Source organism: Brassica napus, chromosome A5 (genome assembly GCF_020379485.1).
Source record: "Brassica napus cultivar Da-Ae chromosome A5, Da-Ae, whole genome shotgun sequence".
Taxonomy (NCBI): domain Eukaryota; kingdom Viridiplantae; phylum Streptophyta; class Magnoliopsida; order Brassicales; family Brassicaceae; genus Brassica; species Brassica napus.
Genome location: NC_063438.1, coordinates 613201 through 679993, shown reverse-complemented (window position 1 = coordinate 679993; position 66793 = coordinate 613201). Strand labels below are relative to the sequence as shown.

General features: G+C 31.7%; 6 protein-coding genes across 7 annotated transcripts; 2 read left to right on the top strand and 4 right to left on the bottom strand.

Moving 5' to 3' along the window:
• Positions 1-19862: 19862 nt before the first annotated feature.
• LOC106453277 (pentatricopeptide repeat-containing protein At3g60960, mitochondrial-like) lies at positions 19863-21529 on the bottom strand. The gene has a single exon (XM_013895542.3). The coding sequence runs from the start codon at positions 21260-21262 to the stop codon at positions 19955-19957; it is 1308 nt and encodes a 435-aa protein (XP_013750996.1). The 5' UTR covers positions 21263-21529; the 3' UTR covers positions 19863-19954.
• Positions 21530-32011: 10482 nt separating this feature from the next.
• LOC106450460 (multiple organellar RNA editing factor 1, mitochondrial-like) lies at positions 32012-33357 on the top strand. The gene is made up of 4 exons (XM_013892118.3): positions 32012-32624; positions 32720-32817; positions 32902-32967; positions 33065-33357. Exons 1-4 carry the CDS (start codon positions 32158-32160, stop codon positions 33169-33171), a joined length of 738 nt encoding a protein of 245 aa, XP_013747572.2. The 5' UTR covers positions 32012-32157; the 3' UTR covers positions 33172-33357.
• A 192-nt stretch (positions 33358-33549) lies between these two features.
• On the top strand, positions 33550-34509 carry LOC106453272. The gene is made up of 2 exons (XM_022720421.2): positions 33550-33696; positions 33937-34509. The coding sequence occupies exon 2, from the start codon at positions 33937-33939 to the stop codon at positions 34417-34419; it is 483 nt and encodes a 160-aa protein (XP_022576142.2). The 5' UTR covers positions 33550-33696; the 3' UTR covers positions 34420-34509.
• Positions 34510-40214: 5705 nt separating this feature from the next.
• On the bottom strand, positions 40215-43291 carry LOC106453274 (pentatricopeptide repeat-containing protein At3g60960, mitochondrial). Its single transcript, XM_013895540.3, has one exon. The coding sequence runs from the start codon at positions 43242-43244 to the stop codon at positions 41937-41939; it is 1308 nt and encodes a 435-aa protein (XP_013750994.1). The 5' UTR covers positions 43245-43291; the 3' UTR covers positions 40215-41936.
• Positions 43292-47596: 4305 nt separating this feature from the next.
• LOC106450457 (meiosis-specific protein ASY3) lies at positions 47597-51797 on the bottom strand. Of its 2 annotated transcripts, none has more exons than XM_022718984.2 (10): positions 51642-51797; positions 49676-51199; positions 49445-49592; positions 49244-49363; positions 49101-49164; positions 48862-49011; positions 48727-48785; positions 48231-48365; positions 47953-48044; positions 47597-47858 (listed from the first exon to the last, which is right to left on the bottom strand). In XM_022718984.2, exons 2-10 carry the CDS (start codon positions 51191-51193, stop codon positions 47784-47786), a joined length of 2361 nt encoding a protein of 786 aa, XP_022574705.2. In that variant the 5' UTR covers positions 51194-51199; positions 51642-51797; the 3' UTR covers positions 47597-47783. The 2 variants fall into 2 exon arrangements, with proteins under 2 accessions (XP_022574705.2, XP_013747570.2); XM_013892116.3 differs by having other exon boundaries at positions 47597-47855; positions 51642-51796.
• An 8360-nt stretch (positions 51798-60157) lies between these two features.
• LOC106450455 (ABC transporter B family member 4-like) lies at positions 60158-66557 on the bottom strand. Its single transcript, XM_013892114.3, has 11 exons — positions 66390-66557; positions 65695-66047; positions 65556-65610; positions 65298-65473; positions 64105-64326; positions 63797-64035; positions 62050-63709; positions 61474-61740; positions 61135-61398; positions 60748-61041; positions 60158-60663 (listed from the first exon to the last, which is right to left on the bottom strand). The coding sequence occupies exons 2-11, from the start codon at positions 66016-66018 to the stop codon at positions 60310-60312; spliced, it is 3855 nt and encodes a 1284-aa protein (XP_013747568.2). The 5' UTR covers positions 66019-66047; positions 66390-66557; the 3' UTR covers positions 60158-60309.
• Between the last annotated feature and the right edge of the window lie 236 nt (positions 66558-66793).

Below are 66793 nucleotides of genomic sequence, written 5' to 3'. Positions count from 1 at the left end.
GTTATATTTTGAATTTTTCAAAACGTCTATAAATTATTAGAAATTTGAAGATCCCCACTCTGAAAATTTTGTGATCAATAGATTATTTTTTTTGTCATAATAAGTTACAAATGATCATAAAATTGTATTAAGATGAATTTTTATTTAATATTATAAGAAGATACACATTATTTTAAAACCATATGAGTAAAAAATATCATTTAATAATAAAACATATATATTTATATATATATAGATTATAATATATACCATAAGATTACATAAATATTTTAATATTAAAACTTTCAATGAATTTTCAAAAACATTTATAAATTATAAACTTATTAAAGATTTCACATTGAAAATTTTGTTATCGATGATTTAAATATTCAGTTATAAAATGATATGAATGATCATAGAACTGTATGATTATAAATTCTCATTTAATAAATGACTATATAAAATATACTATTCTTAGAAAAATAGGTTGGTCCATCTTGACTTACATTATATTTTTTATTAAACTAACTATCGAATTGATAAATAATCTACCAAAAATTTTTTTGCACTTTCCTTAATTAGAAGCTACGAAATTACCTAATATGATTAACGTATATATGAAAATTAATTATTATGAATAATAAATATTTGATAACAATTTTGGTATCTTAGTTCTTTTTTTTAAATTTTATATTATTGAAAGATATTAAAAAATCACATTAAATATATAATAAAAACATTTATATTTTTTCTTATATGTTATATTTGAATTTTTCAAAACGTCTATATATTATTAGAAATTTGAATATTCCCACTCTGAAAATTTTGTGATCAATAGATTATTTTTTTGTTATAATAAGTTACAAATGATCATAAAATATAACGCATATGAATTTTATTTAATGAATATATATATATATATATATATATATAAACATTAATGATTTAAAGCAACAAGATTGGCTGATCAATTTAGTCGTCGAGTTGAAATCTTTCAAAAGTATGTGAAAAACTAAAGTCAAAGTAAATATAGATTTAGAATAGTAGTTATATTTTACTAACCAAATACCGAAAAAACCCGAACCGAACCGAAACCAATCCGATATCCGGATTAATCCAAATGAAGCCAAACTATTGTTTCATTTTCCAAAATATAATAAAAATAATAACTTAATCCCGCGCAAGGCGCGGGTCTTATCCTAGTATATACTTATATTCCGTACTTGCAACCCTTTTTGTAAATTCTTATTTTAATAAATAAAAAGAAGCATTTATTTCTTTTCTGAAAAGTAGTATACTCGTTACTTTAGGATTGAGTTCTGACGGATAAATTTCATATCTACCGTATTTGTGCCTTCGATATACACTATGCTTTCATAACACAAACAATGGACGCTAGTGAAGGTATATTTGTGCTTGTTAAATGAAGCTTTGAATGCTTTATAATATTTTAAGAAAATCATAACAAGAAGAGGTTCGAATTAACTAGACATTTAGTACGTAGTAAAATTATTTAGTAAATAAAAGAGTACGTGTATATCTCATAGTTATAGGTCTTGATAATATTATTGGAATTGATATGTGGGTAACTGCAGCTATACGTACCTCGACCTCGGATAGTGTGGGAGAAGACAAGAGTGTATGGGTGATAGTGAAAGACAAAGAAAGACTCCCAGAGAGACAACCTTTTATGAGTTTAACTATGACCAACTTCTCTTCTCCACCGCTCCATTTTTCTGTGCTCCAAAAAAAGAAAAAAAAAATCAGATAAAAATAAGGAAAGTCAAATCTACGCTGACAACTTATTATTTTATTTATTTCTCCATTTTAAAATGACAGTAAATGTTATAACTACGGTCTTTTGTTATGAAAAAGTAAATGTTGTGACTATACTGCTGTAAAAACATGTTTTATAAGTTACAAGTAAGGTTATTTCTCTTCACGCCTGATGTTATGATTCGGCTTTTATCATATAGTACTTAACCATAGTCTGTAAAATACTTTTAGATATTTTCTTGTGTAGGTTTCTTAATAACTAAATCTCGAGAATTTACACTTTATGATACTTTTGTCATGATATACATGTATGTATAAAATATATAACGGTGGACCATGCAAATATATAACGGTGGACCATAAAATCTCTTCCGACGATCCTCCAACAATAATGCAACTAATTTCTTCGAAGCCTATATATATATATCTATATATTAATTTAGAGATTTAGGAAAAAATTCACTTTTATTCTACAACATGAAGTTTTATATGCAATGACAAAAAAAAATGTCCAACGTAAACTAATAAATAATTTAAGCGTTTTTTAAAAAAAACTAATAAATAATTTGGGAACCTATATTTCCATTTTTCCATATTCATAAATAATAAATTGTACAGACATGTAAATAGTATGGTCTAGCAAGCAGCAAATAACCATTTAATTTTTAAAATTTCCCCACTATATTTGTTCTTTTGTTCACAGTAGATCTAAGAATGTATCTTCCATGGAAAATAAACAAAATAATTTATAAATTAATTAGAGAGATTAGTGAGCGAATAGTAAAAATACTGCATGGAATTTAACACAGTGATAATGTAGTTGTGCTAGTGAGAGAGACGGGCAAACTCGGGAAAGAGGTCCACGTGAGTGGAAAGAACCTTCACGCCATAAAGATTGGGTCCAATTGTAAAAGCATGTTTAGATGGGACTCACAATTTGGCTTTTTGGCCACCTTCACGTGCACTTCACGTGAAGCCTCGTGATTTATCAACCCCCTTGTGTTATTTTGTCTCCCCCTCCCTCTTTCAGAGTCTAACTACCACCACTCTTGTCGTTTTTTACGTGAAAGAAAGATAAACTCGTCGTTTTGTGCATTATACCTTTACACGACCGCATTACTCCACCCATGTCCTAAAAAACTACTAATATTATTATCTTTTATACGAAAAATGAAAATTCTTTGCGATATTTATAAAGAAAAAATATCATAACTCACAAGTGATAGACCATATATCTGTATAAAGGAAAAAAAAAAACTGGTTTTGTTTTAGTTTAGAGATGTATAAAAATATCATGAGTGATAGTAGGAGAGATAATATGTATTGGTCTAATTATTTTTTGTTGAGAAACCAAAACGTAACCACCATAAAATGAATAAAGGCTGTTGGGTTATAAAGTTGTTTGTAGTGAGTGGTTTGACATAAACACCGAAAAGTATCTCAATACTGAAACGAGGAGGCAAATGAATCTACTTATCTTTATTCACGTGAACTCATGAGACCACTGCACAGAATATATCACCTTGTTTTCTGTGTAAGTTACTAAGAACGGGAAACCAAGACACGCGTCCTCTACTGAAAGTAATCTATGTTTGGGAAGTTTTTTTAAGTGGAGAATGAGCATACGACGTGTGTGATTGATTCTGTGAGACTCACTCGGGGTGGGTCAATCTAACACACATCATCCTTTAAACATTTTGTAACAATCATCTTCAGCTGCATATCTTTCCTCTCGGAGACTGTTAAAACAAAGTCACCGATTAATAAGATTATTGCTTGAAGATGATGATGGTTTAATGATTGATAATTGATTCTTAAGCGCTAGAACAAGGGCTTGCCTCATTGACAGAATTGATTCTTTTTGTCAGCTTTGTCTCGATGCCTCCTTCAAAATGTAAGATGAGTTTTTGGTGTGATGTTCCTGTCAACAAGAGATATATAGCCCCTCAAATTAGTTTGGGCAAAGACTTACCCTCTATCAGTGTTCATCGTACATGATCATGTTTCATATGAGCATATGAAGTTTTACTAAATTAACTGATAAAAAAAAAGAACAATGCCCATGTATTATGAAAAAGAGTTTAGATCCATTAATACAAATGAGAATGTGATTAGAAAATTTAAAACAATAATAAAGATTATAGGCTTTAGTATATTAACCATATACCGAAAATTGAATATTTTGTAACGGGTTAACACATAGATTTTGAGAAAAATTCAAAAAATATAAAATATTATTTTAATGCATAGTTATATCATGAACATGGGCAGACCCATAAAATAAATTGGTATGTAGCACAAATTAAATTTATAACATAACAAAATATTCAAAATAATAGTTGTAATATGTTTTAGAATTTGATTATGGAACAGTTTTTGATTTGAGCTTAAGCACAAAAAGTATGTATTTAGGAACCATAACTATTAGGTATTATTTGATTGATTTTGAAAGAATTATTTGTTAGTGTATTGGTAACGTTGTTCAAATATGGTTGTCATTCAAGAATTCAAATAATTTTTAATTATCATTTTACGTTTTAGCTCATTATTTGTTAACTCTAATTTTAAATTTGTTTGTGGCCTTCTGTTCTACAAAAAAGAGTAAAAAGTAATTACACAAATTTATATTTAATAAAATTACAGGCGTATAACAAATTATAACCGGTCATAAAAAAATAAACACGCAATAACTACGTTACAAAAAAAGAAATAAACGTGGAAAATAAAAATAAAATGAAAAGTTAAAATAAAAAAAGGTGCAGAGAACATCAATATTATTACCATAAGAATTATTAGTAAGTATACATATATATATATATATATATATATATATATATATACATGCAATTATAATATTTATATATCTACTCTCAACAAATAAATAAGTAAAAACATTAGCAATTGATTTTTACATTGCATGGGGCACACAATCTATAGGAGGCTCAGCAATTAAATTAATAAAACACCAACAAGTTAAAAATTTCTAACATAGTATGGGGCACGTGCCCCACCTACCTTGGCCATAGATCCGCCCATGATCAGGAACTAACATATGATGATGGTCAGACAGGTTTGAAACCTTTGTTTTCAATTTTGTAGGGGTTGACCTTCAGATTTGAGAAAAAATCAAAAAATTTGACAATTTTTTTTATTGCATAGTTGCAACCTTAACAGACATATAATGATGGTCAAAGAAGTTTGAAATGTATGTTGTGTCCGTTTCTCTTGAGAATATATATTTTACAGTGTTTAGTCCACTGATTTAAGTACTATATAAAATTTATTAAATTAAATTTTTAAAAACTATAGTGATGTCTATGTACCATGAAAGAGTTTACAATACATTAATTCAAATTTATAATGTGGTTAGAAGTTATTAAACAGCACTAAAGAATGTAAACTTTAATATATATTGCAATTACCGAAAAACTGAATTTTGTAGGGGTTAACCTTCAGATTTTGAGAAATAATCAAAAAATTTGACAATTTTTTTATTGCATAGTTGCATCCTTAAAAGACATATGATGATGGTCAAAGAGGTTTGAAATGTATGTTGTGTTCGTTTCTCTAGAGAATATATATTTTATAGTGTTTAGTCCACTGATTTAAGTAGTCTATAAAATTTATTAAATTAAATTTTAAAAAAATATAGTGATGTCTATGTACCATGAAAGATAGTTTACAATACATTAATACAAATTTAGAATGTGGTTATAAATTTTTAAACAGCACTAAAGAATGTAAACTTTAATATATATTGCAATTACCGAAAAAACTCAATTTTGTAGGGGTTAACCTTCAGATTTTGAGAAAAAATAAAAAAAAATTGACAATCTTTTTTTAGTGCATAGTTTCATCCTTAACAGACATATGATGATGGTCAAAGAGGTTTGAAATATATGTTGTCTCCGTTTCACTAGAGAATATATATTTTATAGTGTTTAGTCCACTGATTTAAGTAGTATATAATATTTATTAATTAAAATTTTAAAACCTATTGTGATGTCTATGTACCATGAAAGAGAGTTTACAATACATTAATACAAATGTAGAATGTGTTTAGAAATTTTTAAACAGCTCTAAAGAATGTAAACTTCAATATGTATTGCAATTACCAAGAAAACTCAATTTTTTAGGGGTTAAGCTTCAGATTTTGAGAAAAATTCAAAAAATTTGAGAATCTTTTTTTACTGCATAGTTGCATCCTTAACAGACATATGATGATGGTCAAAGAGGTTTGAAATGTATGTTGTGTCCGTTTCACTAGAGAATGTATTTTTTATAGTGTTTAGTCCACTGATTTAAGTAGTATATAAAATTTATTAAATTAAATTTTAAAAACTATTGTGATGTCTATGTACCATGAAAGAGAGTTTACAATAAATTAATACAAATGTAGAATGTGATTAGAAATTTTTAAACAGCACTAAAGAACGTAAACTTCAATATATATTGCAATTACCGAAAAAACTCATTTTTGTAGGGGTTAACCTTCAGATTTTGAGAAAAAATCAAAAAATTTGAGAATCTTTTTTTTATTGCATAGTTGCATCCTTAACAGACATATGATGATGGTCAAAGAGGTTTGAAATGTATGTTATGTCCGTTTCACTAGAGAATATATATTTTATAGTGTTTAGTCCACTGATTTAAGTAGTATATATATAATTTATTAAATTAAAATTTTAAAAACTATAGTGATGTCTATGTACCATGAAAGAGAGTTTAAAATACATTAATTCAAATGTAGAATGTGTTTAGAAATTTTTAAACAGCTCTAAAGAATGTAAACTTCAATATGTATTGCAATTTCCGAAAAACTCAATTTTGTAGGGGTTAACCTTCAGATTTTGAGAAAAAATCAAAAAATTTGACAATATTTTTTTATTGCATAGTTGCATCCTTAACAGACATATGATGATGGTCAAAGAGATTTGAAATGTATGTTGTGTCCGTTTAACTAGAGAATATATATTTTATAGTGTTTAGTCCACTGATTTAAGTAGTATATAAAATTTACTAAATTAAATTTTTAAAAACTATAGTGATGTCTATGTACCATGAAAGAGAGTTTACAATAAATTAATACAAATGTAAAATGTGTTTAGAAATTTTTAAACAGCTAAAAAGAATGTCAACTTCAATATATATTGCAATTACCGAAAAAACTCAATTTTGTAGGGGTTAACCTTCAGATTTTGAGAAAAAAATCAAAAAAAGTTGACAATCTTTTTTTATTGCATAGTTGCATCCTTAACATACATATGATGATGGTTAAATATGTTTGAAATGTATTTATTGTCCGTTTCTCTATAGAATATATATTTTATAGTGTTTAGTCCACTGATTTAAGCAGTATATAAAATTTATTAAATTAAAATTTTAAAAACTATAGTGATGTCTATGTACCATGAAACAGAGTTTACAATATATTAATACAAATGTATAATGTGTTTAGAAATTTTTAAACAGCATTTAAGAATGTAAACTTCAATATATATTGCAATTACTGAAAAAACTCAATTTTGTAGGGGTTGTTAACCTTCAGGTTTTGAGAAAAAATAAAAAAAAACTGACAATCCTTTTTAATTGCATAGTTGCATCCTTAACAGACATATGATGATGGTCAAAGAGGTTTGAAATGTATGTTGTGTCCGTTTCACTAGAGAATATATATTTTATAGTGTTTAGTCCACTGATTTAAGTAGTATATAAAATTTATTAAATTAAAATTCTAAAAACTATAGTGATGTCTATGAACCATGAAAGAGAGTTTACAATAAATTAATACAAATGTAGAATGTGTTTAGAAATTTTTAAACAGCTCTAAAGAACGTAAACTTCAATATATATTACAATTACCGAAAAAACTCAATTTTGTAGGGTTAACCTTCAGGTTTTGAGAAAAAAACAAAAAATTTGACAATCTTTTTTTATTGCATAGTTGCATCCTTAACAGACATATGATGATGGTCAAAGAAGTTTGAAATGTATGTTGTGTCCGTTTAACTAGAGAATATATATTTTATAGTGTTTAGTCCACTGATTTAAGTAGTATATAAAATTTACTAAATTAAATTTTAAAAACTATAGTGATGTCTATGTACCATGAAAGAGAGTTTACAATAAATTAATACAAATGTAGAATGTGTTTAGAAATTTTTAAACAGCTCTAAAGAATGTAAACTTCAATATATATTGCAATTACCGAAAAAACTCAATTTTGTAGGGGTTAACCTTCAGATTTTGAGAAAAAATCAAAAAATTTGACAATCCTTTTTTATTACATAGTTGCATCCTTATGAGACATATTATGATGGCCAAAGAGGTTTGAAATGTATTTATTGTCCGTTTCTGTAGAGAATATATATTTTATAGTGTTTAGTCCACTGATTTAAGTAGTATATAAAATTTATTAAATTAAAATTTTTAAAACTGTAGTGATGTCTATGTACCATGAAACAGAGTTTACAATACATTAATACAAATGTAGAATATGTTTAGAAATTTTTAATCAGCATTTAAGAATGTAAACTTCAATATATATTGCAATTACCGAAAAAACTCAATTTTGTAGGGGTTAGTTAACCTTCAGGTTTTGAGAAAAAAATCAAAAAAATTGACAATCTTTTTTTATTGCATAGTTGCATTCTTAAAAGACATATAATGATAGTCAAAGAGATTTGAAATGTATTTATTGTCCGTTTCTCTAGAGAATATATATTTTATAGTGTTTAGTCCACTGATTTAAGTAGTATATAAAATTTATTAAATTAAATTTTAAAAAACTTAGTGATTTCTATGTACCATGAAGGAGAGTTTACAATATATTAATACAAATGTAGAATGTGGTTAGAAATTTTTAAACATCACTAAAGAACGTAAAATTCAATATATATTGCAATTACCGAAAAAACTCAATTTTGTAGGGGTTAACCTTCAGGTTTTGAGAAAAAATCAAAAAATTTGACAATTTTTTTTATTGCATAGTTGCATCCTTAACAGACATATGATGATGGTCAAAGAGGTTTGAAATGTATGTTGTGTCCGGTTCACTAGAGAATATATATTTTATAGTGTTTAGTCCACTGATTTAAATAGTATTTAAAATTTATTAAATTAAATTTTTTAAAACTATAGTGATGTCTATGTACCATGAAAGAATGTTTACAATAAATTAATACAAATGTAGAATGTGTTTATAAATTTTTAAACAGCACTAAAGAATGTAAAATTCAATATATATTGCAATTACCGAAAAAACTCAATTTTGTAGGGGTTAACCTTCAGGTTTTGAGAAAAAATCAAAAAATTTGAGAATTTTTTTTATTGCATAGTTGCATCCTTAACAGACATATGATGATGGTCAAAGAGGTTTGAAATGTATGTTGTGTCCGGTTCACTAGAGAATATATATTTTATAGTGTTTAGTCCACTGATTTAAATAGTATTTAAAATTTTTTAAATTAAATTTTTTAAAACTATTGTGATGTCTATGTACCATGAAAGAATGTTTACAATATATTAATACAAATGTAGAATGTGTTTATAAATTTTTAAACAGCACTAAAGAATGTAAACTTCAATATATATTGCAATTACCGAAAAAACTCAATCTTGTAGGGGTTAACCTTCAAATTTTGAGAAAAAATCAAAAAAATTGACAATCTTTTTTTATTGCATAGTTGCATCCTTAACAGACATATGATGATGGTCAAAGATGTTTGAAATGTATTTATTGTCCGTTTCTTTATAGAATATATATTTTATAGTGTTTAGTCCACTGATTTAAGCAGTATATAAAATTTATTAAATTAAAATTTTAAAAACTATAGTGATGTCTATGTACCATGAAAGAGAGTTTACAATACATTAATACAAATTTTGAATGTTTTTAGAAATTTTTAAACAGCTCTAAAGAATGTAAACTTCAATATGTATTGCAATTACCGAAAAACTGAATTTTGTAGGGGTTAACCTTCAGATTTTGAGAAAAAATCAAAAAATTTGACAATCTTTTTTTATTGCATAGTTGCATCTTTAACAGATATATGATGATGGTCAAATAGGTTTGAAATGTATGTTGTGTCCGTTTCACTAGAGAATATATATTTTATTGTGTTTAGTCCACTGATTTAAGTAGTTAATAAAATTTATTAAATTAAAATTTTTAAAAATATAGTGATGTCTATGTACCATGAAAGAGAGTTTACAATACATTAATACAAATGTAGAATGTGTTTAGAAATTTTTAAACAGCTCTAAAGATTGCAAACTTCAATATATATTGCAATTACCGAAAAAACTCAATTTTGTAGGGGTACCTTCAGATTTTGAGAAAAAATCAAAAACTTTAACAATATTTTTTTTTTGCATAATTGCATCCTTAAAAGACATATGATGATGGTCAAAGAGGTTTGAAATGTATTTATTGTCCATTTCTCTAGAGAATATATACTTTATAGTGTTTAGTCCACTAATTTAAGTAGTATATAGAAGTTATTAAATTAATTTTTTTTTAAACTCAAGTGATGTCTATGTACCATGAAACAGAGTTTACAATACATTAATAAAAATGTAGAATATTCTTAGAAATTTTTAAACAGCATTTAAGAATGTAATATATATTGCAATTACCGAAAAAACTCAATTTTGTAGTGGTTAACCTTCAGATTTTGAGAAAAAATTAAAACAATTTGACAATATTTTTATTGCATAGTTGCATCCTTAAAAGACATATGATGATGGTCAAAGAGGTTTGAAATGTATGTTGTGTCCGTTTCTCAAGAGAATATATAGTTTATAGTGTTTAGTCCACTTATTTAAGTAGTATATAAAATTTATTAAATTAATTTTTTTTAAAACTCTAGTGATGTCTATGTAGGATGAAAGAGAGTTTACAATACATTAATACAAATGTAGAATGTGTTTAGAAATTTTTAAACAGCATTTAAGAATGTAAACTTCAATATATATTGCAATTACCGAAAAAATTCAATTTTGTAGGGGTTAACCTTCAGATTTTGAGAAAAAATCAAAAATTTTGACAATTTTTTGTATTGCATAGTTGCATCCTTAACATATATATGATTATGGTCAAAGAGGTTTGAAATGTATTTATTGTCCGCTTCTCTAGAGAATATATATTTTATAGTGTTTATTCCACTGATTTAAGTAGTATATAAAATTTATTAAATTTTTTTTTTAAACTCTAGTGCTGTCTATGTACCATGAAGTAAAGTTTACAATAGATTAATACAAATGTAGAATGTGTTTAAAAATTTTTAAACAGCATTTAAAAATGTAAACGTCAATATATGTTGCAATTACCGAAAAAACTCAATTTTGTAGGGGGTTAACCTTCAGGTTTTGAGAAAAAATCAAAAAATTTGACAATCTTTCATTATTGCATAGTTGCATCCTTAACAGACATATGATGATGGCCAAAGAAGTTTGAAATGTATGTTGTGTCTGTTTCACTAGAGAATATATATTTTATAGTGTTTAGTTCACTGATTTAAATAGTATATAAAATTTAATAAATTAAATTTTTAAAAACTATAGTGATGTCTATGTACCATGAAAGAGAGTTTACAATACATTAATACAAATGTATAATGTGTTTAGAAATTTTTAAACAGCTCTAAAGAATGTAAACTTCAATATGTATTGCAATTACGAAAAAACTTGATTTTGTAGACCTTCAGATTTTGAGAAAAATTCAAAAAAATTGAGAATAATTTTTTATTGCATAGTTGCATCCCTAACAGACATATGATGATGGTCAAAGAGGTTTGAAATGTATGTTGTATCCATTTCACTAGAGAATATATATTTTATAGTGTTTAGTCCACTGATTTAAGTAGTATATAAAATTTATTAAATTAAATTTTTAATAACTATAGTGATGTCTATGTACCATGAAAGAGAGTTTACAATATATTAATACAGATGTAGAATGTGGTTAGAAATGTTTAACAGCTATAAAGAATGTAAACTTTAATATATATTGCAATTACCGAAAAAACTCAATTTTGTAGGGGTGTTAACCTTCAAATTTTAAGAAAAAATCAAAAATTTTGACAATCTTTTTTTATTTCATTGTTGCATCCTTAACAGACATATGATGATGGTCAAAGTGGTTTGAAATGTATGTTGTGTCCGTTTCACTAGAGAATATATATTTTATAGTCTTTAGTCAACTGATTTAAGTAGTATGTAAAATTTATTAAATTTTTGAAAACTATAGTGATGTCTATGTACCATGAAAGAGAGTTTACAATACATTAATACAAAAGTAGAATATGTTTAGAAATTTTTAAACAGCTCTAAAGAATGTAAACTTCAATATGTATTGCAATTACCGAAAAACTCAATTTTGTAGGGGTTAACCTTCAGATTTGGAGAAAAAATCAAAAAATTTGAGAATCTTTTTTTATTGCACAGTTGCATCCTTAACAGACATATGATGATGTTCAAATAGGTTTGAAATGTATTTATTGTCTGTTTCTCAAGAGAATATATATTTTATAATGTTTAGTCCACCGATTTAAATAGTATATAAAATTTATTATATTTAATTTTTTTAAACTCTAGTGATGTCTATGTACCATGAAATAGAGTTTAAAATACATTAACACAAATGTAGAATGTGTTTAGAAATTTTTAAACAGCATTTAAGAATGTAAACTTCAATATATATTGCAATTATCGAAAAAATACAATTTTGTAGGGGGTTAACCTTCAGATTTGGAGAAAAAATCAAAAAATTTGACAATCCTTTTTTATTACATAGTTGCATCCTTAAGAGACATATGATGATGGTCAAAGAGGTTTAAAATGTATTTATTGTCCGTTTCTCTAGAGAATATTTATTTTGGAGTGTTTAGTCCACTGATTTAAGTAGTATATAAAATTTATTAATTTAAATTTTTAAAAACTATAGTGATGTCTATGTACCATGAAAGAGATTTTAAAATACATTAATACAAATGTACAATGTGTTTATAAATTTTTAAACAGCATTTAAGAATGTAAACGTCAATATATATTGCAATTACCGAAAAAAACTCAATTTTGTAGGGGTTAACCTTTAGGTTTTGAGAAAAATATCAAAAAATTTGACAATCTTTTTTTATTGCATAATTGCATCCTTAATAGACATATGATGATGGCCAAAGAGGTTTGAAATGTTTGTTGTGTCCGTTTCACTAGAGAATATATATTTTATAGTGTTTAGTTCACTAATTTAAGTAGTATATAAAATTTATTAAATTTAATTTTTAAAAACTATAGTGACGTCTATGTACCATGAAAGAGAGTTTACAATACAGTAATACAAACGTAGAATGTGTTTAGAAATTTTCAAACAGCTCTAAAGAATGTAAACTTCAATATGTATTTCAATTACCAAAAAAACTCGATTTTGTAGGGGTTAACCTTTAGATTTTGAGAAAAATTCAAAAAAATTGAGAATATTTTTTTATTGCATAGTTGCATCCTTAACAGACATATGATGATGGTCAAAGTGGTTTGAAATGTTTGTTGTGTCCGTTTCACTAGAGAATATATATTTTATAGTGTTTAGTCCACTGATTTAAGTAGTATATAAAATTTACTAAATTAAATTTTTAAAAACTATAGTGATATCTATGTACCATGAAAGGGAGTTTAAAATACATTAATACAAATGTAGAATGTGGTTAGAAATGTTTAACAGCTCTAAAGAATGTAAACTTCAGTATATATTGCAATTACCGAAACAAACTCAATTTTGTAGGGGGTTAACCTTCAGATTTTGAGAAAAAATCAAAAATTTTGACAATCTTTTTTTATTTCATAGTTGCATCCTTAACAGACATATGATGATGGTCAAAGAGGTTTGAAATGTATGTTGTGTCCGTTCACTAGAGAATATATATTTTATAGTCTTTAGTCCACTGATTTAAGTAGTATATAAAATTTATTAAATTTTTGAAAACTATAGTGATGTCTATGTACCATGAATGAAAGTTTACAATACATTAATACAAATGTAGAATGTGTTTAGAAATTTTTAAACAGCTCTAAAGAATGTAAACTTCAATATGTATTGCAATTACCGAAAAAACTCAATTTTGTAGGGGTTAGCCTTCAGATTTTGAGAAAAATTCAAAAAATTTGAAAATCTTTTTTATTGCATAGTTGCATCCTTAACAAACATATGATGATGTTCAAAGAGGTTTGAAATGTATTTATTGTCCGTTTCTCTAGAGAATATATATTTTATAGTGTTTAGTCCACTGATTTAAGTAGCATATAAAATTTATTAAATTAATTTTTTTAAACTCTAGTAATGTCTATGTACCATGAAATAGAGTTTACAATACATTAATACAAACGTAGAATGTGTTTAGAAATTTTTAAACAACATTTAAGAATGTAAACTTCAATATATATTGCAATTACCGGAAAAAACTCAATTTTGTAGGGGTTAACTTTCAGATTTTGAGAAAAAATCAAAACATTTGACAATCCTTTTTTATTACATAGTTGCATCCTTAAGAGACATATGATGTTGGTCAAAGATGTTTGAAATGTATTTATTGTCCGTTTCTCTAGAGAATATATATTTTGGAGTGTTTAATCCATTGATTTAAGTAGTATATAAAATTTATTAAATTAAATTTTTAAAAACTGTAGTGATGTCTATGTACCATGAAAGAGACTTTAAAATACATTAATACAAATGTAGAATGTGTTTAAAAATTTTTAAACAGCATTTAAGAATGTAAACGTCAATATATATTGCAATTACCGAAAAAACTCAGTTTTGTAGGGGTTAACCTTCAGATTTTGAGAAAAAAATCAAAAATTTTGACAATCTTTTTTATTTCATAGTTGCATCCTTAACAGACATATGATTATGGTCAAAGAGGTTTGAAATGTATGTTGTGTCTGTTTCACTAGAGAATATATATTTTATAGTGTTTAGTCCACTGATTTAAGTAGTATATAAAATTTATTACATTTTTGAAAACTATAGTGATGTCTATGTACCATGAAAGAGAGTTTATAATACATTAATACAAATACAGAATGTGTTTAGAAATTTTTAAACAGATCTAAAGAATGTAAACTTCAATATGTATTGCAATTACCGAAAAAAACTCAATTTTGTAGGGTTAGCTTTCAGATTTTGAGAAAAATTCAAAAAATTTGAGAATCTTTTTTAAATGCATAGTTGCATCCTTAACAGACATATGATGATGGTCAAAAAGGTTTGAAATGTATTTATTGTCCGCTTCTCCAGAGAATATATATTTTATAGTGTTTAGTTCACTGATTTAAGTAGTATATAAAATTTATTAAATTAAATTTTTAAAAACTGTAGTGATATCTATGTACCATGAAAGAGATTTTAAAATACATTAATACAAATGTAGAATGTGTTTAGAAATTTTTAAACAGCATTTAAGAATGTAAACGTCAATATATATTGCAATTACCGAAAAAAACTCAATTTTGTAGGGGTTAACTTTCAGATTTTGAGAAAAAATCAAAAAATTTGACAATCCTTTTTTGTTACATAGTTGCATCCTTAAGAGACATATGATGATGGTCAAAGAGGTTTGAAATGTATTTATTGTCTGTTTCTCTAGAGAATATATATTTTGGAGTGTTTAGTCCACTGATTTAAGTAGTATATAAAATTTATTAAATTAATTTTTTAAAAACTGTAGTGATATCTATGTTCCATGAAAGATATTTTAAAATACATTAATACAAATGTAGAATATGTTTAGAAATTTTTAAACAGCATTTAAGAATGTAAACGTCAATATATATTGCAATTACCGAAAAAACTCAATTTTGTAGAGGTTAACCTTTAGGTTTTGAGAAAAAATCAAAAAATTTGACAATCTTTTTTTATTGCATAGTTGCATCCTTAAAAGACATATTATGATGGCCAAAGAGGTTTGAAATGTATGTTGTGTCCGTTTCACTAGAGAATATATATTTTATAGTGTTTAGTCCACTGATTTAAATAGTATATAAAATTTATTAAATTAAATTTTTAAAAACTATAGTGATGTCTATGTACCATGAAAGAGAGTTTACAATACATTAATACAAATGTAGAATGTGTTTAGAAATTCTTAAACAGCTCTAAAGAATGTAAACTTCAATATGTATTGCAATTACCGAAAAAACTCAATTTTGTAGGGGTTAACCTTCAGATTTTAAGAAGAAATCAAAAAATTTGACAATCTTTTTTTTATTGCATAGTTGCATCCTTAACAGACATATGATGATGGTCAAAGAGGTTTGAAATGTATGTTGTGTCCGTTTCTCTAGAGAATATATATTTTATAGTGTTTAGTCTACTGATTTAAGTAGTATATAAAATTTATTAAATTAAATTTTTTAAAACTATAGTGATGTCTATGTACCATGAAAGAGAGTTTACAATACATTAATACAAATTTAGAATGTAGTTAGAAATTTTAAACAGCACTAAAGAATGTAAAGTTCAATATATATTGCAATCACCGAAAAAACTTAATTTTGTAGGGGTTAACCTTCAGATTTTGAGAAAAAATTAAAAAATTAAAAAATTTGACAATTTTTTTTATTGCATAGTTGCATCCTTAACAGATATATGATGATGGTCAAAGAGGTCTGAAATGTATGTTGTGTCAGTTTCTTTAGAGAATATATAATTTATAGTATTTAGTTCACTGATTTAAGTAGTATATAAAATTTATTAAATTAAATTTTAAAAGCTATAGTGATGTATATGTACCATGAAAGAGAGTTTACAATACATTAATACAAATGTAGAATATGGTTAGAAATTTTTAACAGCACTAACGAATGTAAAATTCAATATATATTGCAATTACCGAAAAAACTTAATTTTGTAGGGGTTAACCTTCGAATTTTGAGAAAAAATCAAAAAATTTGACAATCTTTTTTTATTGCATAGTTGCATCTTTAACAGACACATGATGATGGTCAAAGAGGTTTGAAATGTATGTTGTGTTCTTTTCTCTAGAGAATATATATTTTATAGTGTTTATTCCACTGATTTAAGTAGTATATAAAATTTATTAAATTAAATTTTTAAAAACTACAGTGATGTCTATGTACCATGAAAGAGAGTTTACAATACATTAATACAAATGTAGAATGTGGTTAGAAATTTTTAAACAACATTAAAGAGTGTAAACTTCAATATGTATTGCAATTACCGAAAAAACTCAATTTTGTAGGGGGTTATTAACCTTCACATTTTGAGAAAAATCAAAAAAAATTTGACAATCTTTTTTTATTCATAGTTGCATCCTTAACAGAAATATGATGATGGTCAAAGAGGTTTGAAATGTATGTTGTGTCCGTTTAACTAGAGAATATATATTTTATAGTGTTTAGTCCACTGATTTAAGTAGTATATAAAATTTATGAAATAAATTTTTAAAAACTATAGTGCTGTCTATGTACCATGATAGAGAGTTTACAATACATTAATACAAATTTAGAATGTGGTTAGAAATTTTTAAACAGCACTAAAGAATGTAAACTTCAATATATATTGCAATTCCCGAAAAAACTCAATTTTGTAGAGGTTAACCTTCAGATTTCGAGAAAAAATCAAAAAATTTGACAATCTTTTTTTATTGCGTAGTTCCATTCTTAACAGACATATGATGATGGTCAAAGAGGTTTGAAATGTATGTTGTGTCCGTTTCTCTAGAGAATATATATTTTATAGTGTTTAGTTTACAGATTTTAGTAGTATATAAAATTTATTAAATTAAAATTTTTAAAAATATTGTGAAGTCTATGTACCATGAAAGATAGTTTAGCATACATTAATATAAATATATAATGTGGTTAGAAATTTTTAAACAACACTAAAGAGTGTAAATTTCATTATATAGAGCATTTAGAATTGAACGATGTCGAGGTACCATATAAGAGAGTTTAGAATAAATTAATTCAAATATAAAATATGGTTTGAAATTTAAAAAAAACATTAAAGATTATAGGCTTCAGTATATTAACCATTTACCGAAAAACTGAATATTTTGTAGGGGTTAACACATAGATTTTGAAGAAAATTAATAAAATATTACAATATGGTTTTAATGCATAGTTGTATCATGAACTAACATATGATGATGGCCGGAGAAGTTTGGAGCCTTTGTTATCTCTGTTTCTCTAGAATAGGGATTTTATTGTGGTTTGTCCAATAATTTGGGGAGCATATGAAGTCTTATAAATTAATCGATAAAAAAAATAGAACGATGCCCATGTACGATATAAGAGAGTTTAGAATACATTAATTCAAATGTAGAATGTGGTTAGAAATTTTAAAAAACCACTAAATATTATAGGCTTCAATATATTAACCATTTATCGAAAAATTGAATATTTTGAAGTGGTTAATACGTAGATTTTGAAAAATATTTTTAAGAAATTACAATATTGTTTTAATGCATAGTTGTATCAAGAATTAACATATGATTATGGTCAGAGAGTTTTGGAACCTTTAAAAACTATAGTGATGTCCATGTACCATGAAAGAGAGTTTAGAATATATTAATATAAATGTAGAATGTGGTTAGAAAGTTTAAAATAACACTAAAGATTATAGGCTTCAGTATATTAACTATTTATCGAAAAGCTGAATATTTTGTAAGGGTTAACACATAGATTTTGAGAAAAATTCGAAAAATATTTCACTATATTTTTAATGCATATTTGTATTATGAACTAACATATGATGATGGTCATAGAGGTTTGGAATCTTTGTTGTCTCCGTTTCTCTAGAATAGAGATTTTATTGTGGTTTGTCCATTGATTTGGGAGCATATGAAGTCTTAATAAATTAACTGATAAAAAAAATATAATGATGCCCATGTACCTTGAAAGAGAGTGTAGAATACATTAATACATTAATACAAATATAGAATTTGGTTAGAAATTTTAAAACAACGCTAAATATTATAGGCTTTAATATATTAACCATTTATCGAAAAGCTGAATATTTTGTAAGGGTTAACACATAGATTTTGAGAAAAAAATTCAAAAAATATTACAATATTTTTTTAATGCATAGTTGTATCAAGAACTAACATATGATTATGGTCAGAGAGTTTTGGAACTTTTGTTGTCTCCGTTTCTCTATAATAGGAATTTTATTGTGATTTATCCACTGATTTAGGGAGCATATGAAGTTTTACTAAATTAACTGATAAAAAATAGACGATGCCCATGTAACATGAAATAGAGTTTAGAATACATTAATACAAATGTAAAATGTGGTTAGAAATTTTTTTTAAAAAAACTAAAGATTATCAGCTTAAGTATATTAACCGTTTACCGAAAAACTGAATATTTTGTAGGGGTTAGCACATAGATTTTGAAAAAAATTCAAAAAATATGACTATATTTTTTTAATGCATATTTATATCATGAACTAATATACAACTATGGTCAGAGAGGTTTAGAGAGGTTTAACATATTTTTTGTCTTTGTTTCTCTAAAATAACGATTTTATTGTGATTTGTTCATTGATTTAAGGAGCATATGAAGTTTTATTAAATTAACTGATAAAAAAATAGAACATCTATATTTTCTCTCTATTGTAAAGGAAAATCAGAAAAAAAAAATAAGGAAAGATAGATCTACTATGACAAGTTTGTTATTTTCTTTCTATTATAAAATGACCGTAAATGTTTTTTATTACCAGGAAAATTCTTAGCTCTAAATCTATATTTTCTCGTAGATCTGAAATTATACTTTAAAATTCAGATTTAAAAAATAATCATTCGTCCCCAAAATGATTGGAACCCAAGGCAATAAAACTAAATTCTTATCACTACTACTAAACTACTAACACTTTGGTGAGTAAATGTTGTGGCAATACTGATGTAAAAACATGTTTTATAAAGAAAAAAAAAACATGTTTTATAACTTTATAAGTTACAAATCTACGGTCATTCCTCTTAACGTCTGATCAGTAAATGTTATTATTTTTTATTATTATTATTTTAAGTAAATGTTTAACTCTAGTGCTTGAGCTTGGGTTTTTGACAACCACGAAGGTGCAATGAGCATGATGAGAGCAATAGTCAACGCAAACTACAGCAAGGTAAAAAGCAAAACGATACAGCGACAAGTAGTAACTCTTAATTAGGGAAGTAAATTAACATCAGTCCTCATAAATAGAAACCTTGCGCAGTTTCAAAATTGCTAATTTGTTCGAGGTTTTGATGGCGTCATCAACTCTTCCAGCGCGAACATATCCATTGACCATGGATCTGAATGTAGACACATCAGGAGGAGACAAGTCTTTGTCTGAACACATGTCCTCAAACAAACCTTCAGCCTCCGACATCATCCCACGCTCGCAAAGCCTAGCGACCACGTTACAATAACACCGAACCATCCTCTTTCTTCCCTGTTGTGACTCGTTGAATGTCTCCATGGCCTTGTTAACCTCGCCAATATCGAACCAGTAGTCCACCATTATGTTAATGGTCTCTGAATCAAAACGTTTGTGTTTTTTCAACATGTTGTGGTACAAGTCCTTAGCATTTACTTCGATCAAGGCCCCAGCCTCAGTTCTCTTGCAATTTTCTAGCAAAATCCTTAAAAGGGTGTTCCCGGTGGTGGCAGGCAAGCTTTCCCAAGTACGGATAGTGCTATAGCACTCCATTGCTTTCTCTTCATTGCCATGTTTGAGCCAATATTCCACAAATATCGTAGCAATCGATTTGAAAACTCCATCATCATCATCATCATCGAACTTCAGCCTATTCGTGTGAAAGTAATCATCAGCATCTTCAGCATTCATCTGATCCAAGCGCCCACGAATCTCAATGAGCATGGGCGTCCAATCATCCGCCGTAGTTAAGCATCTACTTAATCCCACGAATATTCCAGCTTCCTCGTAGCCATAGGCGTGGACCAAGGCTTGAGTCAAAAGACTGAATGTCTCTTTGTCGGGACCGAACCGAGCAGCGTGACGGTAGAGTTGAAGGGCGTCGTCGACACGGCCTAGCTCACAAAAGGCTTTGATCACGTAGTTGAACGAGGCGATGTTAGGGACGATGTTATTCTCGTTGAAGAAGTAATGGAACAGACCGATGCCTTGTTCGAAACGTTTCGCTTGGCACATGGCCCCGATGACGGCGTTGCATATGAGGATGGTGTCGTGGCGACGACTATCGTCTTTCAAGACACAGAGACGAGCCAACTCAACGGCTCCGTCGACATCTGAAAGCTCAATCATCGTCAAGACTCTGTATAGCAGAGAAACCGGACGCCCCTTTACGAGATCCGCCGCCCGGTTTACATCCTCGGACGTCGGGTTCCTGGGAAGCCAGGAGAGGTCTTTTCCAAGCGGGTAGCGTGCCACGGTAGCTGAGGCCACGCCGGTGGACATGTGACGACGATTTGAGAATTGTAGAGACTTTGAGAGGCCAACCACAAGGTTAATGCGGCGGGTTAGGGACATCGCTCCAGAGGTATCGTTTTCAAAGATTTGTATTCGTTCTGATGAACTGTGTGTGTTTGTACTGCGCTACTTATACAACGATATGATTAGAGTCCTAGGGTTTATGTATTATGTATATCGATAATTATATTATATTTAGCTCAAAGATATGTCCTTATCTCTTATAGAAAGATTTGATTTATAACCATTTCCTATTTCAATAATTTGATGTTATGGGGAAATATTATATTACCTTGGAATAGATGCAAACTCAAGGATCGATAGTTCAATAATATATTTTCCTTCCTTTACCAACCAAAAAAGAAGGAATGATATAATATCATAAAAATTCATTTTTAATCATTGATATATTTTACAATATAATCGGAAATTTATTATACTAAAGAGGGAAAAACTAAGAAGATATTATACTAGAGAGAGAGAGAGAGAGTAAGGAAGATAATTAATAATCTTGATATTAAAAAAACTTTCTTAAATTATCAAGAAAAAACTACAACCACAATTATGAGCAATATACTAGTATGATTGTCATGAATATAAAATATCTTACCTCGTAGAAATTACAACATAGTCATAGAGTTTCACAGATATAATAATAGAGAGATGCAACAAAAAGACGATTAACTGGGAAATGGATCCTTAAGAGCTTCGGATAATGATGGTCTTAGTGACAAAATCACCACATATTGTTCAAACGATATACTTACCGTAAAATAATATAAAAATATATTGTCTAACACTTGAGATTAGTTTGGAAGTTGTGTTGTTAATCTCATCTATTGTGATGTATGATTTACGGCCATATTCATGCATGTTCAATTTTTTTTTGATGAAATGTTAAATTTATTAATCATCAATAAAAGAAATGCATAAGAAATTATGTAAGAAAAAATCTGATTTAAGTATGAGTTATAAACCAGTCTTGCATAAGACTTCTCAAACGCGGTTTCTCCCAATATCTTGTGGCCATGATTGGGTCGCGAATTGTCTTGTCAATAATCTTAGCCAATTGGCTATGCTTGTCTTGGCTTCTTGAGATGATTCCTGTCATTCATTTCCCTCCATATCATCTCGAATAGAGTATATTTTAATGATTTATTCAGTTTAATAGTGTTGAAATTTAATTTGGCTTTTTTACAAAAAAAAAAAAGAAATTTAATCTGGTTACATGACTGGTTCATAGTTAAACCAGTAATAAGATTGAATCCGGCTACATCATGGTCGAACCTTGTTTTCGGTTCAACTTTAAAAGACTTGACTTGGAGTGGAAACAAAGTCAGAGGGCGAATCGGCAGGAATCTAAAATATATTCTAAATAAATATATTGTTACCTTTGTTTGAAGCAAAGTCGTAATGTCAAAATATAGGGATATATTTTCGCAGACGTCTTTCCATGCATGCATGGGATTTATAAATGAAATTAAAACAAGAGTATATTGCGTAACAGTTCTAAGAGGCCTCTGCTTCTCCAAGATGATGATGATGTTACTCCGGCACCGCACTCTCCCAAAGTCTCCTTCTCTTTTAAGTCGTCACTTCTCCTCCCAATGTGAAGATGAGAAGAGTGTATACAGGAGGGTGAGATCCTTGATAGGTAGCTCAGAACTAGATAAGGCTGTGGAGTACGCACGCTCTCCTTTTGTTGTAAAAAGTCGCAGGGCAACCAGAAGCGCTATATGTGAGCTTGTAGTCACAGCCTTATATGATGCCAAACGTTACAGAGAGCTCTTAAGCCTCATCTTTAAATTTAGTATCCGTGACCGTGATCCCAAACTCTATTATGGCCTCAATTGCCTCAACCTTCAGTCGAGAGCTAGGGAGAAAAGGAATCTCATTTCCTACGCGAAATATGAAGCAGAAGCCAAACGTTTGGAATTAAACAAGTGTCTTGTCTCAAACCCTCCTCCTTACCCCATCATCCTAGGAGGAGGAGGAGATGTCATCATCTCGCCGCCCAAGAATCAATATTACGATGAGAGCCATCTATACTCAACGGTTAAGTTGTTGATCCAGAATCTCTCTGATCTCGACACCGCCGTGGAGTACGCACGCTTCACCGCTTTCACCACTACTCGCACCGAAACAACAACCGCTACTTGTGACCTTATAATCGCAGCCTTGTGCGAGGCCAAGCGTTACATGGACGCCTATCATCTCTTCCATTACTTTTTCAACCAATCCAACATCAGTCTCAGCGTTGATTGTTGCAACCACATCGTCAAAGCTCTTTGCGACGACGGCCATGCCCATGTAGCTCTTCAACTCCATCACCATGATGATGCTCCTCTTGATTACCAAACGTACCGTATCTTGACCAAAGCTTTGTTCCTTTCCGGGAAGATTGATGAAGCTCTGGATCTGGTTAAAGATATCTTCTCTCTGAATAATCCGGACAAGTACGACTCTGTATTCTTGGATCAGAGTGATTTTGACAAAGCCTGGGCACTTTGTTGTGAGGAGGTTATTAGTAGTAACAACGTTGGTTATCCAACGGTAACCAAAACCGCGGTAACGGTTTCTCTCATTGAGTATTATTTCAGTAAAGGTGAGGATGAGAAAGCAATGGAGATTTACACTTGTTTGGTATCAGAAAAGATTGAAGATGCTTCCATAAGACCACTCTTCCAACTCTTGTCTAAGTACGGTAAGGAAACCGAAGCTTGGTCCCTGGTCAAAAATCTTCGTTTCACTGACCACTCAGAGCATATACGTTTTATGATGAATCAGTTTTTTCGTTACCAACTCCGGATGACAAATGAAGCCATCGACACACTGCAAAAAGTGAGAAAGATAGAAGATTTCATTACAACGTGCAAATTCAATCATGCTCCTTTCTCCAACGTCATCTCTAGGTGTTGCCAAGATGGGAATACTTTGTCACACGCAAAGTTGATCTTGGCTGGATTGTTGAACAAGCATGATCCATCTGCTTACAAAGTATCCACATTCCAAGAAATGATCAACGCCTATCTAAAGGCTGGGAGACTCGATGATGCTTTGGAAACTGCTAACATGATGGTCGATGCAAATCTAAGGCTTGTCTCTATCTTAATGAAGAGCTGATTATTTTGTTTACATTCAAAACCTGTTTTTTTTTTTTAGCAAAATTTTAAAAACTTTTTATGTTTTACTCCAACCCTCTGCTTCAAAATAAAAGATGTTTAATCCATACGATGAGGGCATAATTATTTGGCCTTACATATATTCTCTTTTTTTCTTGCAATGTGAAATTCAGGAGGCGAAAATTTTGCTTTTTATATAAGTTAAAAAAAAAATCATCTCGTTACAAATTCTCTTCGCTTTGGCGAGAACGACATGGTATTACATAAGCCAATATCTTTCTATCTCGACCGGAATCCTCCAGGCATACAAACATTCCCGTAATCTTAATTTGAAGAAACTTTTTTTAAGAAATTCCATTGTAGATTAGCATAAGTAAGAATGTGTTTTGCTAAACTACATTAATCAGCCACACACGGTTTTAAAACAATATCGAGGCTGAAAATAGCCATGGACAGCTCCATGTCGTTATAAGTTATAACAATAGCTCGCCTAGTCTATACCCTGTAGCTGGTGGTGTACCATTTTTAATTAAACTGTAAAAGGATTCTGAAACTGCCAGACAAAACAGATTCTGCTACGAGAAAGCAACCGAGACTGCGCCTGTGGAGCGTGCTCTTGTTTGATTGATTTCTCCTTTTCTGATAATAAGAAACTCATTCTCTCAACTGATCCTGCTTCAGCAAGAGAGGAAGAAGAAGAAGAAGAAACTCTCGATCAGAACAGGGTGACATTGAGCAAGACAGTTCTAATTGAGGATGGACGTTAGTGACTACTACTCTCAAAACAAAGGAGTGTCTCAAGACTCTGTAGAGAAGAGGATGTAAGGAGCAGGAAGGGTGGATTTGCGAGTATGGTGAAAAAATAGCTTCATGAAAGTGATGTTTTGGTAGCTGAACGTTTGGTGAAAATGGCAGCTGGTACTCGAGGTCCTTCAATCTTGTAAAATCTCTTTTGCCTTGACTTTAAAGTTGATGTATGTGAGTTTGATATTGCTACATGGTCTCAGGGTTGATAAGCTGAAACGTGGGTTCGGGATGAGAGTTCCTATGCATGAAGAAATATGTTCATGTTGTTTACAAAAAGTCTATAGGTTATTATCCTAAGCATTCTAGAGAGACTTGTGATCAATGCACAAAGATAACTGAGAAAATAAGCAAATCCTTATAAAGCAACAAGAAACTAAACACACTGTATCCGAAAGCATTGTTGAGCTTAAAAGTAGTCCATGAACTAAAATGTTTCAAACTGACAAAATTAAAATCTCTTCCATCTAACTGACTGACATTCTTCTTCTTCTTTTGCTTACCTGATCAATGAGACATGGATGGAAAAATCAGACTCAAAAAAAAAAAAAAAAAAATCTATATAAAATTTGGATTGAATGAAACAAGAATTGAAATACCTTAAAGCTAGCTAGTATTTTCGTGGGTCGGTACTCTTGAAGTGTTTCTCAAAGTTGGGGGTTGGAACTGAGCGAGGGTCCTTTGCAATTGCCTCTTTAATCCAAAACCGGTATAGTTTGGGGACACCGATCCTCACTTTGAGGGATGCAGATCCGTAAAAGACCAAAATACCTGAGGTTAGTGCCAGGGCGTGGATTTGTCTTGCCAGGTCGCCGGAAGTAACTTGTGCTGCCTCACGGTTAGACAAATCAGTCATGACGTACAGAATCTTGAAGACAGCATATTTGTCTTCAACAGCTTCCTTTGCTGCTTCTATGTCCAACAATCTCTTCCAGTGCTCCTCTTCTTCAGCAGCCTTTCTCTCTTTTCTTGAAAGAGGAGGAGGAGCATCTCCACCACCTCCTCCGGGAGTTGATGTGAAGAGGCGATAGGGAGACACTCGAGTAAGAAGCTTAGAGCCGCCAAAGTGCAGAGTACGGGGATTGATGCAAAGATCCATGGGAGCAAACCTGTAATAACTTGTCATCATGAAACAGAACAACTAAAGCAACATTCAAGGAAAGGAAATCAAAGTACGTACCTTGTGGGTACAAGCTTTGTGGACTCAGTAGCTGTGTGCTTTCCATCAGGACCAGCTCCCGTAAGACATGCCTACGAGATATTACCACACAATAATTTTTAAAACGCTATTAGCTATCATATATTAACAACAAGCATACACATGTAGGTGAAATAGAATTTAAGTTTAAAGTTACATATTTGGCGAGAAGATATATTAATTACCTTCCAGAGCAGTTGCAAGACATTGGCGTCAGTTCTCTTTGCCTGTGAAAGGAAGCGCAAGTCATATTCTAAATACAGATCTCTTATTAGAATATTATATTAGAGTATGAGTCATTGTCGATGTTTTTCTTTTATCATCATTGAGTTTTTTTTAGACAAGAAATGTGATTACTAAAACGATGACAAGCAATATTAAATCCATAATTAGTAAATAGCATATATATATATATATATATATAATAATCCAAGCTAAAACAGAGGAGTTATATAATATAGACAGCTTAAAGAGCCAAAAAAGGACCTGCAGATTAGTTTCCCACGGCCTTAAGACGCGCCACAAGGACAAAGACGACCCACCAGACGTAAAAACTCGCTTCTGTGCGGTGGTGGTGGTCATGGCTACACTTGTTGCACCCAAAAGCTTCTTCACTGCTGGTAGTACCCTAACAAATCCCATTCTGGATCGCGAGAGAGAGGAGAGTAAAGAAAACGCCATGTTTGAGAGAGATAAAAGAAAAAGTTTCAGATGAAGCGGATGAAGAAGAAGGAGAAGAATGAAAGAGAGGGAGTGAGTTTATATATAATGTGGACCACTTTTTTCTTTCGCGGAGAGAGAGAGAGAGACAGTGTACGGAATAGAGAGGAGACGAAAATTACTAGCTTTGGGACAAAAAAAAGTTGTGTGTTGTTTTCTGTTCCGACATCGGGGACCCACATAATAATAACTTTAGTGATCTTTCAATCCCGAAGCAGGGAGTCGACATTTGGTAACCAACTTTTTTAAAACAAATAAAAAATGCACTTCTAAAATCAAAAATGCTCGTTTCCTTACATGCACGGTTGCCAATAAAAATTAAGAATTACAGATACTATGCAAATGATCACCACCATATGGCCTGTTTCGTTTTTGTCTGTTACCAATTAATTTATGGATTTGTAAGATCACAAAGAGAGTATGCCATTACAAAAACAGGAACAAAAAAATGTGCGAGAGAGTCAGAGAAAACAATAAGGATTCTTTTTTTTTTTAGATAACTTTTTATAAATTCTGATTAAATAAAAAAACAGGCAAATGCTAAGTCCCATGATAATATAATAAGATATTATTTTGACCAGAGTTCTTTTTCTTTTGGTTTCTGTCTAAATATAAAACTATATAATAGTATAATTTATATAAGGCTACAGTCACTTGATCTCCAATCAAACAGATCAATCATAGTCTCCTCAAATCAAATTAATCACATAATACACTCACAAGATCATACGATAATAATAAAAGAAAATGTTCCTTCCCTATATCTCTTTTAATAATAAACATTAAAATCACATTACTAATCATTGCATTTAAAATGAGTGAGACAACACCATGGTTTTAGTCTCACGTGACAAGAGGTTCTTATTTTCTTATGGGATCGTATTACTATGTAACACGAACACTATCGATCGGCGCGTGTAAACCATCAAAATTGTAACTATGTTATATTGAGCACATTTAAAAGCAGAATTTTTTTTATATATTATACTCCTATGTCCTCTCTTTGCTCTCTACTTTGCGAGTAACATAAACACTATATGGAGCAAATTTGTATAGTAATACTAAACATGTCTCGAAAGTCTAACTTTCTATCATAAGCGGCTAGTCGTTCGTTTTACTAATAATCTCTAATAATCACTACTTCAAAAACTTTTTAAAAACAAAAACCCAACTATTAGTATGGCTAAAATATTGAACAATGTATTTTCCAATAAACATTAAAAAAAATCAAAAATTTAAAAAGAAAATGAAATGATAAAATAAATAAATAAAAATTTACTACTCTCTTTGCTCTCTACTTTATTGTCTGGGTCTGATGATGAAACGAAGATAGGAACAAAAAACAATTCAGAGAAGAAACGGTTACTATGATCTTGTGGATCCTGTCGCCGTACACTCTCTCTCTCTTTCACTCCTTTTTACCTCAAAAGGTACGCTCCTTTCATCTAGTATTGATTATTTAACTATTAATCAATTTTTTAAATGCAAAAAATATTATCTTTCTTATGAGTATAATGCGTTTCTGTATAATTTGAAATCTTTCGGTCCGGAAATTTGTTTATCTCACACATAAAATATCAATCCTTTTCATATTGTTGTTTAGCTTTATAGTAGAAATAAAAATTTTAAAGTCTTTTTTTTTTGTTTTAAAAACATAGTATAAAACATGTATAAGTTTGGATGTGCATAGTCCACGATCAGGAGTGTGAAAAAATACTTTTTAGATATTTTTTTCATAAATTCTGATTAAATACAATAAGGCAAATGCTGAGTGCCATGATAATATAATAAGGTTTTTTTTTTCTTTGTTCGTGTCTAAAGATTTTCCCTACGCGTGTGGAGCAAACGCGAATCTTTGGTTAAGCCTTACTCTACTATAGAGTGTGTACTAGGAGAGGAAAATAATTCCTCGATAATTTACTATAGAACAATACAAAAAAAGTGTGCTGATCCTCCTCTACCGTGCGTGTGGAGCAAGTTGCAGTGTTCTAATTAGTATATAAATTTGGTGATTTTGATACTAATTAGTTATTGTTGTGTAGATTAGCTGATAAGTTATTATTATTAGATTAGTTTGTACTAGGATGGTCTTTTTCCATTCCAGTTTTTAAATACTAGAAACAGTGTGATTTTTTCAAAATAAAATAAAAATTCAACAAAACTGACTCGGACACATGCGTCGTTTGGCCCTTTGTCTCCACGCGCGGTTACCAACATGCGCCGTCTGAGGCTTTCCGTTTTTGGCTTACAGTTGTGACAAGTAAGAAAGGGAGTGTGACCATTTTTTAAAGAAAAAACAGTGAAGAGAAGATGGCTAACTCAGGCGTATAGCTCCTGCCAAGCTCTCTGAAGACGACAAGCTTGTTGAGTACTATGCTTTGTTGCTGGATGGATTTGCATGGCGAAGAAGTCAGAGAAATTCGTATGTTTCTCCAGACCGTTGATTTTCTTCACAAGTTTTGTTCTGATTGTCTCAGACATTAATGATTCAAAAGAAATCTGATCTTAAAACGATAAATAACTGGTTTTATAATGTTAAGATCAACTTTTCTATCAATTTATTATTTTAGTAAATTATGAAATTTCTATAGTTGACAGTTTAATATGCATACTAACTAGGCGAATACGTACAAAGATTTTCTTATATAAGTTCATGAAATATAATTTTTTTAAATTACACTTAGTTAATGATAGTTGATAATAATAACACTGGTGATTATTTTGCAAGCAAAATCTCAGACATTTGAAGAAAATACCAAAATAAAGAATAGTATTATAATCAAACAAGAGAGGAAAAAGAAGAGAAGTATTAGTTGGCATGAAATTTTTTTCATATATTATTTTGGTCTGATAAACATGAAAAGTGGGCACCGCACCGTATGGTTGCGAGTCTTTTCGTGGTCCGTTATTTTGTTAATTAATTTAACATAATACTGATTACAAATATGCGCGCTCACAGCATCTCAAGACCGGACTAAATCTATATTTTCAAGGGTTTTATGACTTTATCTCTTTATATTATACCACATATGGAATTATACCAACTGGAGTGAGATACGGAGCAGATAAGCACATTATAGTTTCTATATAAAGCTTTGATTCTAAAAAGGTAAGAGTCAGACCAATATCGAACAACAACTATGTATGTATTACATGTGAAGGTTAAAGATATGATATTTAATCAACCAAAAGGACTATTGAATAAAATAATAAGAGATTAAAATGTATTTTTTTTTTCTTTTCAGATTGCGTATAAGATTAATATATGAAGCACCAAGGTGAGATGAGTCTATAAAATGAATAGCTGCTCTGCTTGATTTTTGGAAAGATGTTATGATAAACGGAAAACGAACTAATGATTTTTTGGAAGCTAGTAACTAGAGGCTCCTGATATAGCTTCACTAAATAAGATTAAATTTTAGATTCCAAAATGGATGTTTAATCTGTGGAACGCGTCTACTCTTTTTCCTGACGCGTCTGACCAAATGAATAGTTTATGATTTAACTAAATTAACTAAACTGATCGTGGTGTGATATATACGTGCGCACATGGAGTGATTACTTTAATTCATAATCAAACACAAATGGACCAGTGGTTTAAAGTAAACCTGTGCGCACATGGAGTAATTACTTTAATTCTTGCGTCTGTAAAATTTCTCGATTGTATAGACAGTTGGACGCTCAGGAAGGAAAAAGGTTCGCTGTGTTTGACTTTCGGAAAGACGAATATGCCCCTACCAATATGATTGGGTTAGATGAATTAATAATGTGCAACTTACATTATTAAACAAGCGAATACAAAAGATTATCTTATAATGTATACATGAAATAGAAATATTTTATAACTACACTTAGTTAATCATAGTTGATTATAGTAACACTAGTGATTCTTTTGCGAGCAAGCGAAATCTCAGACATTCCGTTTGAAAGTTTGGTGGAAGGAAACACTAAAATAAAGAATAGTATTAGTAAAAGTGGAGACAAGGTGAAGGAAAGAACCAAAATAAGTAATAGTTTGTTCTTATAGTTTGGAACTTTCTTGATACTCTCTCTGCCTTTGCCAACGCCAAGCTATCCTCTACTGCAAGACATCTCAGTTTAGAAGAAACTGTGATATTATTTAAAAAATACATTTTTGGAGGGTGGTACTGTTACCATGAAGAAATGTACTAATGGATATTGGGAGGCGTAAAGTGTTGATGATTCCACTTTTGAGCAAAATCTCAACCTTTCATGACAAATTATAATAGTCTCTGTTGAAAACTTACAGGTAAGTGACACAGCGTTTTTGAACTTATCCAACGTAGCAACTTCATTATTAAATCCTAAGTTTTAAGATTCTTGACTAAATAGTTCATTACCACTAGTACGTGCACTCACAACCATCTTCACATTGTTCAAAACCGATACAAGGTCGGGATTGTGGTTGAGAATGGTAATGATCCAGTCTTGGAATGCAAAAACTGAATCCTCTATCTGGTTAAGACGTAACAAGGCTTCATTCAGCATTAGAAAGTCTACGATCATAGTCTGTTTTTATTTTTCGAAACAGTATAAGAAGTAAATTATTTTTAGATTTTTTTTTGTTGTTGGTTGAAACTTGAAACATAGATCCATCTAGCTATTTGGTGACAAATGAAGTCCACTAGTGATCAACAATTGAGTTAAAAGAGTATTTGATTACATTTGTTGTAACGCATAACGATAAATGCTTATGAGTATTCACAGACTCTCAAATATTCAAATGATATATAATCTGTGTAACGTCAGTTTCAAGAACAGATCATCCAACCCATAAGATGACAGTAAACGCGTTTGATGCATTTTTGTACGATGTCGAATACAGTGAGTGCATATATATCATTCACAAATTAACAAAAAAAAAAATTCTACAACTGTTGTCCAAAATGTCTCAATAACATAAAATTCTAAATTTCATAAATGAATATAAAATCTTTAGAAAGAATTAAAAAAAAAAAAAAAGAATATAGAGAGAGAAAAGGCGACAATACCAAGAGAGGAATATCAGATCATATTCAGACGGAAAAGCAGAGTTAAATAAAACAGAGAGATAAGAACAAAGCTTTTACGCAAAAACCTCAGCAGCTACTATGGCTATGTACTCTCACCTTCTCCGACGTGCCACCACTTCACGTTTCTCACTCTCTCTGTCGTCCTCCTCCAACCTCGGACGAGCCTTTCTCACCACCGCTTCATGTTACTCACTCTCTCCGTCGTCGTCCTCCGTTGCTCCAACCTCCAACCTCGGAGGAGCCTCACTCACCTCCGCTTCAGGTTACGCACTCTCTCCGTCGCCCTCCTCCATTGCATCTGTGTCCACGGTGCTGAAGAGAGGGAGTTTAACGGAAGCAACTCGAGCTCCGGCGAGGCTGTTCTCGACGAGCAAGTACAAGCTTTACGACGACGGCGATGAAATCACGGAAAATACTGTTCTCTTCGAAGGGTGTGACTACAAGCACTGGCTCATCGCCATGGATTTCCCCAAGGACAATCCTTTGTCTCCCGAGGAAATGGTCTCTACCTACGAGAACACTTGTGCCGCTGGGCTTGGTATCAGGTTCGATTTACTTTGATGATGCTTTAGTGTTTAGAAACTAAGACAAGAGTGATAAAATACTTTTAAGCTTTTTGTTGTTGTTTTTTTTTATACAGCTTGGAAGACGCAAAGAAGAAGATCTATGCTTGTAGTACAACCACCTACAAAGGCTTCCAAGCGATTATGACTGAAGAAGAATCAGACAAGTTCAAGGGTAACTTTTGTTTTATTTTCCTTGATTTTTTTTTTTGAAGAAAATAAAACTTGTTTGACAATTAGTTCTCTCACCTGTGAACAGGATTGCCCGGAGTAGTCTTTACATTGCCTGATTGCTACATTGATGACGTGAAGAAAGAGTATGGAGGTGACATTTTGTTTTTTTTTTTGCCTCATCTCATTCACACAAGTTCTCTACATAAAACTATTCTGATTCTTGTTCTTTTCTTTTCTTTTCTTTCCAGGGGACAAATACGATAATGGAGTTATCACACACAGGCCACCACCAGTACCCATCCACTATAACAAAAGAAGCCCTCTCCTTGGTCTGCAACCACCAACTGATTACTAAGGAATCTCGCATCTAATCTCTCGATGTCGCGTGTTTTTAGTTGTGCTCTCAAGGTGTCTACTGACATCTTTTCAAATATTGGAGCCTTGTGTTTCTTTCTTTTGACTACTCTGCTCTTTGTTGGGATCGCATCCCCTTGGCCGTTATGGCTGGTACTTTGTCTGAACCTCCATGGTTTCTCTTAAAGTTAATCTAATCAGTGTTAAAAAAAATAAAAAAAAAAGATAACCTTGATTCTAAAATATAAACTATGAAAAGTTTTGAATTCTTTTTGACATGATTAGATCTTAATAGCAATACAATTTCATCCGATGCTTACTGAAACTACACTACAACCAATGGTTTACCCGTTAAATTTGGGCTTTGAGTTTCATACCCATATTGAAATGAAATACTTGTTTTGCATTCTGAGCCCAATGCTGTCGGTGAGAACCTCGAAAGTTGTGGTTTTTTCTCCCGCCGATAAAGCTCTGCTGGCATTATCAGATGGGGTGGGTTTTTTGGTAGGATGGTTTGTAGGAAAAGGTAAGGATATTTCACCTTATCAAAATAATCATATAGAACTATGAGGTTGTAGGATAGTCTCTCTCCTTTGCATTCTTGAAACATAACAATACTTGCCTTGTTTTGGTATTTGATCATCATATACTCTTAGATGGTATCTTTTGAAACAAACAGTACTATTGTAACTTTGTATAGAATTGCTGATTGCTTTGCTTTGGAAGAGTTTTGTGAAGTGTATTAATATTTTATGTTGTTCGGCAGATGGGGAGAGTTAATGCAGATGGTCTCCACTATCGATCTGGGGAAAGACCACACGCTCTCAAGAATATTAAAAAGGCTATAAGCAAAGAAAACCAGGAAAAGCCACATAAGAAGAAGGCACTGAAAGGGAAAGCTTGGAAGGGTGTAACATGCCCTGTCTGTCTTGAGATCCCTCACCACTCGGTTGTCCTCCTCTGCTCATCTTACCACAAAGGTTGCCGTCCTTACATGTGTGCCACTGGAAACCGGTTCTCAAACTGTCTAGAGCAGTACAAAAAAGCCTATGCCAAGGATGAGAAGAGCGGTAAACCTGCAGAGCTGCTGTGCCCGCTTTGTCGGGGCCAGGTGAAAGGCTGGACTGTGGTGAAAGATGCGCGAAAGTTTATGAATTCGAAGAAAAGGACATGCATGAAAGACAGCTGTTTGTTTTCCGGAAGCTATAGACAGCTCAAGAAACATGTTAAACAGCATTTAAGAATGTAAACGTCAATATATATTGCAATTACCGAAAAAACTCAATTTTGTAGGGGTTAACCTTCAGGTTTTGAGAAAAAATCAAAAAAATTGACAATATTTTTTTATTGCCTAGTCGCATCCTTAACAGACATATGATGATGGTCAAAGAGGTTTGAAATGTATGTTGAGTCTGTTTCACTAGAGAATATATATTTTATACTGTTTAGTCCACTGATTTAAGTAGTACATAAAATTTATTAAATTAAATTTTTAAAAACTATAATTATGTCTATGTACCATGAAAGACAGTTTACAATACATTAATACAAATGTAGAATAAGTTTAGAAACTTTTAAACAGCTCTAAAGAATGTAAACTTCAATATGTATTGCAATTACCGAAAAAAAACTCAATTTTGTAGGGGTTAACCTTCAGATTTTGAGACAAATTCGAAAAATTTGAGAATCTTTTTTTATTGCATTGTTCATCCTTAACAGACATATGATGATGGTCAAAGAGGTTTGAAATGTATTTATTGTCCGTTTCTCTAGAGAAAATATATTTTATAGTGTTTAGTCCACTGATTTAAGTAGTATATAAAATTTATTAAATTATTTTTTTTAACTCTAGTGATGTCTATGTACCATAAAATAGAGTTTAAAATACATTAATACAAATGTAGAATGTGTTTAGAAATTTTTAAACAGCATTTAAGAATGTAAACTTCAATATATATTGCAATTACCGAAAAAACTCAATTTTGTAAGAGTTAACCTTCAGATTTTGAGAAAAAAATCAAAAAATTTGACAATCCTTTTTTTATTATATAGTTGCATCCTTAAGAGACATATGATAATGGTCAAAGAGGTTTGAAATTTATTTATTGTCCGTTTCTCTAGAGAATATATATTTTAGAGTGTTTAGTCCACTAATTTAAGTAGTATATAAAAAATTTTAAATTAATTTTTTAAAAACTGTAGTGATGTCTATGTACCATGAAAGAGATTTTAAAATACATTAATACAAATTTAGAATGTGTTTTGAAATTTTTAAACAGCATTTAAGAATGTAAACGTCAATATATATTGCAATTACCGAAAAAACTCAGTAGGGGTTAACCTTCAGGTTTTGAGAAAAAATCAAAAATTTTGACAATCTTTTTTAATTGCATAGTTGCATCCTTAACAGTCATACGATAATGGTCAAAGAGGTTTGAAATGTATGTTGTGTCCGTTTCACTAGAGAATATATATTTTATAGTGTTTAGTCCACTGATTTAAGTAGTATATAAAATTTATTAAATTAAATTTTTGAAAACTATAGTTATGTATATGTACCTTGAAAGAGAGTTTACAATAGATTAATACAAATGTACAATGTGTTTAGAAATTTTTAAACAGCTCTAAAGAAGTAAACTTTAATATGTATTGCAATTACTGAAAAAACTCAATTTTGTAGGGGTTAGCGTTCAGATTTTGAGAAAAATTCAAAAAATTTGAGAATCTTTTTTTATTGCATAGTACCATCCTTAACTGACATATGATGATGGTCAAAGAGGTTTGAAATGTATTTATTGTCCGTTTCTCTAGAGAATATATATTTTATTGTGTTTAGTCCACTGATTTAAGTAGTATATAAAATTTATTAAATTAAATTTTTTAAAACAATAGTGATGTCTATGTACCATGAAAGAGAGTTTACAATACATTAATACAAATGTAGAATGTGGTTAGAAATTTTTAAACAGCACTAAAGAATGTAAACATCAATATATATTGCAATTACCGAAAAAACTCAATTTTGTAGGGGTTAACCTTCAGATTTTTGAAAAAAAATCAAAAAATTTGACAATCTTTTTTTATTGCATAGTTGCATCCTTAACACACATATGATGATGGTCAAAGAGGTTTTAAACGTATTTATTGTCTATTTCTATAGAGAATATATATTTTATAGTGTTCTTTCCTCTGATTTAAGTAGTATATAAAATTTACTAAATTAAAATTTTAAGAACTATAGTGATGTCAATGTACCATGAAAGAGAGTTTACAATACATTAATACAAATTTAGAATATGGTTAGAAATTTTTAAACAGCACAAAAGAATGTAAAGTTCAATATATATTGCAATTACCGAAAAAAACTCAATTTTGTAGGGGTTAACCTTCAGATTTTGAGAAAAAATCAAAAAAATTTGACAGATTTTTTTATTGCATAGTTGCATCCTTAACAGGCATATTATGATGGTCAAAGAGGTTTGAAATGTATGTTGTGTCCGTTTCTTTAGAGAATATATATATATTTTATAGTGTTTAGTCCACTGATTTAAGTAGTACATAAAATTTATTAAATTAAATTTTTAAAAACTATAGTTATGTCTATGTACCATGAAATAAAGTTTACAATACATTAATACAAATGTAGAATGTGTTTAGAAATTTTTAAACAGCTCTAAAGAATGTAAAATTCAATATGTATTGCAATTACCGAAAAAACTCAATTTTGTAGGGGTTAGCTTTCAGATTTTGAGAAAAATTCAACAAAATTTGAGAATCTTTTTCTATTGCATAGTTCATCCTTAACAGACATATGATGATGGTAAAAGAGGTTTGAAATGTATTTATTGTCCGTTTCTCTAGAGAAAATATATTTTATAGTGTTTAGTCCACTAATTTAAGTAGTATATAAAATTTATTAAATTAAAATTTTGAAAACTATAGTTATGTCGATGTACCTTGAAAGAGAGTTTACAATACATTAATACAAATGTACAATGTGTTACAAAAAAATTTAAACAGCTCTAAAGAAGTAAACTTTAACATGTATTGCAATTACCAAAAAAACTCAATTTTGTAGGGGTTAGCCTTCAGATTTTGAGAAAAATCCAAAAAATTTGAGAATCGTTTTTTATTGCATAGTAGCATCCTTAACTGATATATGATGATGGTTAAAGAGGTTTGAAATGTATTTATTGTCCGTTTCTCTTGAGAATATATATTTTAATGTGTTTAGTCCACTAATTTAAGTAGTATATAAAATTTATTAAATTAAATTTTTAAAAACAATAGTGATGTCTATGTACCATGAAAGAGAGTTTACAATACATTAATACAAATGTAGAATGTGGTTAGAAGTTTTTAAACAGCACTAAAGAATGTAAACATCAATATATATTGCAATTACCGAAAAAACTCAATTTTGTAGGGGTTAACTTTCAGTTTTTTGAGAAGAAAATCAAAAAATTAGACAATCTTTTTTTATTGCATAGTTGCATCCTTAACAGACATATGATGATGGTCAAAGAGGTTTGAAATGTATGTTGTGTCCGTTTCTCTAGAGAATAAATTTTATAGTGTTTAGTCCACTGATTTAAGTAGTATATAAAATTTATTAAATTAAATTTTTTAAAACAATAGTGATGTCTATGTACCATGAAAGAGAGTTTACAATACATTAATACAAATGTAGAATGTGGTTAGAAATTTTTAAACAGCACTAAAGAATGTAAACATCAATATATATTGCAATTACCGAAAAAACTCAATTTTGTAGGGGTTAACCTTCAGATTTTTGAAAAAAAATCAAAAAATTTGACAATCTTTTTTTATTGCATAGTTGCATCCTTAACACACATATGATGATGGTCAATGAGGTTTTAAATGTATTTATTGTCTATTTCTATAGAGAATATATATTTTATAGTGTTCTTTCCTCTGATTTAAGTAGTATATTAAATTTATTAAATTAAAATTTTAAGAACTATAGTGATGTCAATGTACCATGAAAGAGAGTTTACAATACATTAATACAAATTTAGAATATGGTTAGAAATTTTTAAACAACACAAAAGAATGTAAAGTTCAATATATATTGCAATCACCGAAAAAAATTCAATTTTGTAGGGGTTAACCTTCAGATTTTGAGAAAAAATTAAAAAATTTGACAATCTTTTTTATTGCATAGTTGCATCCTTAACAGATATATGATGATGGTCAAAGAGGTTTGAAATGTATGTTGTGTCCGTTTCTTTAGAGAATATATAATTTATAGTATTTAGTTCACTGATTTAAGTAGTATATAAAATTTATTAAATTAAATTTTTAAAAGCTATAGGGATGTATATGTACCATGAAAGAGAGTTTAAAATACATTAATACAAATGTAGAATATGGTTATAAATTTTTAACAGCACTAACGAATGTAAAGTTCAATATATATTGCAATTACCGAAAAAACTTAATTTTGTAGGGGTTAAACTTCAGATTTTGAGAAAAAATCAAAAAATTTGACAATATTTTTTTATTGCATAGTTGCATCTTTAACAGACACATTATGATGGTCAAAGAGGTTTGAAATGTATGTTGTGTTCGTTTCTCTAGAGAATATAAATTTTATAGTGTTTAGTCCACTGATTTAAGTAGTATATAAAATTTATTAAATTAAATTTTTAAAAACTATAGTGATTTCTATGTACCATGAAAGAGAGTTTACAATACATTAATACAAATGTAGAATGTGGTTAGAAATTTTTAAACAACATTAAAGAGTATAAACTTCAATATGTATTGCAATTACCGAAAAAACTCAATTCTGTAGGGGTTAACCTTCACATTTTGAGAAAAATCAAAAAAATTTGACAATCTTTTTTTATTCATAGTTGCATCCTTAACAGACATATGATGATGGTCAAAGAGGTTTGAAATGTATGTTGTGTCCGTTTCTCTAGAGAATATATATATTTTATAGTGTTTAGTCCACTGATTTAAGTAGTATATAAAATTTATGAAATAAATTTTTAAAAACTATAGTGCTGTCTATGTACCATGATAGAGAGTTTACAATACATTAATACAAATTTAGAATGTGGTTAGAAATTTTTAAACAGTACTAAAGAATGTAAACTTCAATATATATTGCAATTACCGAAAAAAACTCAATTTTGTAGGGGTTAACCTTCAGATTTCGAGAAAATCTAAAAATTTGACAGTCTTTTTTTATTGCATAGTTCCATTCTTAACAGACATATGATGATGGTCAAAAAGGTTTGAAATGTATGTTGTGTCCGTTTCTCTAGAGAATATATATTTTATAGTGTTTAGTTTACAGATTTTAGTAGTATATAAAATTTTTTAAATTAAATTTTTTTAAAAATATTGTGAAGTCTATGTACCATGAAAGATAGTTTATCATACATTAATATAAATATATAATGTGGTTAGAAATTTTTAAACAACACTAAAGAGTGTAAATTTCATTATATAGAGCATTTAGAATTGAACGATGTCGAGGTACCATATAAGAGAGTTTAGAATAAATTAATTCAAATATAAAATATGGTTTGAAATTAAAAAAAAACATTAAAGATTATAGGCTTCAGTATATTAACCATTTACCGAAAAACTGAATATTTTGTAGGGGTTAACACATAGATTTTGAAAAAAATTAATAAAATATTATAATATGGTTTTAATGCATAGTTGTATCATGAACTAACATATGATGATGGCCGGAGAAGTTTGGAACCTTTGTTATCTCTGTTTCTATAGAATAGGGATTTTATTGTGGTTTGTCCAATAATTTGGGGAGCATATGAAGTCTTATAAATTAATCGATAAAAAAATAGAATGATGCCCATGTACGATATAAGAGAGTTTAGAATACATTAATTCAAATGTAGAATGTGGTTAGAAATTTTAAAAAACCACTAAAGATTATAGACTTCAGTATATTAACCATTTATCGAAAAATTGAATATTTTGAAGTGGTTAATACGTAGATTTTGAGAAATTTTTTTAAGAAATTACAATATTGTTTTAATGCATAGTTGTATCAAGAATTAACATATGATTATGGTCAGAGAGTTTTGGAACCTTTAAAAACTATAGTGATGTCCATGTACCATGAAAGAGAGTTTAGAATACATTAATATAAATGTAGAATGTGGTTAGAAAGTTTAAAATAACACTAAAGATTATAGGCTTCAGTATATTAACTATTTATCGAAAAGCTGAATATTTTGTAAGAGTTAACACATAGATTTTGAGAAAAATTCGAAAAATATTTCACTATATTTTTAATGCATATTTGTATTATGAACTAACATATGATGATGGTCATAGAGGTTTGGAATCTTTGTTGTCTCCGTTTCTCTAGAATAGAGATTTTATTGTGGTTTGTCCATTGATTTGGGAGCATATGAAGTCATATTAAATTAACTGATAAAAAAAATATAATGATGCCCATGTACCTTGAAAGAGAATGTAGAATACATTAATACATTAATAAAAATAAAGTATTTGGTTAGAAATTTTAAAACAACGCTAAATATTATAGGCTTCAGTATATTAACCATTTATCGAAAAACTGAATATTTTGTAAGGGTTAACACAGAGATTTTGAGAAAAAAATTCAAAAAATATTACAATATTTTTTTAATGCATAGTTGTATCAAGAACTAACATATGATTATGGTCAGAGAGTTTTGGAACTTTTGTTGTCTCCGTTTCTCTATAATAGGAATTTTATTGTGATTTATCCACTGATTTAGGGAGCATATGAAGTTTTACTAAATTAACTGATAAAAAATAGACGATGCCCATGTAACATGTAATAGAGTTTAGAATACATTAATACAAATGTAAAATGTGGTTAGAAATTTTTTTTAAAAAAAACTAAAGATTATCAGCTTAAGTATATTAACCGTTTATCGAAAAACTGAATATTTTGTAGGGGTTAACACATAGATTTTGAGAAAAATTCAAAAAATCTGACTATATTTTTTTAATGCATATTTATATCATGAACTAATATACAACTATGGTCAGAGAGGTTTAGAGAGGTTTAACATATTTTTTGTCTTCGTTTCTCTAAAATAACGGTTTTATTGTGATTTGTTCATTGATTTAAGGAGCATATGAAGTTTTATTAAATTAACTGATAAAAAAATAGAACATCTATATTTTCTCTCTATTGTAAAGGAAAATCAGAAAAAAAAAGAAAAAAAAAGGAAAGATAGATCTACTATGACAAGTTTGTTATTTTCTTTCTATTATAAAATGACCGTAAATGTTTTTTATTACCAGGAAAATTCTTAGCTCTAAATCTATATTTTCTCGTAGATCTGAAATTAAACTTTAAAATTCAGATTTAAAAAATAATCATTCGTCCCCAAAACGATTGGAACCCAAGGCAATAAAACTAAATTCTTATCACTACTACTAAACTACTAACACTTTGGTGAGTAAATGTTGTGGCAATACTGATGTAAAAACATGTTTTATAAAGAAAAAAAAAACATGTTTTATAACTTTATAAGTTACAAATCTACGGTCATTCCTCTTAACGTCTGATCAGTAAATGTTATTATTTTTTATTATTATTATTTTAAGTAAATGTTTAACTCTAGGGCTTGAGCTTGGGTTTTTGACAACCACGAAGGTGCAATGAGCATGATGAGAGCAATAGTCAACGCAAACTACAGCAAGGTAAAAAGCAAAACGATACAGCGACAAGTAGTAACTCTTAATAAGGGAAGTAAATTAACATCAGTCCTCATAAATAGAAACCTTGCGCAGTTTCAAAATTGCTAATTTGTTCGAGGTTTTGATGGCATCATCAACTCTTCCAGCGCGAACATATCCATTGACCATGGATCTGAATGTAGACACATCAGGAGGAGACAAGTCTTTGTCTGAACACATGTCCTCAAACAAACCTTCAGCCTCCGACATCATCCCACGCTCGCAAAGCCTAGCGACCACGTTACAATAACACCGAACCATCCTCTTTCTTCCCTGTTGTGACTCGTTGAATGTCTCCATGGCCTTGTTAACCTCGCCAATATCGAACCAGTAGTCCACCATTATGTTAATGGTCTCTGAATCAAAACGTTTGTGTTTTTTCAACATGTTGTGGTACAAGTCCTTAGCATTTACTTCGATCAAGGCCCCAGCCTCAGTTCTCTTGCAATTTTCTAGCAAAATCCTTAAAAGGGTGTTCCCGGTGGTGGCAGGCAAGCTTTCCCAAGTACGGATAGTGCTATAGCACTCCATTGCTTTCTCTTCATTGCCATGTTTGAGCCAATATTCCACAAATATCGTAGCAATCGATTTGAAAACTCCATCATCATCATCATCATCGAACTTCAGCCTATTCGTGTGAAAGTAATCATCAGCATCTTCAGCATTCATCTGATCCAAGCGCCCACGAATCTCAATGAGCATGGGCGTCCAATCATCCGCCGTAGTTAAGCATCTACTTAATCCCACGAATATTCCAGCTTCCTCGTAGCCATAGGCGTGGACCAAGGCTTGAGTCAAAAGACTGAATGTCTCTTTGTCGGGACCGAACCGAGCAGCGTGACGGTAGAGTTGAAGGGCGTCGTCGACACGGCCTAGCTCACAAAAGGCTTTGATCACGTAGTTGAACGAGGCGATGTTAGGGACGATGTTATTCTCGTTGAAGAAGTAATGGAACAGACCGATGCCTTGTTCGAAACGTTTCGCTTGGCACATGGCCCCGATGACGGCGTTGCATATGAGGATGGTGTCGTGGCGACGACTATCGTCTTTCAAGACACAGAGACGAGCCAACTCAACGGCTCCGTCGACATCTGAAAGCTCAATCATCGTCAAGACTCTGTATAGCAGAGAAACCGGACGCCCCTTTACGAGATCCGCCGCCCGGTTTACATCCTCGGACGTCGGGTTCCTGGGAAGCCAGGAGAGGTCTTTTCCAAGCGGGTAGCGTGCCACGGTAGCTGAGGCCACGCCGGTGGACATGTGACGACGATTTGAGAATTGTAGAGACTTTGAGAGGCCAACCACAAGGTTAATGCGGCGGGTTAGGGACATCGCTCCAGAGGTATCGTTTTCAAAGATTTGTATTCGTTCTGATGAACTGTGTGTGTTTGTACTACGCTACTTATACAACGATATATATGATTAGAGTCCTAGGGTTTATGTATTATGTATATCGATAATTATATTATATTTAGCTCAAAGATATGTCCTTATAGAAAGATTTGATTTATAACCATTTCCTATTTCAATAATTTGATGTTATGGGGAAATATTATATTACCTTGGAATAGATGCAAACTCAAGGATCGATAGTTCAATAATATATTTTCCTTCCTTTACCAACCAAAAAAGAAGGAATGATATAATATCATAAAAATTCATTTTTAATCATTGATATATTTTACAATATAATCGGAAATTTATTATACTAAAGAGGGAAAAACTAAGAAGATATTATACTAGAGAGAGAGAGAGAGTAAGGAAGATAATTAATAATCTTGATATTAAAAAAACTTTCTTAAATTATCAAGAAAAAACTACAACCACAATTATGAGCAATATACTAGTATGATTGTCATGAATATAAAATATCTTACCTCGTAGAAATTACAACATAGTCATAGGGTTTCACAGATATAATAATAGAGAGATGCAACAAAAAGACGATTAACTGGGAAATGGATCCTTAAGAGCTTCGGATAATGATGGTCTTAGTGACAAAATCACCACATATTGTTCAAACGATATACTTACCGTAAAATAATATAAAAATATATTGTCTAACACTTGAGATTAGTTTGGAAGTTGTGTTGTTAATCTCATCTATTGTGATGTATGATTTACGGCCATATTCATGCATGTTCAATTTTTTTTTGATGAAATGTTAAATTTATTAATCATCAATAAAAGAAATGCATAAGAAATTATGTAAGAAAAAATCTGATTTAAGTATGAGTTATAAACCAGTCTTGCATAAGACTTCTCAAACGCGGTTTCTCCCAATATCTTGTGGCCATGATTGGGTCGCGAATTGTCTTGTCAATAATCTTAGCCAATTGGCTATGCTTGTCTTGGCTTCTTGAGATGATTCCTGTCATTCATTTCCCTCCATATCATCTCGAATAGAGTATATTTTAATGATTTATTCAGTTTAATAGTGTTGAAATTTAATTTGGCTTTTTTACAAAAAAAAAAAAGAAATTTAATCTGGTTACATGACTGGTTCATAGTTAAACCAGTAATAAGATTGAATCCGGCTACATCATGGTCGAACCTTGTTTTCGGTTCAACTTTAAAAGACTTGACTTGGAGTGGAAACAAAGTCAGAGGGCGAATCGGCAGGAATCTAAAATATATTCTAAATAAATATATTGTTACCTTTGTTTGAAGCAAAGTCGTAATGTCAAAATATAGGGATATATTTTCGCAGACGTCTTTCCATGCATGCATGGGATTTATAAATGAAATTAAAACAAGAGTATATTGCGTAACAGTTCTAAGAGGCCTCTGCTTCTCCAAGATGATGATGATGTTACTCCGGCACCGCACTCTCCCAAAGTCTCCTTCTCTTTTAAGTCGTCACTTCTCCTCCCAATGTGAAGATGAGAAGAGTGTATACAGGAGGGTGAGATCCTTGATAGGTAGCTCAGAACTAGATAAGGCTGTGGAGTACGCACGCTCTCCTTTTGTTGTAAAAAGTCGCAGGGCAACCAGAAGCGCTATATGTGAGCTTGTAGTCACAGCCTTATATGATGCCAAACGTTACAGAGAGCTCTTAAGCCTCATCTTTAAATTTAGTATCCGTGACCGTGATCCCAAACTCTATTATGGCCTCAATTGCCTCAACCTTCAGTCGAGAGCTAGGGAGAAAAGGAATCTCATTTCCTACGCGAAATATGAAGCAGAAGCCAAACGTTTGGAATTAAACAAGTGTCTTGTCTCAAACCCTCCTCCTTACCCCATCATCCTAGGAGGAGGAGGAGATGTCATCATCTCGCCGCCCAAGAATCAATATTACGATGAGAGCCATCTATACTCAACGGTTAAGTTGTTGATCCAGAATCTCTCTGATCTCGACACCGCCGTGGAGTACGCACGCTTCACCGCTTTCACCACTACTCGCACCGAAACAACAACCGCTACTTGTGACCTTATAATCGCAGCCTTGTGCGAGGCCAAGCGTTACATGGACGCCTATCATCTCTTCCATTACTTTTTCAACCAATCCAACATCAGTCTCAGCGTTGATTGTTGCAACCACATCGTCAAAGCTCTTTGCGACGACGGCCATGCCCATGTAGCTCTTCAACTCCATCACCATGATGATGCTCCTCTTGATTACCAAACGTACCGTATCTTGACCAAAGCTTTGTTCCTTTCCGGGAAGATTGATGAAGCTCTGGATCTGGTTAAAGATATCTTCTCTCTGAATAATCCGGACAAGTACGACTCTGTATTCTTGGATCAGAGTGATTTTGACAAAGCCTGGGCACTTTGTTGTGAGGAGGTTATTAGTAGTAACAACGTTGGTTATCCAACGGTAACCAAAACCGCGGTAACGGTTTCTCTCATTGAGTATTATTTCAGTAAAGGTGAGGATGAGAAAGCAATGGAGATTTACACTTGTTTGGTATCAGAAAAGATTGAAGATGCTTCCATAAGACCACTCTTCCAACTCTTGTCTAAGTACGGTAAGGAAACCGAAGCTTGGTCCCTGGTCAAAAATCTTCGTTTCACTGACCACTCAGAGCATATACGTTTTATGATGAATCAGTTTTTTCGTTACCAACTCCGGATGACAAATGAAGCCATCGACACACTGCAAAAAGTGAGAAAGATAGAAGATTTCATTACAACGTGCAAATTCAATCATGCTCCTTTCTCCAACGTCATCTCTAGGTGTTGCCAAGATGGGAATACTTTGTCACACGCAAAGTTTTTTTTTTTTTTTTTTTTTTTTTTTTTTTTTTTTTTTTTGATCTTGGCTGGATTGTTGAACAAGCATGATCCATCTGCTTACAAAGTATCCACATTCCAAGAAATGATCAACGCCTATCTAAAGGCTGGGAGACTCGATGATGCTTTGGAAACTGCTAACATGATGGTCGATGCAAATCTAAGGCTTGTCTCTATCTTAATGAAGAGCTGATTATTTTGTTTACATTCAAAACCTGTTTTTTTTTTTAGCAAAATTTTAAAAACTTTTTATGTTTTACTCCAACCCTCTGCTTCAAAATAAAAGATGTTTAATCCATACGATGAGGGCATAATTATTTGGCCTTACATATATTCTCTTTTTTTCTTGCAATGTGAAATTCAGGAGGCGAAAATTTTGCTTTTTATATAAGTTAAAAAAAAAATCATCTCGTTACAAATTCTCTTCGCTTTGGCGAGAACGACATGGTATTACATAAGCCAATATCTTTCTATCTCGACCGGAATCCTCCAGGCATACAAACATTCCCGTAATCTTAATTTGAAGAAACTTTTTTTTAAGAAATTCCATTGTAGATTAGCATAAGTAAGAATGTGTTTTGCTAAACTACATTAATCAGCTACACACGGTTTTAAAACAATATCGAGGCTGAAAATAGCCATGGACAGCTCCATGTCGTTATAAGTTATAACAATAGCTCGCCTAGTCTATACCCTGTAGCTGGTGGTGTACCATTTTTAATTAAACTGTAAAAGGATTCTGAAACTGCCAGACAAAACAGATTCTGCTACGAGAAAGCAACCGAGACTGCGCCTGTGGAGCGTGCTCTTGTTTGATTGATTTCTCCTTTTCTGATAATAAGAAACTCATTCTCTCAACTGATCCTGCTTCAGCAAGAGAGGAAGAAGAAGAAGAAGAAGAAGAAACTCTCATTGATTAACGTATGTTGACGTCTCTTCTGATGAATGGATAGAGGACCAGACTATGTAGCAACTGGTCCTGCTTCGATCTCCAAGAAGCCAAAGCTCTCGATCAGAACAGGGTGACATTGAGCAAGACAGTTCTAATTGAGGATGGACGTTAGTGACTACTACTCTCAAAACAAAGGAGTGTCTCAAGACTCTGTAGAGAAGAGGATGTAAGGAGCAGGAAGGGTGGATTTGCGAGTATGGTGAAAAAATAGCTTCATGAAAGTGATGTTTTGGTAGCTGAACGTTTGGTGAAAATGGCAGCTGGTACTCGAGGTCCTTCAATCTTGTAAAATCTCCTCATTTACTAAGCTCTAATGGCTCTCTTTTGTTATGTTTTCACAAACATCTTATTTCTTTTGCCTTGACTTTAAAGTTCATGTATGTGAGTTTGATATTGCTACATTTTGGCTGAGAAAACAAACCATTAACAAACCAAACTAATTGATGTTTTGGCTGAGAAAACAAACCATTAACCACTTATAACAATACTGAACGAGGAGGCAAATGAATCTCTACTAATCTTTTATTCACGAGACCATAAGTGGAGAATATATATCACCAGGTTCTGTGTAAAGTTACTAAAAATAGGGTAACCAAGACACGAAAGTAAGGTATGTTTTTCTAAGTGGAGAATAAGCATACGAAGTGTGTGATTTGATTCTGTGAGACTCACTCGGGGTAGGGTCAACCTAACACATCATCCTTCAAACATTCTGCCACAATCATCTTCAGCTGCAGCATCTTTACTCTTGCAGACTGCTAAATCAAAGACACCAATTTATAAGATATTCAGCTTCAAGCATGACGATCTAACATTTATAATTGATTCTTAAGCGCTAGAACAAGGGCTTGCCTCGTTGACAGAGTTGATTCTCTTGGTCGCATTGTCCAGTTTTGTCTCGATGCCTCCTTCAAAATGCGCAATGAGCTTTTGGTGTGATGTTCCTGTCAACAAGAGATATAGCCTCAAGTTAGTTTAGGTATAGACTTTTTCTCAAAAGCTCTCTTGCCAGAAAGAATCTAGCTTTGATACTTTCTCTACACAAGTGCTCATCAATAAATGATTATGTTTCACAGTAGTTCTTCAACGTTATGATCCGTTATAAAGAAAGGATAACAGAAGTGACATACTTTGTTTCTTTATGCTTCCTTTCAACTCTGAGTGGTTTGCTTCAAGCCCTTCAATAGTACTCTTGAAATCTTCAAGATGGTTCCCGACATCATCCTTAAACTTTTCATGGATCATTCTCATTTTCTCTTGTTGCTCTGTAATACGGTCAGATTAGTTAAGTGAACGATCACGACATATCTTGCATTTTCTCATTCAGCATGTGGACTTATTGAAGACAACTCAAAACTCTTAAGACAAGCCAGACACGCAAGTGTATAGTTCTACTCCCCATATAAGTATCGAGCATATAGCATTGGCTTGAGGAACAATGTTAATAGTAAGTTCCGTATCAATATGAGAACCTAAATCAAATGTATACATATCATCTATTATCACTGAATCAGGAGTAGACTACTAAGACAGTATGTTTTGGGTAAATAGAAAAGTTACAAGCTCTCCTACCCTTCATGACTATAAAATAAATCATAGTGATCAAAATATGATTCAGTACTGTACCTTGTAATCTTGTTTCAGCATGCTTTCTCTTAGTTTTGGCTACGTTACTCGTCTTTTCCCTGTACCGTAGTTTAACAATATGCATGATTTAATACTCTAAAAAGGAACAATGCTGAATCAATTGAAGGAACATACGCTTCTGTTATGATGTGAGACTTCACATTCTCCAACTCCAAATGTATCTCCTCCGAGACTGATGCTATAATTTCTGAAGACTTCTTTTTGGCTGCAGATTTCAGCTTTTTCTCGAAGTTTTGAAGAGCCACAGCAAACAATGCAACAGCCCTGAGACATGGCATATAAGTAATTTAATTAAGACTCAAGGAAAGAAGAAATAATAAGCTAGAAACTTAATATTATGTCCAACAAGAGACCTTCCCAAGCCTTCATCTTCATCCACCTCTGAAAACCGCTGGAAGGAATCAGTTTTATGCATCCCTGCTCAGTTTCCATGACAAAACAAAATGAGTGTGTAGTATAAACAGCTACAACAGTGACATACAAATGTTTATTGTACCTTCGGACAAAGACGAGGTAACACGTCCATTGCCCTTAAGGTTCGAGTTCCGTTTAGCTGAGCTAAAGCCTGGCTTAGATTTCTTATTACTCCCGTTAGCAGTTTCTTTTGCTTGGGGACCTGAACCAGAAGATCAGTTAAGTAGGTAAACGTGGATTATGTTAAGAATGTATAGGGAAAAGTGTAAAATAATTAGCATACTGTTGTAATGGCCCAACGCGGGTGAGTCTTCTATTGATCCATCTGAATCTTTCTCATCAGACGACGGATCTGAGAGAACTAAATCTTCATCTGGCTCGGCAGAACTCTCTCTGCCGAAAGAATAATCTTCTTTCTTCTCCAAGAAGTCCTGAAAATAAATGAGGACACATGTAAAATCAAACATGCATAATTTTTAAGTGAAACAAAGCAGCTTGAGTTCAGGAAGGTTACATGCAATCTCTTATCTGACGCTTCGCCTTTTGTCCCTTGAGGAGTTTTCTTAGTACCGAAGCTAAATATTGTTGTTTCAGCCTCATCAAAAGCGGGACTAATATTCTGAGGATGCAAAGGAGATGCTTCAGGAGAAAGACAGGGGGAAGGACTTGAGATTGGTGCTTTATATCCGAACGTTGGACTCTGGAAGTCATTTTCTGGCTCAACAGACTTTTCCCTGAGAACTTCACACGGCCCTTTCTGTTCATCGCCATTTTTAAATAATCCACGGAACATCTCTGGCGTAGCTGCTGTTTCAGCCTCTGGTGATGGCTGAAAATCTTCTTCCCTTGTTCTAACATCTGGTTTCTGGTTTTGGGCTTTGGTGTGTTGATTGAACTCAAGGGAACTTCCTTTTCTGTCAGACAATGAAGACCTTTTGCCAGTTCTTGTACTCTCAGAACGTGCTGGAGTTTTACTCTTGCTCGTCTCCTTCAGAATCCCATCAGCTTCATCCTTTTCACGAGACTGAACCTTGCGGCATTTTACAGCAGTATTTTTCTTCCTTCCCCTTTGTTTCTTCGGCACACCAGTGGAGTTCATGGCGGTGCCATTTCTCCCGCGAAAACCTTCTTCAAAGGTGAACACGTTGTTCACTTCTTCTGTGCTTTTGCCACCTAAGTTGGCACCAGTTTTGGCTCTCTTCTGAATACCTCTGGCTCCCACCCTCCTCTGCAACAAAGATCTAGTCACCGGCCTTCTGGTTGCAACTTCAGGGCTTTCAGAATCAGTTTCAATAGTATCTGAATTGTGTCTAGGCTTAGTAAGAGGATCATTGTCTGAACTCTTGTCTTGATTCAGCTTGGAGTTTGTCTTAACCACTTCTGGGGTTTCAGAGTTGACATCTTCATTATATTCCGGCGAAGCTTTCCCCAATATTTCCCACAGTTTCGATCTCAAAACATCAGTACTTCCATCTTTAGCCGTCTCTGGTCCACGCTTCTCTTCTCTCTGTGACGCAACCTTTTGCGGCAAGACTGCAGATGGAGGTTCTTGCATCCTCTCAGGACTCTTATCCATCTCGTTACCCTTCCTGCCACTGATCGGCTCATCATCACTGTGCCGAGGACTAGAGACAGGAATGTCTTGAAATGTGTCACGAGCTGGTGCCTGATGTGCTCCATTTGGTCCCTTGTTTAACCCTTTACTACCAGACAAGGTAGACGTTTGCTTGCAAAGAACATTCTCCAAAGTGCCCAATTTCCGATAAGAAGATCTGGGAGACCTCCAAGGTGAGGTCACGTGTTCAGTCCCCGTAGCTGAACTCCTCTGCTTGGCAGCTACATCATCACCTGTGACCTTCTTGTTCAGCTGTAAATCGGTTGCTGCGGCTGATTTCAACTTCTCAGCTCTGCCAATAGCAGCATCTCCATCAGGGTTTCTCTTGGGCTGTGAATCAGCCATAACTCCAATAGACATCTTTCGAGATTGACTTGATGGGTGAAAGTTACTGCCGAAGCTTCTGTATTCGCTCATCTTTCCCTGAAAATGATCACCACAGAAGGTTAAGCATTCTTCTGAGACATAAGGAATGCATAATATCAACAGAACAACACAATCGATGAGAATCAATGAGAAACAACACAACGATCTTCGTATAACCTATTTGAAAAATAGATCGATCGAAGCTCTGCAACCACAGACGGTGTTAGATCTGGGTAAAATGATCAAAACAAGCGGAGAACACAGACTACAGAAAACAAATTCGAACCAGTGAATACATAGTGGAAGCTAAACATCGTTATAGACGAGATTAGCAAACCCTAATCGTAACACTATCATACAGGTATCGGATTCAGAAATCGAGACGACGTAGGCACAGATCGCAGCAGAGTTTTCACAGATTCCGAGAGAAACAAGCGACGAATCGGAAACGAAATTAGAGAAAATCAAGCGACGGTGTTAACAAGGAAGAAGTGCTTACTCGAACCAGAGCTCTCGCGGCTTGAAATGCGAGATCCCTAACTCCTTGATCGCCGGAAAAGTAACTGGAATTTGAATCTGCTCTGAGTGACAGAGAGAGAGAGCGAGAGAGAGGCGGGCCGATTGAAACTTTTTGATTTTCGCAAATGGTTAAACAAAACCGCCTTTAGCTGAATTGACGCTTTTGACCCTACTATTTCTTCTTAATTACATTAAATACCCGTTAACGTACGACTGAGATGAATACACGTGTCTTTTGTTTCCAATATTTTGCCCTACTCTCAGATATTTGTCAAACGGAGACGTAAACAGTTTCGTTAAACTTGACTGGTTAGCGTTAAGAAGATCCGTATAGGCTCCGAATGGTAACAGCGGATTGAACGGTGCGGGACAAGCGGTTTGACTGCGGTGCGGTTCAGACAGTTATAAAAACGTATAGATATATGGTATATGTAGAGATTTTTGTTACTGTTAACTGCGGTGCGGTGCGGGACGCATGTTACCATTCGAAGCCTATATATATACACTAAGTGACTTTCCCGTGCTCATGCACGGGTATAAATATTTCTAAAGTAAATAAACTATAATAATTGATAGATATTTAATTTTAATTTTAAATTAATTTATAATTTATATGCTTCATTTATTTTAATAATATTATATTACGTTAATTATGCATATGATTTTATATATGTTATATATATTCGGTTTTATTGTTTTTACAGTCGATTTATTTATCATATGGGTAAATTAGATTGCATTTCTGAATTCAACCGTAATATTTTTTATTCTATATATTAATATTTTGATTAATTTCTTATTTGCATTTAGCTGGTTGTTGTCTTAGATATGTAAATATATTTTATGAATATTAGGTATAACTTAAGATACAGTGTGCTTGGAATGAAATAAAAAATAAACTAAAGTGTCTGATTCTAAATTACATAAACTAATATAACGATATTATTCTGAAGTCTCATGCATATATATAAATTTTACAAAAAAACTAAATTGTAACGGTTGGTTAATATTTTATTTTCATTTTAATATGTTTTAAGTTGTCCTATGATTTATATTTATAAAATAAATTACTATTCTTATAAATTTATAAATTCTTACTGTACTTAAATCTATGATTTTAGATATAAGTTCAATGAAGTATAATTTTTTTTATAATTAAATCAAATCAAATCAATCTTATTTATCGTTTAAATGCGCATGCATTTTCATAATATTTATCAAATTATATGTTGATGTTTTTATTAAAAAATGTTAGAAAAGAAAGTGTGATCAATAGGAAGTTACATGCATAAGTAGCTGATACAAGTTGATAAAAAATAGCTGATACATTTTTGGAAGCTCATGAACACATATCAATACTTACAATAATTAAACTGTTTTATAAATTTTAAATAACTTTGTACCTTTGATTTATTGAATGAAAACTGAAATGTATTTTAAATAATCTTAAAAATGAGAATTCAGATTTGCTTTGGTATTTTGATTATGGTTCTATTAAGTTTCACAAACATATAAACATAAAATTTAAAAGCAAATTTCATATTTAGAACACAAATAACTTTATTAATGATAAAATATAATATATCTACCTCATTAAACTATTTTGTAATTATTTCATAATTGTTTATTTTTAATTTATTTTTAGTTTTTTAATATCTCTTAAAAATAACAGTAAACAAAATTGTGATTTTATTTGAAAATAATATTATATAAGTAAAATATAATTTATCGATATTTTTTGTTGTAATTGAAATATATTATAGTCAATTAAATGTATGAAAAATAAATAAACCATTTCAATAATACTAATTATAAACTATTTTTAGTCAATTAAACATATATCAGTTTATGTTTCTTAATTATTTTATGTAATCATCTAAGAAAATTGATAGATATACGCAAATATTTCTATTACATTAATTTTTTTTCTAATATCAAGATTATCTGTGTAATTTTTTAATGAAATCACATTATATACAAATTTATATTTTTCATCTAAGAAAATATAGATATAAAGAAAGTATTTTAGTACTTCAAAAGTATATTTTATGTCATTTAAAAATATTTTTTAAATGTAATATTACTATTTTCGTTTTTCAATTCGTTTTTTTTTACTTTATAAAAGATTTCCTTTTTTATTATATGTATATGTTTTTTTGGAAAAATTTGAAAAGGAAACGAAATATAAAAATAAGTAATAGTATTTTAAATGTAATATTTTGAATTCATTAAGGGTATCAGTGTAATCAACCATCGTGAAAGTCAACGTGAAAGCGACACATAGGAAACTGACTTCTCAAATAATATTATAGAGATTTGACGATAAGTAGGCGTTCATAATATTCAAACAAAACATTTGAATATTCATTCTATAACATCCATAATATATTAATATAATTCATAATATAATATACAGTTAGTCTACTAAAGCAAAACTCTCTACTCTTCCAATTTTTCTTCCAACCATTGGATTTGTGCTTAAATTACTATACCAGTAAGCTTTGAAGAAAAAGAACGAACTCAGCACACAGCCCAAATTAGAGTTGAGGCAAGCCTGGTTGCCGTTACAACCGAGCCCATGATACAATCCTTTCTAACGAAGAATATTAGGTTGAAAATTAAACCACTCGATCTTAAACTTAATTACATCTGTGTTGAAACGTGGATTATTATTTTTTTTTTTAGTAAACCGATAAAATTATGTATATAAATATATGACAGTGTTTCATAGCCTTTGGTCGTAAAAAAAATAAAAATATATGACAGTAAATTAGTTGGTTATTCATTTTGTTTATCTTAAATTTATAATTTGTTCAATAATCACTTTTAAATTTGCTTCTGAAAGCAAGTGATTGAGGTTAAATTAGCATACAACATGAAAAATATTCACGTAAGTTTTCTTATCGTTAAAATTAATTTATTTTTTTAAGTTTTAGGGGGTAGAAACCCACTTGAATCTCATATTGCTTGTATGGTCTCTTGAGATCATTCACACTTTATGGTAAAGAGTTTGTAAAGAGTCATCATTGAACGGTCATATAGTCTTTTGACTTGGAGAACAATATTTTAAATTCTTAGCTGATTTAATTGATTATATTTAAATTTATTTTCAGATTTATTATGGTGAATCAAATAACCAGCATTCCTTTACTAGCGATTTGAGATGAGCGCTTGAAGATCGATGGCGATTTGAAGGATAGTAGAGTGAACAAGCAGTATCAAGCGAGTCGGCGGGGGAGATCTTTGTTCCGGTAGGTTTCCGGCTACAGCTTCGTCTTCCGATTCCCGATGCATCAGACCCACGAAAGGGAGTAAGTGTCACACATGCAAACATCATTATCCTTTCATTTGGGCTTATGGGTTGATTGTAATATTTGTTGGGCTTGAAATTGCTTGTAAACGTTTAGTCCACTGGGCATCAATAATATAAACGAGTTGACAAAAAAAACAACAACATTCTTTTACTATTTGAGTATTTGATAATTAAATATGCATATTTAAAATATCTGTAACAAATTATTTCAATAAGATTTAATTGTTTTTAAGACTTTACATTTAAATACTTAAAAAAATTCCCCAAAAAATATGGTAACAATACAGATTTATAAGCCAATTAATATCTTACATTATCAAATAAGTCATTATCAAGTATGTTGTATAATGAATAATGAATAGGTCCAAAACTTAAATGACAATATTTTATCAATAGAAAATATTGGACTCTAAATTAAAAGATTAGATTAATAAAGGTTAGGTTAATTAAGAGCATTCCCAATCACAATAAAAGTATCTTAATGATTTTTAACTAAATATTAATATAAGTAAACAAACTGAAAAGAATGAGAAGAGTTTCTAATATTATAAACTCTTAGATATTATTGAAAAATCTATAATACTTGTTCTAACATTAGTAGCTTAGATCTTGTGTATTCCAAAGCCAAATAAGAAACTTTCTCATCAAAAGTACCATTGATGTCATAATGTGGGATTACATAACTTTGGATTGATAATATTAACATCTAACGAATAATAAACAGCAAGACATATTTCAACGGCCTCGTTCATCAAACTGCACAAATATTTTTTATCATACCAACAACATAACTAACAAACCAAAAGACTAGTTAACATATAAGATAAACCAGAATGAAATTGTTTAATTAAACCAAAGGCAAACCATAATTTGATTCCATGCTTTAAACTGCAGTTAATGATAAAATATGTGTTCTAATGGTAATAAATTTCAACTAAGGACGTGATTTATAATAAAAAGTAATCAAGCTCGATCCCTAAATTCCTTGAAAGCGTCTATCTCTCTTGAACCACTCCATGTAATCCTCCTTCGGTGTCGATCTCTTGTCGTCTGCATCACCACTTTCCCAGAGGCCATACAGCATTTGAAGCTTCTCCACAACCTCTTCGCAGATAGGACCCTTGATGCTGAAGAGGTCGATTGTGGCTGCCCTCCCATGCAGCTGTCTTGCGAAGTCACCTGAGGTGACTTCAGACTTCTTACGAAGCTCCAGAAGATCATCGAGAATGTCCTTCATCGTGAGGAGTGGGCGGGGATCATCTACTGGATTGGCTCTTTCGAAGAGCTCTTCTCTTGTCAACATCTTTTTGGCACCTCCGCCAATAGGATGTGCATCCCATTTGGGATCCCAAACATCAGCGCCAGCAGCCTTGAACTTCATCATTGGCCTGGGTGTAATATCACCTTCCTCGTATCGGTCTCCTATAAAGGATAAAAAAACACAAGGGATCACAAAAAAAAAACTTTACCATTCCACTTAGATGTAACTATAAAGCGTTAATACTTTTCTTTGAATTTTGTTTAATTTTGTATGGAATTGATGGAATTAGAATTCTATTCCATTTAAAGCAAATGGTAAAATTAATTGTAGAATTGATGAAATGAACATTTGCATTCAACTCTTCTTTTCTATCAGGTTTCTAAGGAAGCAAAATGTCATAATCTCGAGAAACAAAAGAGTCTCCAAATGATGTACAATCAACAACTGATAAATTGATTTAGGACCAACCCAAAGGTCATATAGCATTCAATGTGTGTGGACTCATATGAGCAAAACATAAGCATATTATTAGAATAAATAAGCATCTAGTATAAGATTATGTTTGAGAGAGAGAAAATAAACTTTTATACAGCGATGAAAGGATGATGTAATATATCTCCAACATGTACTTTTGCTGCTTCTTCCTTTAGAATTTTGTTCAATGCCTCTTTAGCTATTATTGCATCCCATTTTGAGAGAATTTTTTGCTTATCCCTTGACCAAAACCAAATTATTCTACACATCATGTGAATAAGAATAATTTGGTTTTGGTTAAGGATAAGAAAAACATTCTCTCAAAAAACGTATGGGTTTTATGTTTGAGAAAATCAATGCGTAGTGATAATATTTGAAGAGTGACTTTTTCAATAATGTGATGACAATTGCTAATAAAAATGATGATAAAATATAAAGTAAAAGGTTGGATTTTGATTGATAAAATTTATACATGGTATTAGATTCAATATATTTCACGTTAAATGGATTGTTTAAATTTATCAAATACGTATAACACAAGATTTTAAATATTGTATGCAAATCTTTTATTGAATAACATTGGATTTCAAAACTTTCTAATGAATAGATTATATATATAATAAGAACCAACAACACTAGATTTTAAGATCTTTAAATAAATACATTTTAAATACAATAACCAATAACATTAGATTTTAATAAAATATTTAAAATCAATCATTGATTAACAATGTTCATCAATACATAGCATAATTAACCAAAAAAACGAATAAACATAAAAGATATGTTTTAAGAAGCAACATAAAAGACGAGTTTTCCCGCTGAAACCGGCAAATCGAGTTTTCCCGTCAAAACCGGCAAATCAAGTTTTCCCGCCGAAACAGAAAAAACGAGTTTTCCGCCGAAACCGGCAAATCGGGTTTTCCCGCTGAAACCGCAAAATCGAGTTTTTCGCCGAAACCGCAAAATCGAGTTTTTCCGCCGAAACCGCAAAATCGAGTTTTTCCGCCAAAACTAAAACCGGAATATCGAGTTTTCCCGCCAAAACTGTGAAATTGAGTTTTACGGGTTTTCCAGAAAACTTAATTTTACGTTTTCACGGGAAAACTCGATTTTGAGGTTTTGGCGAAAAACTCGATTTTGATTTTTTGGTGGGAAAACTCGATTTTGAAGTTTTGACGAAAAACTCGATTTTGCGTTTTTGGAGGGAAAACTCAATTTTGTTGTTTTGGTTGAAAACTCGATTTTTCGGTTTCGACGGAAAATTTCGTTGTTTAGTTTTTAGCAAGAAAACTCGACTTTAAGTTTTTTTAGTGAAAAACGTTATTAAATATTGTATAATAGTTGTGTGAATCGAAATAAAAGGGTTAGAATTTAAACTCTGATCCTATTAGGGCCAACCCTGTTTAAACCCTGTTTAAAAAATGAGGGTTAGAGTTACAAATGGATTTGTAGGGTTAGGGCTAACCCTGTTAGGTTGAGCTCATATTAAAGTCCCTAGGAAGAATTGATAAGGAGAAACTGGAAAATTGTATAAAGCATTGCTATTTTGATACAACAAATTGTCTTAAAATGAAACATCATCATTACACTCTTATTCTCAAACATATCTATATCTTTGAGCTTCTAAATAAATAAAGGAAATAACACGTGCAGTAGATATTGGAAACCAAGAAAGCAAAAGAATTAGATGAACTGGATGTTGTTGCAATTTGATGAAACTAGTAGGGAGAGTTAACAAATTTTCAACGATCATTCTCAGTAACTGAGCCATGAGTACTTAGTCACTTTAAAAAAAAAAGCACATGCGAAACAGAGGAGTCACTTGAAAAAAAAAGCACATGCATGAAACAAGACAAAGCATGAAACCGAGAAGTTTCTTATTCTCCATATATCTTCAGGTATTCAGCTTTCCGCCTACGCCAGTATTTTTCATAGTCAACCATCTTCTGCGCTAACTTAGCGTGTTTCTTTGCTTTCTCCATATATCTTTAGATATTCAGCTTCCCGCCCACGCCAGTGTTTTTCAGTAGAAAATATTGGACTCTAAATTAATAGATTAGATTAATAAAGGTTAGGTTAATTAAGAGAATTCTCAAGCACAATAAAAATATCTTAATGATTTTTAACTTAATATTAATATAAGTAAACAAACTGAAAAGAATGAGAAGAGTTTCTAATATTATAAACTCTTAGATATTATTGAAAAATCTATAATACTTGTTCTAACATTAGTAGCTTAGATCTTGTGTATTCCAAAGCCAAATAAGAAACTTTCTCATCAAAAGTACCATTGATGTCATAATGTGGGATTACATAACTTTGGATTGATAACATTAACATCTAACGAATAATAAACAGCAAGACATACTTCAACGACCTCGTTCATCAAACTGCACAAATATTGTTTATCATACCAACAACATAACCATCAAACCAAAAGATTAGTTAACTATAAGATAAACCAGAATGAAATTGTTTAATTAAACCAAAGGCAAAAAGGAAAAAAAAACACAAAGGATCACAAAAAAAAAAAACTTTACCATTCCACTTAGATGTAACTATAAAACGCTAATACTTTTCTTTGAATTTTGTTTAATTTTGTATGGAATTGATGGAATTAGAATTCTATTCCTTTTAAAGCAAATGGTAAAATTAGTTGTGGAATTGATGAAATAAACATTTGCATTCAACTCTTATTTTCTACCAGGTTTCTAAGGAAGCAAAATGTCATAATCTCGAGAAACAAAAGAGTGCCCAAATGATGTACAATCAACAACTGATAAATTGATTTAGGACCAACCCGAAGATCATATAGCATTCAATGTGTGTGGACTCATATGAGCAAAACATAAGCATATTATTAGAATAAATAAGCACCTAGTATAAGATTATGTTTGAGAGAGAAAAAATAAACTTTTATACAGCGATGAAAGGATGATGTAATATATCTCCAACATGTACTTTTGCTGCTTCTTCCTTTAGAATTTTGTTCAATGCCTCTTTAGCTATTATTGCATCCCATTTTGAGAGAATTTTTTGCTTATCCCTTGACCAAAACCAAATTATTCTACACATCATGTGAATAAGAATAATTTAGTTTTGGTTAAGGATAAGAAAAACATTCTCTCAAAAAAAGTATGGGTTTTATGTTTGAGAAAATCAATGCGTAGTGATAATATTTGCAGAGTAACTTTTTCAATAATGTGATGACAATTGCTAATAAAAATGATGATAAAATATAAAGTAAAAGGTTGGATTTTGATTGATAAAATTTATACATGGTATTAGATTCAATATATTTCACGTTAAATGGATTGTTTAAATTTATCAAATATGTATAACACAAGATTTCAAATATTGTATGCAAATCTTTTATTGAATAACATTGGATTTCAAAACTTTCTAATGAATAGATTATAAATATAATAAGAACCAACAACACTAGATTTTAAGATCTTTAAATAAATACATTTTAAATACAATAACCAATAACATTAGATTTCAATAAAATATTTAAAACCAATCATTGAATAACAATGTTCATCAATACATAGCATAATTAACCAAAAAAAAACGAATGAACATAAAAGATATGCTTTAAGAAGCAGCACTGAGATGAAGCTGCACCAACGAAGCATAAACTCCGTCTTTGATATTGATCAAACTCTCGTGCTTCCCTTTCTCTACAATAACTCCGTTCTTAACGACTGCAATTACATCCGCGTTCTTAATCGTGGATAACCGGTGAGCCACCACAATCGTAGTCCGGTTCACCATAACCCGGTCAAGCGCATCTTGAACCACACGTTCAGACTCTGCGTCTAGAGCGCTAGTAGCTTCATCAAGTAGCAATACCTTAGGATCCTTGACGATGGCTCGCGCTATGGCCACTCGTTGTTTTTGCCCGCCTGATAACTGTATTCCTCTTTCTCCAACCATCGTATCGTAACCCTAAATCAATAAACCAATATTAGGTTATTTTGAAACCTAATGCCTTGGAATACAAGAAACCTTTAAAGCTTTAGTTATTATTACCTGTTGTAGACCACTGATGAATCCATGGGCGTTTGATAGTTCAGCTGCTGATACGATTTCGGATTCACTCGCGTCTCCGCCTTTTCCATAAGCAATGTTGGCTCTGATCGTTTCGTTAAACAAGATCGGTTCTTGGCTCACGAGTCCCGTTTGTTGTCTGAGCCATTTTAGTCGCAGGGTCTTGATCTCTACACCGTCGAGAGTGATCTCGCCTGAGTCTGGATCGTAAAACCTCTGTAGCAAAGCGATCACCGTTGACTTCCCGCTCCCGCTTTCTCCAACCAAAGCAACGGTCTGAAAAATGAAAAAACAGAACAGAGTTTGTTTTAAAATGTTCTGTCTTTTCGTTGACGTTGACGATTATCAAATAATGCATTAGTGACTAACCTTTCCAGCTCGAATACTTAGACAAAGATCTTGGAAGATTTGAACATCAGGCCTTGATGGGTATTTGAAACTAACATGACGAAGCTCAATGTCTCCTTTAACAGTATCCAACACTCTTCCAGATTCTACACTTGGATCAATCTTCGATTCTCTGTCGATAATCCCGAAAATCGAAGCAGCAGCGATATCGGCTTTGCTGGAGTCAGGAGACAACGAACTCGACTGTGAAATGGCAATAGCCGCCATCGTCAAAGCAAAGAAAACCTAAGAAGAATCAAGAAACCGTGAGTAACAAGAAAGAGACAGAAAATATCTGTTAAGTTATGCTACTTATAATACCCTGAAAACAGAGTCGAAGGTTGTCTTGCCGTCATCGACAAGTTGTGCCCCCACATAGAAGCTGGTCGCGTAAGAAGCGAAGAGTACAAAGAAAGAAACACCGAAACCTATTCCACTGACAATGCCTTGGCGTATCCCTGTCTTCATAGGACCTTCACACTTCTTTGTGTACATGTTCATCACTTTGTCTTCCGCACAGAACGAAGCTACTGTTCTTATGCTCCCAACCGCATCATTCGCTACCTGACTCGCTTCCCCATACATTTTCTGCACCAGAGAAAGATAGTTTATACAAGGCCGGTTCTAAACATTAATGAAGCATGGGTCTATAGCCCCAATTGTTTTTAAAAAAATTACATATATAGAAAACCTCAATTTATATTATAATTTTTTACTTAATTGTTTATTACCCCCAACAATTTTTTTTTTAAAAATTAACATATATAGAAGAAACCTATTTTTATACTATAATTTTTATATAAATTTTTACTTAATTGTTTATAACCCCCAAAAATCTCATGGTTGGCCCTGAGTTTATACGTTAGAAGTTGTATAAATATGAATAAGTAACTTTACCTTTGCATCTGCACTGAAACCTTTCATGAACTTCATGTAAAGAAACCCATTGAGTGCAATAAGAGGAAGCATGGCAAGAACGACAAAAGCCAACTGCCAACAAGCCAAGAACGCAATGATCAACCCAGCCAATATAGACGACAGATTCTGAACCATCTGAGCCAAAGCATCTCCCACTAAACCACGTATCGCAGCTGCATCAGCCGATAGCCTCGCTCCAATAGTTCCACTAGAATGCTCTGACTCATCAAACCATCCAACTTCCATGTGAACCACTTTCTCAAAACACATGCTCCTTATCCTCTGCACTAGCTTACAACCAGCGATAGAAAAGAAGAAGGTTTGAGCTGGGTAGGCGATGACGGAAGCGAAACCAAGAACCATGAAGATAATGGCCCAGAAGCTCGTGTCTTCTTTAAGCTCCTTAGGCGGTTTGAAGAAGGCTTTGATCACGCTTGCGATTAGTATACCGAAGATAGGAAGTATAACTCCGTTTGCTGCTGCTGAGATTGTTCCGAGTATGAGAACGGGGATCTCTGGTTTGTTTAGAGCAGCGATTCTACGGATAGATACTTTCTTTGGTTTGGTCTTGGGCTCTTCTTGATCTTGAACGACGTCGTTTCCTTCAATACCTGATGGAAAACCAAACATGTTGAAAGAGTGGCGGCTGCTGTTTCCTCTAGATGATCCTCCTTTGCTTAGAGACCGCCCTAGAGATGATTTTCTCAAACTAGATTGTTTGAATGATTCTATTGATGACAACTCTTCGGGTTTCTTCTCTTCGTGTTTCTTATCTTCTTGAAGACGTATGAGCTGAGAATAAGCACCTTCCGGGTCCTTGAGTAGCTCAGCGTGAGAGCCTTTCTCCACGATCTTTCCTTGATGAATCACAGCGATAGTATCAGCATTTCGCACCGTGCTTAACCGGTGAGCAACTACTACTGTAGTCCGGTTAACCATGATCCTATCAAGCGCTTCTTGAACCACTCTCTCTGACTCTGCATCAAGCGCGCTTGTAGCTTCGTCCAAAAGCAAGATTCTTGGATCTTTAAGAATGGCTCTTGCCACAGCGATCCTCTGTTTCTGCCCACCCGAAAGCTGAGTGCCGTGTTCTCCAACCATTGTATCCAAACCCTGAGGAAGCTTATCAACAAACTTGGAGGCGTTTGCAAGCTCAGCAGCCGCTTTGATCTCTTCTAGTGTAGCGTCTTCTTTACCGTAGGCAATGTTGTCCTTGATGCTTGAAGTGAAGAGAACCGGTTCTTGACTCACAAGTCCTATCTTGCTTCTGATCCATTTTAGCTGAAACTCTTTTAGGTTAACACCATCTATGATAACTTCACCGGCTTGCGGATCGTAAAACCTCTCTATTAGACTCACAACAGTAGACTTCCCACTCCCACTCTGTCCAACTAAGGCCACGGTCGTACCACTCGAGATAAACAGCGAAAAACCGCGGAAGATCTGCTCATCTGGCCTCGCCGGGTATGTGAAGTAGACATCTTTAAGCTCAATGTCTCCTTTGATGTCATCCAGTACTTTACCATCTGTACTATAAGAATCAATGTCAGGTCTTCTCTCTATTGTCTCAAACATCTTGTAGGCTGCAGCTTGTCCAGCTGCAAACGCTGTTAAACAAGGAGATGCTTGGCCTAACGACCTAATAAAAAAAAAAAAAACAAGCCTTAGATTGGGTTGCAAGAAAGTTAAACACACAAAAGACGTGTTGTGCACGAAAGGTAATTACATGGATCCAGTTAAAACAGAGATGATGATGTTGAGAACTTGTCCTCCTGTGTACCCTTTATCAAGAATCAACTTTCCTCCATACCAAACAGCTAAAGCGTAGCTACAAAAGACTACAAGAAAGAGTGTGCCAAGTCCTAATCCAGTTGAACCACCTTCCATGACTCCTGCTTTATAAGCTGTGACTAGATGTTTGTTGTAATTGCTTATAGCTTGTTTCTCTCCAGTAAATGAAGCAACCTAGGAAGTTAGAAGAAAAATGTCTCAGAAAATGTGTATAAGACTATAGAGTAAGTAAGCCTTAGTTACCGTTCTTATGGAACCGATTGTTTGTTCAACTACAACAGCAGCTTTAGCATAAGCTGTTTGTCCACGAGAAGCTGTTCTAGCAATGACTATAGCCAGACCCGCACCAGCCATCACAAGAAGAGGTATTGAAGATAACATGACTAAAGTTAGAAGCCATCCTCTTATGAAAGCTATCACAAAGCCTCCAACAAATGTTGCTAGAAGTTGTATAGCTTTCCCCACCTGCCACCAAATCGTCGTCATTTCATTAAAAATCTATCAAAATGTATTTTCTACATTTATTTTTTGTTCTAGAGAAACAAATTTTCTAAAATTCTAAAATATCTATATTATTATTTGGGAAGTAAAATTTCGTAATCGAGCTCTTACGTTAAAAGTTAGAGTGGTCAAAGTCATTGATAACCTTATTGAATTTTATTATATAATTAATTATATAATCAAAAATGATTTTTTATTAATAAGATTATTTTTTAAGAAAAAGAAAAGAATTCTTATATATTTTGTTGTTGTCTTACAACATATTTTTCAATTATAAAGTTAAAATAGGATATAAAAAAATTTCTAATAATTAAGTAGTTAAAGTCAATGTTATCTTTAATGAATTTTATATATAATTAATTATATAATTAAAAATGTTTTTTTATTAATAATATTAGAATTTATTTAATAAGATAATTCTTATATTGTATTGTTATCTTAAAAAAAATTAATTATAAAAGCTAGAAAAATAACATATAAATAATTTATAATTGAATATTAATCAACTAAAAACATTTTATATAAAGATATTTTCTAAAATATTTCTAATATGTGAATGTTTTATTTTAAAATTTAAACACAATAATATTTTAATGAAATTTTTGTCATATATATACAAATTTGATGTTTAGTTTAATTTTTTGAAAACATAAATAATAAGTTATCATGATGGTTTTTGAATTAATAAAATATAAACTCATAAAATTTGTAAAACGAATAAGCTCGCACGTGCGGGCAAAACACCTAGTTTTTATAATAACCAGTGTTAATCATTTGTAATTTTATAAATATTGAAAAACATTAGTTAAGAATTTTTGAATTGATTAAATCACAGTGGTTGATAAATTTAAATAATAAATTTAATTTTAATATTTATTATTTTGAGTGGATAAATCTTTCTTTATAAATTTGTTTGACTATGTTTGTGTGTGTACCTTCTCTCCCATGGCGTCTTGGATTAGCACAGTGTCACCGGACATTCTTCCAACGACTTCACCAGTATTTGTATCAACGTCGAAGAAGGCTATATCTTGTCTTAAGATTGTCTTTAGATACATACTCCTTATTCTTGCTGCTTGTCTTTCTCCAGATATCATCCAACCAGACAACTCTGAACATTCATGCACACCAAGAACGTTTAAAACTCTCTGTTTTACTCTAGATGTGTTAATTAAATATTTGAAAGAGCTTACGGAGAAAAGCGGCCGCAAAAGTACCGATTCCAAGCCATACAAACTTCAGAGATACCTGTGAGCGAGTTAAGAAACCGTTATTACCAAAAAGTCAACTCTTGAAAATCGTTAAGACAGAAAAACATCATGTGGTTTTTACTTTGGAAACTTTGTCGGCAACATTTGAGTCATTCTGGTTCTCTCCAAAAGCATCTACTAGATCTCCGAACAGTATGGTCATTATAGGGAAGCCTAGACCGTTTCCAATAGATCCAAGCGTCCCCAGGGTCATCAAGAGGAAGTCCAAAGAATCCGCAAAAGCAAAAAGCTTGTAAAACGGCACCGTTTTCGTTTTCTCATGATCTTCGTTGTTGTTTTTCTTCACTTCTTTGTCTTCTTTTTCTTCTTCATCTCTGCTTCTTTTAGTCTCGGAAACCTCTTCTACTATATTTGCATCTCCGTTTAAGCCGCTCTCTGAAGCCATTAGGTTTAACGTACAGAGTCCTTATGATCCTAAAGAACAGAGGGGAAACATAATAAGTTTCCAAATCTATGAGTTGAGGTCTTTAAGAAAGAGTATATGAATGGGGGACATAAAGGTCAGACCAGGACGAGGAAAAAAACATAAAGAAAACAAAACAAAGGCTTTCACAATCAAAAGTTTCGTTTCTTATTCAATATCTATCTATCTGTCTTTCTTTCTTTCTTTTTTCTAAATCCTTTTGATTTTTCAAGAACATCTGAGAAGATGATAAAACATGAAGCAAGATCCATCAATTACAAACAAGGCTTCACAGATAAAGTAGATAATATGAATATATACATATATTAAAAGTAGAGACTATATATACATACAAGAAGAAGCTGAAAAGTGAAAAGGGGTTTATCGACTATCTTGGAGTCTGCAGTGTAAGCTGTTGAAGAATGAGCAGATATCTCTATGGTTTTATATATATAATTGTAAATGAAGTTTGTCAAAGACTCATGTAAGTTTATTTATTTATAAGCTCTGGTCATTTCTTGACGAACAAGCCGTGACTATCTCAAGAGAGATAAAATAGATGTGAACATATAATAATCAAAGTTCATGAAAATTGATGTGACATAAACAAGTCATTCTTTTCTGGTAATGCTGACCAAATTATTACTTACCCAAAAATAAAGAAAAACGGATCGATCATAGCAAGTAGTAACCTAGCTGTTTTGTTCCACTACAGCTCTATTATTACTCTATAAAACTGATCTCTAATAGCCAATTA

What these genes read in the sequence shown, in the direction of transcription:
- LOC106453272 (XM_022720421.2), top strand. Translation starts at nt 33,937, where the DNA reads ATGGGGAGAGTTAATGCAGATGGTCTCCACTATCGATCTGGGGAAAGA.
- LOC106450460 (XM_013892118.3), top strand. Translation starts at nt 32,158, where the DNA reads ATGGCTATGTACTCTCACCTTCTCCGACGTGCCACCACTTCACGTTTC. An exon ending in GCCGCTGGGCTTGGTATCAG is followed by an intron (nt 32,625 to 32,719) that starts GTTCGATTTACT and finishes TTTTTTATACAG; the next exon opens with CTTGGAAGACGCAAAGAAGA. An exon ending in CGTGAAGAAAGAGTATGGAG is followed by an intron (nt 32,968 to 33,064) that starts GTGACATTTTGT and finishes TTTTCTTTCCAG; the next exon opens with GGGACAAATACGATAATGGA.
- LOC106450455 (XM_013892114.3), bottom strand. Translation starts at nt 66,018, where the DNA reads ATGGCTTCAGAGAGCGGCTTAAACGGAGATGCAAATATAGTAGAAGAG. An exon ending in AAGACGCCATGGGAGAGAAG is followed by an intron (nt 64,327 to 65,297) that starts GTACACACACAA and finishes ATTTGGTGGCAG; the next exon opens with GTGGGGAAAGCTATACAACT. An exon ending in CCTTCGACTCTGTTTTCAGG is followed by an intron (nt 61,399 to 61,473) that starts GTATTATAAGTA and finishes GATTCTTCTTAG; the next exon opens with GTTTTCTTTGCTTTGACGAT.
- LOC106450457 (XM_022718984.2), bottom strand. Translation starts at nt 51,193, where the DNA reads ATGAGCGAATACAGAAGCTTCGGCAGTAACTTTCACCCATCAAGTCAA. An exon ending in CGTCAGATAAGAGATTGCAT is followed by an intron (nt 49,593 to 49,675) that starts GTAACCTTCCTG and finishes ATTTATTTTCAG; the next exon opens with GACTTCTTGGAGAAGAAAGA. An exon ending in TCTCACATCATAACAGAAGC is followed by an intron (nt 48,786 to 48,861) that starts GTATGTTCCTTC and finishes ACTACGGTACAG; the next exon opens with GGAAAAGACGAGTAACGTAG.
- LOC106453277 (XM_013895542.3), bottom strand. Translation starts at nt 21,262, where the DNA reads ATGTCCCTAACCCGCCGCATTAACCTTGTGGTTGGCCTCTCAAAGTCT.
- LOC106453274 (XM_013895540.3), bottom strand. Translation starts at nt 43,244, where the DNA reads ATGTCCCTAACCCGCCGCATTAACCTTGTGGTTGGCCTCTCAAAGTCT.